The 55,904-nt window shown below is 42.2% G+C and overlaps 4 protein-coding genes across 9 annotated transcripts; 2 read left to right on the plus strand and 2 right to left on the minus strand.

Moving 5' to 3' along the window:
* Window positions 1-2,591: 2,591 nt before the first annotated feature.
* Window positions 2,592-21,160, plus strand: itga6a (integrin, alpha 6a). Of its 4 annotated transcripts, none has more exons than XM_076747351.1 (26): window positions 2,592-2,863; window positions 11,067-11,191; window positions 11,283-11,362; window positions 11,468-11,729; window positions 11,892-12,023; window positions 12,535-12,748; window positions 12,994-13,187; window positions 13,275-13,369; window positions 13,719-13,846; window positions 13,929-14,018; window positions 14,102-14,163; window positions 14,247-14,416; window positions 14,816-14,959; window positions 15,062-15,177; window positions 15,731-15,893; window positions 16,662-16,748; window positions 16,839-16,918; window positions 17,028-17,105; window positions 17,195-17,297; window positions 17,387-17,566; window positions 17,683-17,772; window positions 17,855-17,962; window positions 18,056-18,154; window positions 18,480-18,605; window positions 19,123-19,250; window positions 20,338-21,160. In XM_076747351.1, exons 1-25 carry the CDS (start codon window positions 2,673-2,675, stop codon window positions 19,228-19,230), a joined length of 3,225 nt encoding a protein of 1,074 aa, XP_076603466.1. In that variant the 5' UTR covers window positions 2,592-2,672; the 3' UTR covers window positions 19,231-19,250; window positions 20,338-21,160. The 4 variants fall into 4 exon arrangements, with proteins under 4 accessions (XP_076603466.1, XP_076603467.1, XP_076603463.1 ...); XM_076747352.1 differs by having other exon boundaries at window positions 2,642-2,863; window positions 17,686-17,772; XM_076747348.1 differs by lacking the exon at window positions 19,123-19,250 and having other exon boundaries at window positions 2,642-2,863; window positions 20,338-20,636.
* A 517-nt stretch (window positions 21,161-21,677) lies between these two features.
* nup62l (nucleoporin 62 like) lies at window positions 21,678-24,141 on the minus strand. Its single transcript, XM_076747353.1, has 2 exons — window positions 22,236-24,141; window positions 21,678-22,122 (listed from the first exon to the last, which is right to left on the minus strand). Exons 1-2 carry the CDS (start codon window positions 23,850-23,852, stop codon window positions 21,964-21,966), a joined length of 1,776 nt encoding a protein of 591 aa, XP_076603468.1. The 5' UTR covers window positions 23,853-24,141; the 3' UTR covers window positions 21,678-21,963.
* A 742-nt stretch (window positions 24,142-24,883) lies between these two features.
* On the plus strand, window positions 24,884-30,575 carry pdk1 (pyruvate dehydrogenase kinase, isozyme 1). Its single transcript, XM_076747354.1, has 11 exons — window positions 24,884-25,419; window positions 25,837-25,978; window positions 26,067-26,138; window positions 26,225-26,409; window positions 27,209-27,304; window positions 27,426-27,503; window positions 27,602-27,678; window positions 27,777-27,875; window positions 27,982-28,092; window positions 28,315-28,428; window positions 28,522-30,575. Exons 1-11 carry the CDS (start codon window positions 25,311-25,313, stop codon window positions 28,660-28,662), a joined length of 1,224 nt encoding a protein of 407 aa, XP_076603469.1. The 5' UTR covers window positions 24,884-25,310; the 3' UTR covers window positions 28,663-30,575.
* Window positions 30,576-30,664: 89 nt separating this feature from the next.
* On the minus strand, window positions 30,665-54,212 carry ppp1r9ala (protein phosphatase 1 regulatory subunit 9A-like A). 3 transcript variants are annotated; one of them, XM_076747345.1, is made up of 20 exons: window positions 54,037-54,212; window positions 51,432-53,521; window positions 42,259-42,391; window positions 41,954-42,074; window positions 41,449-41,553; window positions 41,020-41,155; window positions 39,916-40,074; window positions 39,736-39,789; window positions 39,126-39,355; window positions 37,582-37,678; window positions 37,349-37,475; window positions 37,040-37,191; window positions 36,376-36,700; window positions 36,232-36,289; window positions 36,076-36,147; window positions 35,625-35,826; window positions 34,948-34,992; window positions 33,899-34,015; window positions 32,739-32,927; window positions 30,665-31,952 (listed from the first exon to the last, which is right to left on the minus strand). In XM_076747345.1, the coding sequence occupies exons 2-20, from the start codon at window positions 53,352-53,354 to the stop codon at window positions 31,794-31,796; spliced, it is 4,404 nt and encodes a 1,467-aa protein (XP_076603460.1). In that variant the 5' UTR covers window positions 53,355-53,521; window positions 54,037-54,212; the 3' UTR covers window positions 30,665-31,793. The 3 variants fall into 3 exon arrangements, with proteins under 3 accessions (XP_076603460.1, XP_076603461.1, XP_076603462.1); XM_076747346.1 differs by lacking the exon at window positions 34,948-34,992; XM_076747347.1 differs by lacking the exons at window positions 33,899-34,015; window positions 34,948-34,992.
* Between the last annotated feature and the right edge of the window lie 1,692 nt (window positions 54,213-55,904).

The following is a 55,904-nucleotide window of genomic DNA, read 5'->3' on the forward strand; positions in this document are numbered from 1 at the left end:
AAGTGCAGCTAATCTGTGAAGAAAGGCCTCGTCACCTGCAGGGGTCCACCTGTTCGCCCTGCACCGTCTCTCCGGTTTCTCTGTTCCCACTGACCCGAGACAATACCAGGCCGGGCAGCTTCACCTCCTCTCACAGCTCATGTTACACAACCACCCAGGGCAAAAGTGGACATGAAAGTGCTGCCTGTGTGGTTGGGTGAAACCAGGTGAAGGCAGCTACACACCTTAGCGCTCACAGGGACACACAGATCATACTAAGCAAGCAATTGATTTATCAAACCTAACTGCATAAAAGATATGATCATTTGTGTCATCAGCATCACTCTGATCTGACAGAAATCAGCTGATGTGAATTACCAGTTTTGAAACATGCACTGATGTTCTTACATTTGTTTTTTCTCAGTGCTGTGTCTCATCTGAACCTATAAAACTAAATGCACTGCAAATTAGAATTTGTCCACACAGAAGCTTTTAATTCCTTTTGATTTGCTCATCAAGATTAACTTGAACACACAAGAATAATGATGCAATCAGTGTTAATCAGTGGCTAATTAATGTTTAATGATAACGAGGGATATAATTTTATCAGGTCATAATATTTTTATTGTTATCAAACAATTTTTATTTATTTTTTTTTATTTTATTTTATTTATTTAATAAAATAGCCTCCAAGACTGGAAAATAAATAAAATAAATAAATAAATAAAATCAAACAATGGTTAATTCTACTGTATTAGCATGAAGTATTACACATACCTGATCCTGAATGTATAGTACTGTATAGGAGCTGGTCGTAATTCGGGCTTAAAAAGTATTTGAATCAAAATATTCTCAACTGTCAAAAGTAAAAGTACTCGTTCTTTAAATTACATATTAAGATGAATGTGGATGCAGGAGTGATGTGTTCAGATCTGATGCATCTGCTGCCAAACCCACAGCAGCAGAGATGCCATTCACCACATGTCTTACACTAGAACCTCCCAACTCATTTGCTACAATTAGGAATGTGGTTAAGAGAGTCATACCCCCTTCCACCCCCCCACCCAACCATATCCTGCCAACTCACTCACTCACTCACACACACACACACACACACACACACACACACACACACACACACACACGTAGAGGGCCCTCTAACCTCAACAATGCCCACATTGTGTTGTGTTCTGCTGTGTGATTGTGGCCCAGTCTGGTTCAAACTTCACACCACCATCAAACACCAGCAGATACGCTGGGAGAGTAGTGAGTCGGCGATACAATGAAGCTGTTTCATGTTTCCTGCAGGTCTAGATGATAACAAAGCTGCGGGCTCACATCACTGCTGCTGCTGGTGGGTGGAAACCTCAAACCTCTTCAGTACCAGCTTTCAGGGACTATGAAAAAGATTCATGAGGAGAGTTTCTGAAGCTGTTAGTGAAAGAATTTGTTAAATGTGAATGATCATACTATTTTCTAAAAGTCACCTAAACTACAAAGATGAGGCTCTGTCAGTCAGTATGGGGACGTCCTGAGGTGACTGAAGATCTCTGACATGTTTCATGAACACAGAACCACCAAATCTTTTCTGTCTTGTGATTAGTTATTTATGCCATAGCAGGTGTTGCTGATGAGAGTGTGCATTAATATTTAATTCAGTTTTTCTTGGATGGATGATCAACCCCCAAACAAAAATATACAGTCCATGTTCACGTAGGTTTTCTAATTTGTAAATAAAGTTAGGATTTTTCTAATGAATTCTGATAGTGAGTGAAACCTCCAGCCCTTCCAAAGAGAGCGACCTGCAGCAGTCTCCATGTCTGGCAGAATTTGGGAGGTTTATTTGTCCAGCTGACTCTAACACTTGCTGTTTATCCGCTTCCACCCAACTAAAATAGCAAAACAACCTTTGCTGCTTCATTTGTCTTCTTGTATGTTACCTGTAAAACTGACAGACACTAGACGTATGACCTTTTTAGGTATGTAAATATAAAACCATATTAAGCTATTACATGTCTGATTTGACATCTGTCTTTTTGTTTATTGCAGGAGCGCGACATCAGGATTTCAAGAAGGTTTGAACAAAAAAAGAAAAAAAAAAAAAATCAAGGTTGTATTGTGTTTTTTCTTTTCATTGTTTAAGTTTGATTCAGTTGAGTTCTGCTTTTTCTAAATGGCATGCCGCAGCAGAAAAAGCACAGGTGTAAGTTATGACATCAATGATGGCTGCATTCCTTTTAGCTGCGTCAGTTTCAGGGTCCTGGTGTCGTTCATGCTATTACTGTCATGAAACAAACAAAACATAAGATAAGCAAAGATAATCAGTTCATGGCTGACCTGGTGCAAGTGCATTTATCTATTTATTTAATCTTTTAAATGCTTATAAGTGTGTTTACAGCTGTTCAATAACTGCTCTGAAAATGTGAAGACAAACTTTTTAATTATGTAGTCTACATGCAAATATACCTCAAATTTATCTATGGTCAAATTTAGGCGACTGATAGTCCCTTTCCTCTACCCTGCGGCCCCGCTTACTGACCAGTGGGGGCGCCGCGGAGCAGGAGCGCGCAGGCCGGCGTGCAGACAGACAGCTGCAGCCTTCAGTCACACTGCACCGGGCCGAGCGGAGAGGAGCAGCGGGGTCAGCGGCGCTTAACTTTGGACTATACCGGACACATCTGGACCGCGCCGCGATGCTGCTGCTGCAGGGAGGCCCCTCGGCTGCTTCTGCTGCACTTTTCTTTTACTCTTATTTTCTGGAGACTTCTCTGGTGCTCGCCTTCAACCTTGACACCGCTCATGTCATCAGGAAAGACGGGGACCCGGGGAGTCTGTTCGGCTTCTCTCTAGCCATGCACCGGCAGCTCAACCCGGATAAAAGAATGTGAGTGAAGTCTTTAACTGTTCATCTCTTCTCTCATCTGTGCGGCTGCTGTTTAAAGGTGGAGCTCCGTGATGAGAGCACCTGACGGGGCAGGTTCACTTCATTTACTGACAGAAGTAAATCTTAACTCTTAAAGATCTTTAACCTAATCTCTTTCTGTCTAAAGTTAAAAAATAATTTATCCTGAGAGGGAAACATCTCGTTCATATAAAGATCCTGCCTTTGCAGCATTAATGAACTGGTTTTCATGCGTTGGTTGTGATGTCAGGCAGCCTTCAAAAGTTACTTAAAAGTAATTCTAACAGTAACCAACTACCAAAGCCCATAGATTTCATGACATTATGCGTGTTTTTGTTCTAATTGTCAGTAGAGGTTGACTGTCCCCCTGTGGTGCATTGAATACAAAATGGGAAGGAGCTTAAGGACAACAAGTGGATAAACAAAGGTTATAACTGTGATGCAAATGTGCCTCTAAGGTCAAACTGGGGGAGCACTGAGAGGAGAGCTGCAGTGTTCCAACTGTTAGTTGATCAACTTTTCTCATCTTTAGAAGATTGTAAATTGAACATTGATGAGACTAAACAAGCCATTTGAATCTTTGGCGTATTTTTTTCTGACATGTGACTAATGATAGATGATAAATTCATCGATAGTGAACTTAAAAGTTAGTTTCAACCCTTAATAGATGGTTGATGCTTACACTTTTTTATATACAAAACTTTTCTCAAAGGTGATTTCTCATGTTAACATCAGTAATCTTATCTCAGAAGTTCCTCGACAGTAAGGACTGAGCAGGTGTTTTCCACTCAGCAGTTTTACATGTAAAGATTGATTCATGAACAATACTGAGAAGTGAGTAATTATAAAATACTGTTGATGCTACCACAGGACAGGAAAATCATTTCCTCTGATCAGCCCTGAGGGGGGTGAAAAAACATCAGTGCAGTGAGCCGGGTCATCCTGCCACACAAAGTGTAACTGGGGTAAAGTGAGGAGAGGGGGTGGCGTGTCAAAGCCTGCGACCAGGCTGAGGCTGCATGCAACAGCTACTGTGCTAAACTCTGGTTAGCAGACTCTGCAGCAGCATGTTGAACAAGGATGATAAGAAGCCCTGATAACAGGACTTGGAGAGATTTCCCAAAGATCACACAGATTAGTCTTAACTTGTGTGGAATTTTATCTAACCATTGTTTTGACTTGTGCACAGGCTGGCATGATGCATTGAATGAACTGGTCATGCAAAAATGGAAGCTGTCTTTTAAAATACCAGATTCTCTTGTGCACAAAGAAACCTGCGTCCTAAGAAGATTTTGTTTGTCAGAGCTGACAAGTGTAAAGGGGGAGAAAGTCATGACACTGAATCTAGTATTTGTTGGGCAAACAGAGGCTCAAAATGTGACACTGGACTGATAATTTGTGTTTCAGCTTACAAGCTGATCTGTGAGGAAGCTGCTGTAGTTTAAACAAACATGCGACACAGAATTCTGCTAACGCCTGCAAAAGCTGCTTTTTTACAGCAGAAACAGAACCATCGTGTCATTTTTCTTCATTTTTGTGATTTGCTTAAGTTAGATTCAATTTTAGTGATTGAAAGCACCAGTGACCAGACTGAAAGAAGTTCATCAGCAATCATCATCTGATAATCAATCAATGGTTTTTCAAGGAAAATGAAGAAAAAAAAGAAAGAAAGCTCTTTACTAATCACACGCAGTGAGGCTGAACCTCTGCATTTGACCCATCCTGTAAACACATAATGGGCCTTGAGCACACACACACACACACACACACGCATGCACGCACGCACGCACGCACGCACACACACACACACACACACTTGGAGCAGGAGCAGGAGCAGTAGGCAGCAGCAGCACTGTGCAGGTGAGCGTTTGGCATTTATGTTCCTTTCTCAAGGGCGCTTCAGTGTTGAAGTTGAGGCACTGTTCATTCACACATATTTTCTTCCTACCAGTCCAGGGGATCGAACCAGTGACTTTTTGGTCACAGTGCCTAAACATTGTTGGTTCTGATGTCTCTAATGTGAAGATTTACTGCGTTTTTTGTCATATATGATAGAAAACTGAACAACTATAAGCTAAAAACAACAGATCACCTGGATTAAGATGCTTGAATTAGAAAAGGTTTTGGCATTTTTGCTCAAAAACTTAAACGATAAGTTGATTAATCAAATAGTTTTTGTTTTCTTACTAGTAAGCAATCAACACATTGTTTCAGCTCCATTGACACTGAATTGCTTAATTAACAAAATATAGAGTCTGTGTTAGTGTATCGAAACGATTGTAACTGAAGAGAGTCTGGACTAACCAACGGCTCCCCGGCTGTGATCTGAGCTCTAAATCCTCATGTGACCCTGAGGTAATCAGCCATGAGTCAAGAGAAAGTTCAGTAGAGCACACAGAAGTAGGTAATGAACAGCCCTGCCTAGCGTGAAGCTGCGAGGCACACTGACCGCTCCAAACTCACTGAAACCACACATCAGCAATGTGTCACACACTCTGCATCTGTCTCTTTTGTTCTTATTGGAACACATGTTTGATGACGATCAGCAGCAGCTGTGCAGCTCTACCAGCTATCACTGCAGGCATTAATGTGATCATAGAAATCATATGTGAAGAGAGCAACGCTGGTCTTCACAGGGTCCTCTCGAAACACTGAATATTTTGGCGAGCAGCATGTGTGGCTAGATTGAATCCAACTGGCCTTTCATCTCCTCTGTGTTTCAGAGCTAAAACCCAAATCTTCCCCAATAGTGTTTATGGTGTTATTACGGCTTCCTTCTCATATTGGTTACTGATGTGTGGAAGAAACAAGGAGATCCATGTTTCACCATCAGACTGAAACATTATGTGGTATCTTGCAAAGAGGCAATGGGATGCCTCCTCCATGAATAATGTGTCGGGTTAATGACGTGGATATAACATCCTATGAATGAAACCAGAGAAAATGGCCATCTGACTGGACATGCATGGCCATCTGTGCATGTGTAACCTGATAGATTAAACGCGTCAGTGAATCATCATTCGAGACATTCCAGTCAAACTTAACACTGAATAAAAAAAGGGGTTGTGCAATTTAGAAATGGGTTAATGAACAGAGTTAAAACAAGTCAACTGGAAAACCTTCTTAAGTCTTTGTCTTAAAAACTTTACTCTTTACTTAAAGTTGATCTGTGTTTGTAACGAATATTCATGATTTCTTCCATGATGTGTCCCCAGCCAATCACAGGTCAGCACCAATCAAAGTATATGTGTGTGTGTGTGTAAACTGAAACAGTTAGAACAGCTGCAGCAGTTCTTGTGGCTTTGAGTGCACAGCTGTGGGATCACTGGACCACATCTGTTAACAAAGAGCAGTGAGATCACTGTGTAAACCCACACCAGTCACTGTGCGTTCCCATTTACACTGCACTGAAAGACATGCTGCGTGATGGGATGTGGTTTCACACTGTAGCCTGGCTCATACTGGATTTTGGAGGCCTGCACGATATTGATAATAACGAGATGGCTAATGTGGCTAGCCTGTATTTTAGGCTCTATAGCTTTAGCTGAATCCCGCTCTTGTCAGAACAGTTTGATGTTTTGAGTGTAATGTCTCTGACTTTAATCTACAGTACATTCTAGGAGTATACATTAGCATCTTAACCAAACATTGCATTCATTTCTGCTGCACAGAAGAAGATAAAATATGTGATTTTAGCCTTTTTCCCAACTGAAAAACTGGTTAAGGTGTCTGCCAGGCTGGCGTGTTGCATGTAAATGTCAATGTTATCCCTCAGCTACTTGCTAAATTCCACAACTGTCACTTTCCTGAGTCACTCTGCTGTCAACTTGGACGTGTTTTCAGAAAGTACAGCTAACACTTTAAATCTGAGTACCCGTTAAAAGCATAGATGCACAAGCTTTGAGGGGACAAATACTTGGACAGGTCTTTCATTCATACCCTGTTATTGATTAATCTGCTGATTATTTTCTCAGTCGATTGATGATTGTCTTTATAAGATGTCAGAAAATAGTGACAAATGTCCATTGAAATTTCCCACAGCTCAAGATGAGCTATTTTGATAGCTTGCTTTATTTGACAAACAGTCCAAAACCTAAGATATTCTGTTTAATGTCAGATATGACTAAAATCCCAATGCTTGAGAAACAGAACAGTTTAAGAAACAGAATGTTTAAAATTTCTGCTTGAAAAATGACTAAAACTAATGAAAAAATTCTGATGATCAATTACTCAGTGCAGCTGTAAATCTAAACCAATCCCATTTAATGTATTGGTTCAAGTCTGTGGTCATTTCTGAGGCTGTAGATTTGCAGTGATGTGATGGAAAATGCTTGTCATATAAAATAACAGTGTTGTCCACTTGTCTCTAGTGTTCTGCAGTTGCTGCGATGCCTCTGATGAGACAGAAAATAGATTCTTTGTATTCTGCTTGACATCAAGTATCACCCAGTGACACATGTGAGGCTAAACTACCGCAGCTCAGAAGCTAAAATGTCAAACTGAAGCTAACTTTGTGAAGGCTCATGTTTTTGCATTTGCATTTCATTGGACTTTGTTTGGAAAGAGGGTTCGCAGTTTGGTCTTCAGTCTCACATCAGACCTCCTCAGGAGAGCCCTTGTTTAGCAAATGAAGAGCCACAGGTCTGAGCCACAGATGAATAGGTGGGCTACAGAAGGAACTGTAAGGGAGGAGAAAAGGGTGGAGACGATTTCCTCTTTGTCCTTTGAGAGAAGTCCTACACACAGTGAGCATGCTGGTCAGTTCACACATGATAGTGTAGCCTACCATCCTGACTTGCACTATTTGCATTGTCCTGCGTCCGTCCAAATCACATTAAAGGAGGTTTCATATGAAGATAAGGATCATCAAATGTAATCTGGCAAGTTTAGACCAAATTAACGTGCCATTATTCAATCTTATGAAGCCTGATTAGGCATTTTTTCATAGGTCGACTAATCAGTCATTAGTGGCCAATAATCTGATGCCATTTTCACTGAGATATGGAGAGAGTAGAAGTTTTCAGAGATGGCAGAACTGTTTTAAATCTTTTGGCACAAGACAAAATCAAGCCTTAATTCACATAAGAGCTGATGTCAAACCTCAAGTTTTTACTTAATAGTTCATAGTTTAGCAGTTGTTTTTTTAAACAGCCATAACACCAAGTCTCTTCAATTCATATGCCTCATGACAATATTCATGTTGTGTAGCGATAACAAGTCAGCTGATAACATTAAAAATTCGTCCAGAGAGAGCCGGTTTAGCTTACTCATGGAACTAACGTTAGCTTCATTAGCACACTGAAAGTTCGTTAGACTTCCAGTTCTCTGAATGCTGAGTCATTGAGTTGTGTTGTTAACAATTCATTTTTTTCTGGCTTCATTTCAGTCAATTTCTTCCATTTTTGTTGTTTTAAAACTGCTGTTTTATGAACAACAACAACTGTAGCGGTAAATATGTCTCCATTATCACTGTATATTGCATTTGTGCCATGTAAGAACAGAAAGTTTGATAGACGTAGCAGCAGTAAGTATAAACGGGATTAGCTAATAGATAAACAGAAGGTAACAAACCGCAAAACTTTGAGCTAAGTTGTGGAACTAACTTGTGAAAAACAGACATGTGCTCTTATAGCAAGAGTAGTTTTTGTTTGTTTGTTTCTGTATTTTTTTTTTTAGTGTGACCTCAATACAGAATGAACTCAGGCAGGAAATATGACTCAACTGAAATAAGTTCTGGTTTTCTTTTTCCACCTCACTGGTCTTGCAAAATGCCGTAGCTTGCACTTTGACAATGTGTAAAAGGTTACAGATGCTGTCACCAAGTTGATACCGTGTTTCAGAGGGACCGAGAACAATGTTTAATTTCAAAGGTACAGCAAGCTACAAATCTGTTGGTACAGGCTTCAATTATGTCCCAGTTGTTATCAATTATGTTCATTTGACGCAAGACCAAAAGACGCGATAATACATATGCATTAAAATCGTGTCAACAGTCTCGAAAGCGCAACTATGCCTGCTATAACCAAATTAAATCATCCTTTACTCAGACATGATGCTCGGTGTCCATGCTTTCCACTGTAACTGCTCTCAAGAGCATCTCCATCTTGTCCGTGCCAATGGTGTACTGATACGATTAACAAAAAATTATTATAATTGTTAAGTTTCTTTTTTTGACCTGCAGATTGAATCAGGTCCTAAGTCACTGCTTACGTCAAATTGCAGGTACTTTACTAGAAATTCACAAATATTGTGACTTGAGTTCACATAAAATCGGATGAGAGATTCCTTTGAGTTTTGTCTGAGTCTAGTACTGTGTGAAAGAAAGGTTGATGAACCCTTTTCATCAGATAAGTGTTGCTCATAATGTCATCTCAGTGGCTGCCGCCACCCTTGAAACACATCCTCCCTTCATGCTCGTTGAGGCTGTGTGAGGATGTGGCTTTAGAGGAGAAGCTCTGGGCAGTGAACTATCATTGGACAGAACACTGAACACTCTCCAAATTGTCTGCTTCACTGCTCCTTTGCCCTCTGCAGAATGTCAGTAGTCAGTAGTCAGTGGACAGTAGTCTATTGTCCGTACCGTATTGTTTCTTATCACAAAATACAACAGCTCTTTGAGAGACTGATTGAACACAAGCAGCTTTTCACAAGCAGAGCTGCTAAAATCATCCCTCCTGTGAAATCTGCAGTATGTGCATTACCCAAAGACATGTCGAGAAACAGCTTTCTGTCTGTTATGTTGATAATTTATCACTAATTCACTATTAATAAGTGATAATATCAGAGGGGTCAGAGCCTTTAAGGCCCTGAGCCTCCCAATCGAATAAGTGTGTCTGAGTCAGTATCATCTTTAAATCTTTTCTTTAAAACATACTTTTACTTAATTCCATCTTCTAATTGATTTAATCTTTTTATTTTTAGGTTTTATATTACTGCCATTGGTTTGACTTATTGTATTCTGGACCAGTCAATGTCTTTTGTAACAGTTATCCATTCAATTTAATTAGATTTTATAATTGTTGCTTTTATCCTGTGAAGCACTTTGTGACTTAGGTTTTTGTCAGCCATCATCAACTCCCTTTGTCAGCTTTATACAAACAGGAAATGACACAATGTGAGCAACGTCTGACGTCCATCAAACTTGTCATTGAAGTTAAACTTACAAAGAGAAAGCAAGATGTCTTTCTTTAGATTTACTACTTATTTTTATTCTCCAGGATCTTTCTGAGCCCTTTTCCCCATCACCACCCCAATTTCTTTTCATTTCTTTCCAGCTGTGAGCAGCCCTCCTGTTTCTTTTTTTGCATTGCATTGTGGGAGAATAGCCATCCATCAACAGCACACTCAGAAGTCGACCGTTTAGTTTGCATTCTGGCTGTTTGGGTAGACCTCATGCTGTCACTTTTCCAGTCTGAACACACTAGTATGGATTTCTTCTGTTATCCAACCATTGTCATCATCTTTAATTGTATTTTTGAAAAATTCCAGTCTGGTTTCAGGACTTTTACAGTATTGAATCTGACCTCCTTCTGGTTTTTCGGCCTTAACTTTGGCCTTAAACTGGTTTTCTTCATGTTTATACAACAGATCCTTCACTGTCTCACGTAGGAACATTTTGAGACACAGTAACTCCTCTTCAACCTTGATCCAGAGTCATTAACTTCTCACCTACTTATATCACTTCTATTTAGTCATTTTGCTTTTATAGTGACAGTGTAGCTACAGACAGGAGACATGGGAAGAGAGAGAGGGGTGTAACAGCAATCCCCAGCCAGAAGTGAACCAGGTCTACGGCGGTCATATGGTTATTAGGCCGTAGTTGATCCTGACCGTTGCACAGCAGAGCTACATGTGATTTTATAGGAGAAAAAAGTCATCTGACACAAATGTTAGCTTTGTTTGTTTTGTCACGTTGACAATCAGATGCAGAAATGAAAGTGGAACCAATTCCTTTTTGCCAACAGCAACCACAATATCAGCATTTTAAGACGGCAGCCAGAAGCACCATTTTTCAGCAGAGACTTGTATTCTTGCTGTTGCTATGCCATCACTGCCACCGCTGGTCTTCTCACACACATGTACTAAATTCAACAAGCTGCTGTCCTGGAGCTTTGAAATGTAGACAATGATGAACTGAAGGTGTAGATGTAGATCAAGGTGATGACAGTTTTGTGTTTTTCTTCAGGCTGTTGATCGGCGCACCCAGAGCCAGAGCTTTGGGGAAACAGACGGCCAGCATCACAGGAGGCATTTATAAATGTGAAGTCACCCAGTCCAATGAATGTGAGCGTGTTGTATTTGATAATGAAGGTGAGTCCATCCATCTATCCATCCAGACAGTTTCCAAAGGTCAAGAATAGATATCAGTGCTCATATCTTTGTTCTGTGTTGCTGTTGAAAGAGAACATACTCACCGAGAACAAGGAGAATCAGTGGATGGGGGTGACAGTTCAGAGCCAGGGACCAGGGGGAAAGATTGTGGTGAGTCAAACTGAGTGTCAACGTTCCCGTTAAAGTCCAGCCCTGGTGTGGTCTTACCTGTCATGACGGCGTGAACTTAAACCGAGCCGTGTCTTGTGCTTTCAGACTTGTGCTCACCGCTATCAGAGGCGCTTGTTTGTGAACACCCCTCAGGAGTCCCGGGACATCACCGGGCGCTGCTATGTCCTGAGTCAGGACCTGACCATCGACCCGTCTTCTGACGAGGACGGAGGTAACTGGAAATTCTGTGAGGGCAGAGCCAGAGGCCACGAGATGTTTGGATCCTGCCAACAGGGTTTGTCGGCCACCTTCACCAAAGACTACCATTACGTGGTGTTTGGGGCACCAGGAGCTTACAACTGGAAAGGTAATTAAACCTACACGCTGCTTTACAGTATTGACGGTGACAATCAAGTTTTGTTCATTTTGTTAAAACAAATAACGTGATTTAGTTTTCTAAGTATAAAATGAACATTTCTTGTTTACACCTGTTGACATCTCCTGCATTGTTCTCCCTCCTCTTCTTCAGGCATTGTACGAGTGGAGCAAAAGAACAACACTTTGCTAGAGATGGGGGTGTATGATGACGGCCCGTATGAGGTTGGAGATGAGCATCTCTTGAACCCTGAGCTTGTGCCTCTACCTGCTAACAGCTACCTCGGTGAGTGTCTACCCACAAAGTGCATCTGGTTATTTTTGTCTGGCACTTATATCCTGTTGGTACGACGCTGTGCTGTACTTCCTCATCACTTCCTCTGTAGGTCTTTGCGTTGCTTACAAATGTGTAGTGTTATACTGTTTGGTTAATCTCATTTTTCTTTGATTAGTGTTCATTGTTGTGTGAAAATCTTTTTTTTTTTTTTTTGGTTCCATTTAATTTGAGATTTTAAAGACACATGATCAAAGATCATGATAGACTTTTTACAAAAGACTTTATGGTGTAAATGATAACATAATCAATTACTGTAACTGAGCCTTCATTAAAGTTATTAGTTCCACCTGTGTTGTTCCTGCTATAACAAGTCAAAATGCTTGTTGTGAAAAATGTCTTTAAGTCCAATTCTTTTGGGAATGATGAAGAGACAAGAATGGAGCGACTTGGTGGCCTGGAGGTTAAGAGGCTGGTGTTTAACCACAGATATTTATGTCTTGCAACGTCTCTGACACATTAGGATTCTCCCTCGATTCGGGACACAAAATCAGCAGGAGTCTTGGCCTGACAGTGGTGGCTGGAGCACCCAGAGCCAATCACAGTGGAGCTGTGGTCCTGTTGAAGAAAGAGAGTGATGCCTCTGGCAGACTTTTGGTGGAGCACATCCTGTACGGACCAGGACTTGCATCTTCCTTTGGATACGACGTGGCTGTGGTTGACCTGAATGGTGACGGGTAGGAAACATTTATTTATTCTGCTTTGTTTTTCAGTCACAAAATGAAAAGTAAACACAGACATGAAGACGTAAAGTTTTAAGATTTTGGGCAAGGACCTGACTTCCCTTAAGACCACTTAATTGTAATGGTTTATTTATTACCTGATTCTAATTTAAATGTTTTCCTTTCAGCGGACTTTTCTTTATTTATGAGGCCATGTTCGGTGTGGTAATTATAAATATTGCCTCTCTCCTTTTCCCTAGATGGCAGGACATAGTTGTAGGAGCCCCTCAGTTCTACATGAAGGACAGAGATGTTGGTGGAGCTGTGTATGTCTACATCAACCAGGTAGGAAAGTGGGAAAGAATCACTCCTGTCAGTCTAAACGGAACCAAAGACTCCATGTTTGGACTGGCAGTGGAAAACATAGGAGACATCAATCAGGACTCATATGAAGGTAATTTAGCTCTTGTTTTGTAACTTATTTATGTTGCTTTATGCTAGTAATGTTGCTGTCAAGTAAACCGATTCCTTTCTCATGCAGATATCGCGGTTGGAGCTCCTTATGATGATGGCGGTGCAGGAAAAGTCTACATTTATCATGGCTCTGCACAAGGAGTGAAAACCAGCCCGGCACAGGTTGGTTTTTGTGGAGCTTTGTCTCAAGCAACTGGAGCAACTCTAATTATTGATTATACATCTATTCTGTGTCATGAAAAGGCCAAAATATGCATTTTTTTAACAGAACTGCTTGAAAATTGAAAGTGACATGGGTGGGAAGTTAATGATAAACAGTAAGAAATAACTGCGTGTGCAGAGGTGTGCACTCATCTGTGCGGCTGATCTGCTGTTAACAAGTCTTATCGTAACTCATTTTGGCTCCTGATACTAAAGAAGTAAATTTGCAATGATATTTTATAAATTTGCAGAATGAACTTTTGCTTTTAAAGTTTTAATTCTTTCTCAAATATTTCCTCCTTCATTACAGATCCTATCAGGAAAGGAGCACAACGTGGGACTATTTGGATATTCTCTGGCAGGGAACATGGACTTGGACGGTAACTCTTACCCAGACGTGGCTGTAGGCTCTCTGTCGGACACAGCTCTAATCTATAGGTAAGTGTTCCCTGACACATTATAAGTCCATTTAAACCCAGCTGATTTATATCACAACTTCATGTAACTACCTTTCTCTCAGGGCACGGCCAGTCATTAGCATCAGGAGAGATGTCAAAATATCTCCACAGGAAATTGACCTTACAATCAAAACTTGTGGTAACAGCATTTGGTAGGTGGTCTAATATTCTTATATTTTAACACACCTCATAAAACTCTGCTAGAAGCCTTAAAAAATCACTTTTCTGTCCTTAGCTTCACTGTGGACGCATGCTTCACCTACAAAGCAAACCCTGCATCGTACAACCCAAAGCTGAGTAAGTGACATGCAAAAAACCCTTATTTTATAAATCCAAGGTCTGTTCAGTTGAACTTACCTGTGCTTCCCTCTGTACTGCAGCTGTTAGCTATTCTGTCGAGGCGGATGGAGATCGCAGGAAACAGGGGCTGCCCTCCAGAGTGATGTTCATGAACAAATCCCGCTCTGAAGCAGACTACCAGTTTAATGGCACCTTGGACCTCCGCGGCCAAAAACAGGAAACATGCATTAAGATAATAGCCAGACTGAAGGTAAAACATATCTGCCGCATAGTTAAATCACATCTGCAGGACACAGAGCAACATTCAGGAACAGTTTGTCATCAGTTAGTCTGCGCGTAATTATATATTTCTTCCTCAACATTTTTGCGTGGCAATCCTAAGATAATAGTAATGAGTGCTTGAATCAGGCAGCACTGAGGAGATCCAGCGCGGACCAAAGCCAGCTTTGATAGAGACAGCAGTTAGAAATGCTTATGGGTATTTCAGAGAATGTCTACAACAAAGGATCACTTTACTTTTTTTGGAAAGTGTAGTAACTTTAATAACATAGGCAAAATATAATGTTAGCATTTTTTCAGTCTAACACTGATAATATCTATTAGCAATTACTGTGCTCCATACAACTGTGACTGTTTCTGATTTGCACAGGACAATATTAAGGACAAGATGCGCAGCATTCCCATCGAGGTGTCTGCAGAAATTGGGGGTACTAAACGACAGAAGACAAGGAACGGCCTCCCTCAACTCATGCCCATATTAGACTCCTCTCAACCGAGCAAAGATGTCATTGAGGTAAACACTCAGACTACAATTTGCATTTATTATGAAGTTAATGGCAACATGTTCACAGTGGAGCAAAGTTTGTATGTGGCTCTGTTGTTGTTTGTTGCGCAGGTCAACTTTGTAAAAGAGGGATGTGGAAGTGATCATATTTGCCGAAGTAACCTGAAGATGGAGTACAAGTTATACTACAAGCAAAACAACCTAGACGTGTACTCCCCATTACCCATGTGAGTTATTTTAACTCCTCCACGTTAAAGTGTGTTCTTAAAGACATCTTAACAAGGTAAAATCAATCAATTAAATCTGCTTTATAGTACATTTTTATTGTCAACATTCAATGAAATGGCTTTGCGTAATGATATTCAATGAGAGTCAACACTGGTCCGCTGCAATTAGCTCTTTGTTTTGGTTTTTGGGCCCGCACAGAGACTTCATGGTGGAGTCTCTCTGCTTCAACAACCCACCGATATGAGACCATAACCAGAAAACAAGCTCAGACAGGTCTACAGTGTGATACTTGTCCAGCACACAACAGTGACAAAGAGAGTATACAAACCAGAGATAAAAGACGACTGAATATAATACTTACATTCACCAGAGACGTGACTCTCATGCTGCTTTATCTGCTTGTGTGCTGCCCTGTGTCTGCTGGATGTGCAAGTAGGCAACGATTGGATAAAATATTCATCACAACAGCTTCACAAGTCAATTTTAACATATGAAAGCAACATACTGTAAAGCTCAGCCTGAAGTGAGTTTTTAATGTTTGTGTATCTGCAGCAAGAAAAACATCCCTTTGTTTCATCTGAATTACGAGAGGAGGGACTTGGCTCTGCGGGTGACAGTCAACAACATGGATGGAGATGATGCCTACGAGGCGAAGCTGGTGGGAACTTTCCCCGATGCACTGTCATATTCTGGAGTCCGCTCGCATCAGACAATGGTAAACAAGACTAGAAGTGCACAGCTGCACTAGCGCCCCCATGTGGGTGTAATAGCCTCAGCCTAATAACCACAGCTGAGCTTCGTCAGGCTCTACTGTCTTCTGTCAATTTTACATGTCTATGCGCTTGTGTATGTTAGCATGGAGCTATCATTACCATGCTAACATGCTATGACTTAGCATTGGGTCTGGGTGTTTTTGATACTAGGGCCAATGCGTTACTCAAGTTTCGCTGACAATACCAAAACAATAATTTTTCTGACATTTTTAAGACACGTTTCTTTACAAAACATTCCTTTCACAAAATAAGCAAAATTTACTGAACCATGCCTAAATAAAATAAGGTTTTGATTTAAAGCAGGAACAATGTGAAAATGTAATAAGTGTCGAGGCTTGATGTGACTGTTAGCATATAAGGTTACTGTATGTGTAAGTACGGAGCAGCTTAGCATCAAATCCGCGATACGTGTTAACATGCTATGTTAGCATTAGTAAAGCTGAGACTGATTTGATCTTCAGTTTAGTATCGTGTTCTGAAATAAACTGTTAAATGTGAGAAACTTTTGACCTACAGGTGGCGCAAGATGAAAAGTCTGTGGATCATAAATGTTAGTACAAAATTTCATGGGAAACCATCCAATAGTTGTGGACATAAATCAGATTGACAGCCATTGTCATACGTTTTAAAACTTTAAAACAGGTCAAAACAGCCATATATTCTTATTACTTTCTGACTCATGTTTCTTTCTCAATCATGTCCTCTTCCAGACGGAGAAGCCGATCGTCTGCACTGCCAATCAGAACGGCTCTCAGGCAGAGTGTGAGCTGGGGAATCCTTTCAAGAGAGACTCAGGGGTACGGTTTGTCCTAAATTTCACACGTTCATCCTGACACTTAGCTGTTGTTCTTCAAATGTGACAGATGTTTTGCCATTCTTTGCCCCAGACTGCATTTTACGTCATCCTGAGCACTGCGGGTATGACTGTGGACACCATGGAGATTGACATTGACCTGCAGCTCCAGACGTAAGTGCAGCTGCCTCGTGTTCAGCTATAGGTTATGTCCTGCACATGTACGGGAACATATAGATAAATAAATGTATTGGGCTACATTGATGTCATCTTTTTCTTTCAGGACAAGCGTGCAAGCAAATCTTGTCCCTGTTAAAGTACGGGCTAAAGTAATCATTGAGTTGCCATTGTCGGTCACTGGGTAAGTGTGTCACACTATTGTTTGACTATAGTAAATACACAGTGCCTCCGACAGCATGTTAATTAAATATTTTTGCATGTTTTCAACAGGGAAGCCAGTCCGAATCAGGTTTCTTTTGGGGGTGTTGTGAAAGGTGAGAGTGCCATGAAGACAGAAGAGGAGATTGGAAGTTTGATTAACTACACATTCAGAGTAAGTGTGTTCATCTGACCAGCTTCTTTATGTGATTATTAAATCACTGCTGAAATAACCAAGTCTTAATGTATTGATGTCTCCTTCAGATAAACAACTTGTGGAAGTCTTCTTTGAAGCCTTCTCTCAAAGCCTCGCTGCACATTCAGTGGCCCAAATGGAACAAAGATGGGAAATGGCTTCTGTACCTGGTGAAGATCACTGCTACGGGACCGCAGGACATCCTCTGCTCTCCAGAGTCTGAAATCGGCTCTCTCAAACACATCCAGGTAGTATTTTTAAACCTTTATTTCCTGTAGTTCAGCACTGGCCAGAAGTCGGCCATTATAGCCAACCGGCACTGGTTAATTCCTGTCTGGATTAATGAGAAGAAATGTGCTTTCAGCAGTCGTCTGCATCCAGGACCAAACGGGAAATTGAAGAAAGAAAACCTGTTGGCAAGATGTCTTTACTGTCAGGCAAAAATAAAGTGTTGGTGAGTCTTTGTATGGATGTGCTCACATTCTTTTATAACAGTTTACATTGCTTTGATGTGTAATAGACTCTGTTCTTCCTAGACGTGTGACAAGGACATCAAATGTGTGGTGCTCAAGTGCCCCCTACAGGTTCTGGACGGTACAGCAGTTGAGCTGAGGTCTCGTCTCTGGAACTCAACCTTTATTGAGGTAACACATCGTGTTTTAACTGTTTCCAGGTGTCTCATCTGTGTGATTTGCTATGACCGCCTTACCTGAGCAGCCGTTTTTGTTTTTACACAGGATTATGCCTCGCTTTCGTACTTACATATCGTTGTGAAGGCCTCGCTTGTCCTTCATACTCAAGCTAAAAACATGATCCTGAGAACTCCCGACACTGATGTAAGTAGCATCTAAGTACAAATTTGAGGTACTTGTACTTGACTTGAGTATATCATCATACATATTAGTAAAACACTGACAGGAACTATTTTCCTGCAGAATGAGTACTTGAAGTACATTTTGCTGATAATACTTACATACTTTTACATGAATAAGTTTCTGAGTGTAAGACCAGTAAAAACTTGTCAGGATGTATTTTCACAGTGTGGTACTGCAACTTTTACTTAAATAAAGGATCTGAATACTTCCTCCATCTCTGCTGTTCACAATCTTGATCCTAACTGACCTGATCTCTCGGTTTTCCTGGCTTTGGTGCTTTTTCCAGGTGACAGTCACAGTGTCTCCAGAGAGCACAGTCGCGCAGCACAGCGGAGTTCCCTGGTGGATCATACTGGTTGCTGTTCTGGCAGGAATCTTGATTTTGGCTTTGTTGGTGTTTCTGCTCTGGAAGGTGAGTACAGGGATGTTACATCTTCATGTCACCCATGTTTGGCAATGTAGATGACACAGGATGAAAATAGGAGATATAGATGTACATTAAATATGAAGCGAGTGCTAGCAGCCAGTTAACTTAGCATAGCATAAAGACTGGAAACAGAGGGAGACAGCTAGCATGACTCAGTGTGAAAGTAACAAAGTCAGCCCACCAGCACCTCTTAAAGCTCACTAATGAACACTTCATATCTCCTTTTTATTCATCTGTACAAAGGTTAAAAGACAATTCATTATATAATGGGAGCAGAAGAAACCTGCTATCAAGTCACCATGAAGTATTCAGCTGTGTAAAATATCAAATATATGTGGCGTCAGTGTCAGCGTAAATATTAGAACTGGGTGAAGATAGGCCCTAAAAGGCCATAAAATGTATTTCCTCTGGTGTTTTCCTGGAAGAAATCATAATGGCTACTGACTATTATTATGCTTCGGTTTGTCCCTCTTAACACTTCACCACCCTTGCTCCCCCTCAGTGTGGTTTCTTCAAGAGAGCATCAAAAGACCAATACGATGCTGCATATCACAAGGCAGAGATCCATGTTCAGCCCTCTGACAAAGACAAACTCTCTGCTGAGGCCTGATTTGTACTCTCTGACCAGGGGTAAAAAACAAGCTGTCGGCATGCAGTGTGATTCCTGCAGTGACTAATGAACTGACTTTCCAGCTAAAGCAGCTGACTGAATGCAGAAAAATTCAAGCAGACACACATTGTACTGAGCTGCTGGAGGAGAAGTTTGATGACAAAAAAACTTTTTAGGCTAAATGCAACGTAAAATAAGTTGTAACAGGGCTCTGTGTAAGAGCTGAACTGTATGAAAAATACCTGAAAGGATAGTTAAAGTTTTTGAAGTGGGCTTTTAATACTTAGTGCTTACCTTCAGTTGATTGTGGTGAGCACACCCCAGTTTGCAGAAGCAGCAGTACTGGCACAAAGCTAAGCAATGTGCTGCTGTGGATGGGGGCAGCAGCAACACATATTTTAGCCACCTAAAAAAATCACTATCAGTGCAAGTGTACAATGTATTTAGACTATTTTCACTGCTTTACCTTGCTGTCAGACAGCACTTTCCAACAGGAGACTTAAGTCATTATATCCATCTGTGCGCTCTTCATAGCCACCAGACTCCTTTGACAAAAACAATAATTTTACAGCTCTCATGTTCTACGAGGTAAAATTACCGTTTTTGTCAAAGATGTCTGGTGGCTTTGGAGAGAGTGATAACACGGCTTCAGTTCCTACTCAGAACGGGCTGTCTGGGCAAAGTAAAGCAGTGAAAATATTCTAAATATAGCGTACACTTACACTGATGATTTCTTTATGTGGTTGAAATATGTGTTGCGACTCCACTTCAAAAAAGCCCTAACTATCCATATAAATTATTGAAGTTTCTGGTATTTCTACAATCTGTGTCTCTGAATTTTGCCAAGAAATCAATGCATTTTCTTACCAACAGGCTTCATGTTTTCCTCCCCAAAACCCCCTTTTTTGTTTAATTGCTCTGCGCTCTGCAGGTGCTTTTGCTGGCATCGCTTTTACTGCTTGGCTGTTTGAAATGCCCCATTAAAAACTGCAAAGCATGCTTCACGTTCCTGCACATCTCTCCTCTGTTGTTTAGCCTACGTGAATATTTGCCGACATTTATTAGTCTTTAATAAAATGTTGTGTTTTTTGTAATCTCCCTTCCCAGTGTGGATTCTTCAAGCGCTCCAAACGGGATGACAGCGTCCCTCGTTACCACGCAGTGAGGATAAGAAAGGAAACTCCAGAGTATAAAGATGGAAAAGTCAAACTTGATCCTTTTGACAAGAAGCAGTGGATGACAACTTGGATCGACAATGAAAGTTACTCATGAGCAGTGTCGAATCACAAACACTGATTTTTTTGAAGAATTGTCGGCTGTCTTTTCAAGGAATTAGCTGGGTTCATATCCTCAAAGTTTTACACTGTATAGATGACATGTTTTTTGTAAGTTTTGTATATATTGAAATACTTCTGCACACTGTATATTTATTTTTTGATAAAAATAATTTGATGCAGCCAAAGGTTTTTCAGTCTTGTGTCTGCCCTGGAGCAGAAAGTTTACTGTTTCTATGGAGTCGTACTGTCTCACTAAAAGTCTATGCAAGGAAGGTACAGCCAGCTCAGTGTAATGTGAATGTAAATCAGTACATTTGTGGTGTTTTATGTGTCTAGTTTCACTATTTTCCAACAAAAAAAACTTCTGTCCTCTTTGGGATGACACGTAGGTACATAATCATTTCACAAGTAAAGGTGCACAAATGACCTCGACTGACTCTGAAGGTCAGTGGGGGTCTTTTCTCACATGTGTTCTTAAGCTCTGTTCAGGTAGCATCCACTGTGCTGTAGGTCATCACTGAAATAAGACTTTTTGTTCCATGAGGAATCCAAAGGGACGATGGTGAAAAGCAACTGAAATGTTTTATAGATTGAATTCAAAGTGAATGTCTCACTCAAACTGTCAAATGTAATAAAAAAATACTTTAATGTTGATTGTTACTGTGCAGTTTCATTACTATTAATGCAGCCTATATAAAAGTAGAGCTGCAGCTAATGATCATTCTCCTTCTTTGTCACCTGCCGGACTGTTTTAATTGTTGGGAAACATAATAAGAAATGCTCATCACAGTCTCCTAAAGCCCAACGTGAAGAGCTTGTTTTGTTTGACCAATGGTCTCAACCCAAAGATATTCAGTTTACCATCACAAAAGACAAAAAGCAGCAAATCCTCACGCCTAAGCTGGACATGGATCATCAAAAAAGACTTATTATCAAAAAAAAACGGATTTGCTGCCAATCAACTAAACACTTGTTTTGGCTCAAAATAAGAGCAAAAACTAATTCCATGTGCATGTCTATTAAAAATAACAGCTATCAGTGAAAGACGATCAAAACTTTGATGTAATTAAAGGGTTATGGGGCCACTGAATGTGTGAAGTTCTACCTGTGTGACTAAAATACTGAAATAAAAGTCAGTAAAGCTTATTTGCTAACCAATTGAACAGAGCCTTACTCAAGACATTTATTTAATCATACTATTTAGAACAAGCACAGCATTAGCATGAGAACAGGTTATCATTTTCACTACTCTATATAAAAGCTACTGCATTGAAAATATCACTCTTTATGGAACATTAAATGGATTTGTGATGAATGCTTTGGTTTTGCATCCAAAACATCTCGGCCCTTAAAAAAAAAAAAAGGCGTCCCTCGTTATGACTGTCAGAAAAAAAAAAACACAATCCAAAGTTAGCATTATTTATGTCAATGTGAGCGTCAACATATTTATTCCAGATCAGTCAAACGTGAGGCGGAAGGTTTTCTCCTGCTCCTTGCGTTGGTTGTCACACAGTTTGGACACTTCCTCCACTCTTCTCTGCAGAAGAACTGAGTTCTGATCAATCCACTGAAGTGAATCCATGTGGGTGTTGAGAATTTTACAGATCTGCTGAAGCTGAGGGGAAGAAAGAAAAAAGAGGCAGATGTTTAATTTGATTTGCAACAATAAATGCCAAAGCACTAAAAATATGTCAAGGGATGTTTCATTAAAGTTAGGTGTGATCTTACTGGGTCACTGGTATCTGCTGGGCCACTGGATGTGTTCAGGTGCTCGATGATCTCCTTCAGGTCCTGCGACATCCTCTTCAGCTGTGCGTCCACGTTCTCAGCGAGCTTGTACGTTCTTTCGCGTTCCTCGTCAGCGTTCTGCATGTAGATGGTTCCGCTTTGCTCTTTCACTGACTCCTCGAGTGGGCAGAGCAAGTCCTCCAGCTCCTTCTGCTGGGACAGGATGAAATCCAGCTCCTGGTTTAGCCTCCTCTGGTCAAGCTTCACCTTCTCCATCTCCTTATGCAGAGCTGTGATCTTCTCACCGTTCTCCACCAGCATGCGGTCCCAGGCATTCACCTGAGTAGCCTGCTGTAAGAAATGTCTCTCTTGGTCTTCAAGCTCAAGGCTCCACTTGTTAATGAGACCCTCTAGCTGGGCATAGGTCATCACTGGGGGGGCAGTGGTTGTAGTGATTGTTGTGGCTGCAGCAGTTGCTGTAGTACTTGCAGTGGATACAGGTTTGAGCCCCAGTGTAAAGCCTGTAGCTACACCTGTTGTGGCAGCTGCAGTTGTGACAACAGGGGCAGTGGCAGGGGTGGCTGCTCCCAGAGGTTTCAGCATAAATGATAAACCTCCACCTGCTGCTGTGGTTGATGCAGGGACAGTGCTTGTTGTTGAAGGTGCGCCCAAAGTAAAGCCTGTACCTGTCGCGGTGGCAGTCGCAGGAGCAGCAGCTGTAGGGATAGGTGCAGCAAAGAGAGACGGGCCTGAGGCTGGAGCTACCTGGGTGGCTGCAGGAGGAGCTGGGGTTGATGAGGGTTTAATCCCAAAGGTAAATCCTCCACCCTGACTTGCTGTGGGTGTAGCAGTGGAGGCTGCCTGGAGCTGGAGCTGGGGTTGAGGTTGGGGTTGGGTTTGGGGTTGGGACTGGAGCTGGGGTTGGGGTTGGGGTTGAGGTTGGGACTGGAGCTGGGGTTGGGGTTGGCTGCCCAAGCTGAGGTTGGAGGGAGCACTGGCACCAAAGCTGAAGCCCCCTCCTGGGGCAGGAGCAGTGGTCGCTGCTGTGGTCACCTGCACCTTGGTTGCTCCAAAGCTGAACCCCCCGAACGAGAGGCCACCGGATGCCGTCGTTGCTGCGGCTGTTGATGCCGCTGCAGTTGCTGCGGCTGCTGCTGCTGCCGCTGCCGCTGGGGGTTGGGGTTGTGGCTGGGGCTGAACTTGGGGTGCAGTGCCAAAGGCGAAGCCCCCTCCTGATGGGGCGGCAGCGGTGGTCTGTGCAGACAAACCTGTACCCAAGGTGAACCCTGACCCCGCAGCTGGAGCTACTGTGGAGCCTGAAGCCAGCCCTGTCGCTGTGGTTTGAGGAGCCGTGCTCAGGCCGAATGTGGTGGCGGCGGGGGTCCCAAAAGAGAAGCCTCCGCCGGCTGGGGTGCTCTTCGCTGGGGTGCCAAAGCTGAAGGAGCCGGTAGGGTTGGAGGGGGCCTGAGTGGCAGTGCCGAAGGTGAAGCCCCCTCCAGAAGCGGCAGGTGCGGAGCCTGTCATCCCAAAGCTCGTTCCCGAGACGGCAGCCGTGGTCTTCTGAGCCCCGAAAGCGAAGCCCGTGGAGGCTTGCCCAAAGTTGAATCCGCCACTCATTTTAAATGTAACGTTATCAAAAACAACCCACGTACAAAATGGTCACTTCCTCGCTGCGCCTCGCCGTGGCTTTTGGCGGGTCACAAATACGAGTTGGTTCAACTGAAAGTTTCGCGGAAACAGTTTCTCTCCTACGATGGTTTCCGATACGTTACCGGTTAAAACAGTCAATCATTGGTTTGTTATCGTTACCTTGTTCCTGACGGCGACCACAAACTAAAAACACATCCTTCACCAAAACGTGGCCCGCTTATTTCACTTCTTCAGGCAGGCATCTCTGTAGCTGACTAAAGGAAATGACGACAGTTAGGACCAAAACCATTTGACCTGCGCCATGAGTTCTGTCTGCTGGCGCACAAATCCCGCCTCTGTTATAAGATTGACAGGTCCGACGCCTAACCACCACCCTAAAGAGACACAAACCGAAATTTGATTGGTACAGCTCGCCGCCTAAAAAAAAAAACATGCTTCGGCATCTATGTAGATGACGTTTTATCCGAAGAGGATGGAGTTTGTGAAATGAAGAGCTACGCCATGAGCAGAGTATGAGCTCCTTGGCAACTACTGACTCAGTCAAAAGTTTTTCCTACAAGCGTCCGCAAAACGACGTTGTGTCATACAGTGATCGGATAAAATGACTCGCTATCGATGTGAAATATGATAACACGCTTAAAAACAACCGTATGTAACCGTGGCGGTTAAAAAAAATGCCAGAAACAACGGAATGTAAATGTTAGAAGAAAGTCACGAATTAATTGATTATCTTCATGAATCCTTGCGAAGGGCGCAAAGATTTATTTCACTGTAAATGTTGTATTCTTAATGGGCACATTTTCAAATGTAATTTCTAAAAAACATTTTTACTAAAATCAAATGCAAGCAAAACATTCAAGTTACGCAATACTGTCAAAATATTTAAAACTCAATCAGTTCTTTTCTGTTTCTTTATTTCTTTTTTATTCCCTTCCTTTTTTATCCACATATTAGCTTAATCGAATTTGATCAATAAAGTTTTTTTTGTTTTTTTTTTTAAACAAAGTCGAAAGGTACTGACGTGTCTTCTCTTGACATGGCTGTGACTCTTTGGATTAGCTAGCTTGTCACGGAGCTGGGAAACCGCGCTGCCTGCTTGCTGTGTTGACATTTCTGCCACTAAGGGTACAGCCATGAGCAACTGAATTAAAGGACGATTCAGAAACATTTTGCAATTATTGTGACTATGAATACGCACGTTTCACCATATCACTCAGTAACAGAGAGTTAATTTTACGACTGTGTTTGGGAGCTGCTGAAGTTAGCATGGAAGCTAATGTCAACATAGATTAGCTAACGTGAACGCTAACTGCCTGGCTGTGCTGCGGATGCCACCTGTGATCAAACTTAATAGGTACCGTTTCTGTCTGCAACACCTACTGAAAGACATCGTCCACTAAGCCAGCCGGTCCCCAACCTGTCAGGATGAGGATTTTAAGGTTTCTGAGGAGCAGCGTGTCCATAGGAAAGGACATTGACTACTATTCCAAATTTTCACCCTCCCCTCTTTCAATGAAGCAGTTTCTGGATTTTGGTAAGAGGCTGTACACACATCACGAACACTTGCGTCTCCATGCTTACATTTTATTTTTTATTAACATTTTAACGCAGTGGATCTCAACTGTTCTGCTTGTGATCACTTAATGCAAAGTGCTTATTAGCTCTCTTTGTAAGCTGACTGTATATCATGATTCTGTAAAGTTATTGGAAAAATTATTCAGAAGCTGTTCATAGACTGAATAACCACACAGGAATGTCTGTTTTTGGATAATCCAGCAAATAAAATACCTGACAAATTAATTTTACTTTAATTTTATTAATGCGGTTGTTCATGGTGTACAGTGTCACTTCAGCCAACCGGGAGGGCGTTTCTGTAACAACAGAAATAATAATAATAATAATAATAATACAAGAGATCTGTGATGTTTCTGTGTGTATGTCCACCCATCAGGCTCAGAAAATGCATGTGAGAAAACATCCTTCGCCTTCCTTAGGCAGGAATTACCTGTTCGTTTGGCAAACATCATGAAAGAGATCAACTTGCTGCCTGACAACTTGCTGAGGACTCCATCTGTCCGTCTGGTCCAGGGCTGGTATGCAGGCTTTCTTCCGTCTTTTATTGATTGTCTCTCAAATGACACTGACGCCTGCGAATAGACTGATGATTTTGTTCCCGTGCAGGTACATGCAAAGTCTTCAGGAGATTCTTGAGTTCAAAGACAAAAATGCCAACGATGAGAAAGTCACATATGAGTAAGTGAATGAAAAACAGACACTGTGCAGCTAAGCTTGTGGTTTTATTTCTTGCGCCTTGCCGTAATCGCTGTGTCTTCATTCAGTTTCACGGACGCCGTCATAAAGGTCAGAAATCGGCACAATGATGTCATTCCTACCATGGCTCAGGGAGTGGTGGAGTACAAGGAGACCTACGGCACAGACCCAGTCGTCAGCCAGAATGTTCAGTATTTTCTCGATCGTTTCTACATGAGCAGGATTTCCATCAGGATGTTGCTCAACCAGCACAGTGAGTAGATTCTCTTCTGCTTTAAGGGTGACTGGAACTAATTTGTCTGCTGGTTTTCTTGCTGTTCAACACAGCGAGGACAAAGGAACAACATGAGGACACAATGATAAAACTAAACAGGAAGAAGGCACAGAAACAAGATGCACAGGGTCATGATTAGATTATGAGAGAGAACAGACCAAAGGGCGACATCACACACAGAACTCTGTGGTATGAAAAGTCAACAGTATGTTTTTTGGAGTACAAATGATCTGAGCTTTGGTTTTTACAAAATATCATTCATAGATATTATATAAAATGACAGCTGCTTTGTCTCTGTCAGCTTTACTCCCTGAATTTGATTTCCTTTTCTTTATGTTGAATGTCAGAGATGTAATAAGACTGGGAGAGGATTGACTTACTGGTAATACAACCCAGAATCTAACGTTGGGACGCTGTGTACAACATAAATAAAACAGAATGTGATCATTCGCTGATCCTTTTTGACGTAAACTGAACTGACAACAGCACAAAGACAATATATTTAATGTTTGACCTCATCAACTTCATTGATTTTTGTAAATATCTGCTCATTCTGAATATAGGGAAGTAAAAAATGCCAGAAATAACCTGATTCCAGGTTCTCAGCTTTGAGGATTTGCTGCTTCTTCATCTGATGTGATAGTAAATTGAATATCTTTTGGTTTTGGACTGTTAATCAGAAAAAGGAAGACATTTGAAGGCGTCACCGTGGGCTTTGGGAAATTGTGACGGTCATTTTTCACCGTTTTCAAAACACCCCTGTGTGCTGTCATTGCAGCCCTCCTCTTCGGTGGGAAGGTGAAGGTGAACCCAGCGCATCCCAAACAGATCGGCAGTATTGATCCACACTGTCGTGTCAGCGACGTGATCAGAGGTGAGAACGTCACAAACATTGTTATGAGGAACGCGCTGTGATGGCGTCATCAAACATGTCGTCGGTCAGGTGTTCAGGTATTTCTCGTGCTGCTTCCTGAAAACAAACCCCTTCCTTGTAGATGCCTACGAAAACGCAAGAAACCTCTGTGACCGGTACTACATGAACTCCCCTGAGCTGGTCCTGGAGGAGTTCAACGGTAAGAAAACACATTTGTTTTTCGCTCATCTTGAAGTGCTCGATTGAACCATATGTGATCAAATGTAGACTAATCTTTGCTCATGTTTGTCCTGACAGTCAAAGAGGAGGGAAAACCCATCACAGTGGTGTATGTCCCGTCTCATTTGTATCATATGGTGTTTGAACTTTTTAAGGTAGGCCTTGCTTTTTGAACTCATAACTACACAGCTGGTTCACTGAAACAGTTCGACATTGTCACATGTTGTCTTTCTCTCCTGTTAAACAAATGCAGAACGCCATGCGAGCCACCATGGAGTTATACGGCGATGCTCTGGAGTATCCCTCCATCCACGCACAGGTCGCTCTGGGAACCGAAGATCTGACCGTCAAGGTAAAGCTGCATCTCAGTCTGCGGTCACGACTGGTGCGCCGTCCTCTGCCAGTGAAAACCAACAGCCCCTCTGTGGTTTGTGTTGCGGCCTTATGTTCTTCTCCAGGTGAGCGATCGTGGAGGAGGCGTGCCGCTGCGTAAGATTGACCGGTTGTTCACCTACACCTACTCCACAGCTCCTCGGCCCAGCATCGACGGGTCCCACGCCGCTCCTCTGGTCAGTGTTCCTGATGTGTGATCAACAGTGTGCGACTCAGTCTGAGCCCCGTCAGCTCTCGACTCGACTCGTACAAACAGTCACTTCCTCTGACATTGTTTTGCCACATGTTCGTATGTGTTCAAAGCTAAAAATCAGTACTTATTATCAGTTTGTTGCAGACTAACTCTCGTGTCTTGGTTGTGTTGAGGATGGAGAGATGAGCTCTTTGTTTCTGTCCAGGCTGGTTACGGGTACGGTCTGCCCATCTCTCGGCTGTATGCCCGCTACTTTCAAGGGGATCTGAAGCTGTACTCTCTGGAGGGTCACGGAACTGACGCCATCATCTACATTCGGGTAATTGAGATGTGTGTGTGTCTCACAAGGAAAGGGAGAAAGCATGGATTATTTACATCCTGCTTTGACTTTATCCTCCCTCTCTTTTGCCAGGCGCTCTCCACAGAGTCCATCGAGAGGCTCCCTGTGTACAACAAGTCAGCCTGGAAACACTACAAGACCATCCACGAGGCGGACGACTGGTGTGTGCCCAGTAAAGAGCCCAAGGACATGACAACATTTCGCAGTTTCTAGATCTGAATGGCGACGGCCCTGTGACAACGTGTGCAAGAGATGAGGTGTGTGTGTGTGTGTGTGTGTGTGTAACAGTGACAAATGAGTTCAGAAAAAAAGAGCAATAGAGCAAAGTTTTAGTGTTGTATATTTCATATAGAACAATAGACTGAGGAGAGCACCAGCCCTCATTTTAAAGAAACTACATGTTTCTACTTTCTCCTGCTGGTGTACTGTTGCAACCAGGACCTGATGCACCAGCTACTTGTAAGTTCTCTCTTAAGTTTAAAGTCCACCTTAAATGGTACGCTGAAGCTTGTTAGTCTGATACTAAAGGTGTGTCAGTGTTTGGTTGCACCACAGAGATGTGAGGTTCATCTTAACTCCTCTGGCATGAAGTCCAAACTAGCCAAAACATTTGATGTAGTTTTCACTTCCTGTAGCCAGTCAGCTTCGTTCTTAATGCACTTTATGCAGTGTTTATTACTGCGTTGTCTCTTGTACCCAGACGTCTTTGAACACTACACAATAACGAAGAAATAGCTAACGTTAATCACCAAACGAGGACAAATAGGTACATAAATGAGCACAAAGCGTTATGATCAGATGTTAACTATGCAACCTTAACCTTAAGTGATGAAACCATTAACTAGAAACAGGGTAAGAAAACTGCACGATTAGACAGATGAAACTGTAACATTATAACATACTGATACTGATACACTGGCCAAGTCTTACAGATGAGTAGTTTTTAATTATGAAGTTATCGAACATGATATATTTGCTTGCCAACACAGTGACGTTAGTGTCTAATGTCAGATTTAGTCAATGCTATGCTATGTGATGCCATGTTGTTACTTACATCTACATTGGAACTATTTCCACTGGTGCAACCCGTCAAAGGTCAGCCATGCGTGAACTCCGTCCTGTTAGAAATAACGTTCAAACGAGGCTTTGAACTTACAGGTAGCTGGTGCCGCCCAGAGGAGTAGAAAACCACACAGCTGCTGAAAGTAAAGAGCAACCAGATTTTAGGCAGATACTATATACTCATAGCAACATTGGCTTTTTTTTTTTTTCTTCTATTTTACATAATCACCTAAGTTGGTCAGTAAGGGGACGCCCTGGTAGCTCACCTGGTGGAGCCTGGGCTCTTGGCTGCATGTCATCATCTCTCTGTGTCACTCAAAAAAGCAGAAATGCCAAAAAAAAAATTAAAAATCTTTAAGGTTATTGAATATGGTCGTTGTAGGACTGTGATGCTGTCCCTGGCTGACCTCTCTGTCAGTGCTCACTTAACGTAACAGCATCAGTGTTTCTAGATTACCTCAAACATTTTGGCATTTCTGTGCTGTGGTTTGTTACCAGCCAGCATGGAGGCAACGATAACGAGGCGTCTGTGATGAGCTTTTTAAATGTGTTTTGGTTTTTTTGATGCTTGTAGAACAACAAATAAGATTCCTTTAAGGTCTTAACTCTGTAGAGACAACTCGTCTTTACCTTTCTCTGAATCGCTGCTTTTATTTGGCTGAAAGTCGAACTGTTACGTCTGCTCTGCTCATCTCTCCTGCTCGTGTGAAGTTTGATGCTTTGTAAGAAAAGGAAAACTGGTTACAGTTAGTTGCTGCTTGTTTTTAAATCTGTTGAAAGTTTCATTGGTTCAAATGGTTTCAATTAGGGCATTTCGTCCAGCGACGTGATCAAACGAGTATTGATGCATTTGCAACATATTTCATTTTTCTCTTTCTAAACTCAGTAAATGTGCAAATAAGGTGCTGCGAATTTGAAACAAGATCAACTGTATTTTTGTGTCACAGTGTCAGAGCAAAGTACAGTATTTGGGTTACTGTTAAATAAGCTGTCACTCATATTTCCCGTGTTACAGTTGTGCTGTTATGGATCATGTTCAGTGAAGAAGAAACATTTCAAACAGACTCTGATTTGTGTCTGAAGTGTCTCTGTAATTAGAGGTGGATGGATGACGGAAACATGCAAATTAACCAAAGCAACGAGGAAGCAAACATAACGTGAAAATTAGTTTATTGATGCTGTTTGTACCAAGAACTGTTTCTCCGACTCGGATGGCGTGGAAAACGTGATTTTCTTGCGGTCCGACACGTCGTATTCGACACAGAACATGGAGTCATGCTTGGGAAGAAGAAAGGAAGCACTTCGGTTTGGCTGTGAACAACTCATGGTCCAGCCCCACATTCATACGCGATGCCGCGCCCCCGACTCGCACAGGCCCTTGTCATGAGCACATCTTACCGTCCAATGGAGCGGCGAGGTGTGCGTGTAGCAGACCTGCGTGCTGTGTGTGTATTTCCTGCACATGGAGCATCACGGTCCCATCTCAGCGCCACACAGCCAGAGTCAGGGCCGGCAGAAGCAGCATTCACCTCATCCCTACTTGATTTGTTTGTTGCTTTTCATTCAACAACAACAACAAAAAAAAACAATGGCCGAGCTATTCTACTTAGTAGAAAAATTTAGATAGTATAAAATGAACAATGGTATTTAAGTAAAAAAAAAAAAAAAAAAGATATGCAGTTAATAGGCACATGTATAAAACTTATTTATACATTTAAAAACCTTGTCGCCCATTGAAGCTCAAAAGACAAATATAGTGCTTTTATCTGACCTGTACAATAACCGTTCCTGCAGAAAAAAAAAAAAAAGAGTTGTACATGGAAACAGGCAAGTTATACTAGCAAAAATATAAAATGCTGAAAAAGCAGTATACGTTTGACTTCCATCGGTATATGTATGCATGATCTGCAACAAACTACATCACATCTGAAGACAGACTTCTCTCTAATTATAGCTTCGAGCTTTTTAGTGGTAAAAAAAATGTTAGGATTCCTTTTTGGTCACATACCCAACTTTTTTGACATTCCCCATCTTTCAGTTAAAATGGTTTGAGCTGAAATTTGTTAAGAGAAACAGTGACGAGAAGAGACACGGGATGCTACAGTATGAACACAAATCATAGCTGGCACCTCAGTCGGATCACTTCTGGCAGTCTTGGTGGCGTTAACGCCGTGTGGCATGAATGTCATGGCACCAAAAGTATATAAAAAAAACGGCTGCTCTCCGGTCTGCTAGCGATGAACTTGATGAGCTGCATGAATTCAGAGTCCAGAGCTGCTCCCTCAGCACACAGAGTCAGTGCTGACCGGGAGTCTCCCACTGCGTCGCACCTCCTTCTCTTTCTTCTCTCTTTGTTTCTCCAGCTTCTCCTGAGCCTTACGCAGGTCCTTCAGCTTTTTCTTGATCGTTGAACGGTCGCTCTGACTTGACACGCCGAGTGCCTGAAGGAAAACGTGCACGGATTTAGGGCAGAATAATGCTACAGTGCCAAAGTAGGGCTGCAACCACTGATTGTCACCAATCACTCATTAATTAATCAGCTCATCTTCACTGTCATTCGCTATCATATAAGGCAAACTACAGTGGGAAATACTGACATTTGAGAGGCTGGAGCGAGCACATTCTTGCTTGAAAGATTCATGTTAATGATTCATCAGTAATTATAACTATTGCTGCCAATGAATTTCTACAGTGACAAATCGATCAAATGACTAATCGTTTGGGCTCTGGACCAAAGTTGCTGTGAAAGACGACTTAGTGTGACCTTTTCCAAACAAGCCCTTATGATTTTTGTGGGTGAGTAACCGTGAGAGATTTCACAAAACCAGAAAAGTATTTCCTTGACATCAGTATGAAATATGTTACTATAATTTCAGCCTGATGAATACATTGATCTAATCCAGCTCTGTTTCATAAAGGGACACAGATGAGCAGATTCTACACATGGACGATATGTAGTCTTGTCTTCTCATGTCCTTGATATTCGTTTTCCCCTCTGATGCTGCAGAAGTCATACTGTGAAGTATGAATTGGGAGCCAGTCATTCTTAGCTGCAGCTTTTGGTCACAAGGTGGCAGTGAAAGGCAGCAATCCTGATTACATAATGACTTCTTTTGCGATGAAAGGGGCCTTGTATGATGAAAACATTATTTAACTCCTAAACTATCATTTCATAATTATACAGGTCATTAAATTAGATTATTATCATTTTGACTTTTTTTTTTTACCTTCAACTTGTCACTGTCCAAATGCAAGAGCTGCTGGCCGTCCACTCCCTTCGCTGTGAATTCAGGTGTGTATTGGTCCATATTCATGCCCATCAACCAGTGACAGACCTGTTGATTGGTCCATTCAGAGACAGGCCGGTTCTGCCACTGATAGTCTTTTCCTGTAGTTACTGGCTCATCATCTAAAGTCTGCAGAGGACACAGATAATACGAACAGATATTAGAAAGCAACCATGCAGTTTTCTGAAAGTTTCTATGCAGGATTCTTAAACTCTCAGTGGGTTCAACCATCTTGTGACTGTTAGTGTCCAACTGTGCTGTGTCATATGTTGGGAAAAAGATGACTCATGTTTAGTGCATGGGAAAAAACACATGACAAAGACTATATATAACTGATGTCTGCCAGCAATGTGCAGCAGCCATAATGCCATCGATGAGTCTAATGCACAGCTAAGTGACAAATGATGAGATGCAGACATTAATCACCACTTCAATAAATGCTGTTTGAAATGAATTCATCTCGGCAGATGAATTTCTACAGGTGGGGAAGTTGCTGGAAAGCAGGGGGACCAAAATAAAAAGGTAAAGCCAGCTCGAGTATGCAGAGAGCAAACAAAAACAACATGGAGTGCAAATTCTGCTGGACCAAACTCTGCAGTGTACAAGTTTCCCAAGATAGCACTAAGAAAACAAGCGTGCAACGACAGCAGAATCCCAATAACATTCTCAGATGCAGATGTGTGTCTTCATACTGTACGTTTGACTGAGAGAAACTATAATATCAGAAAAAAAAAAAAAAGATGCCGAAACACCGCCGAGCAGGCAGCAGAGCAGTCAACATTGTTCTGTGGTCTGCCAAAGCTTGTAAAGAACATGAAGCGCTGGTTGACGGTTCTAACAGAGGCAAAAGTACAAACTATTAACATCACAGCTGACTTGAGAAAAGCTAAGCCGCAAGACTTGTTTTAACACAAAACAGCTTTAACACACACACAAACACACACATGCAGCTCTTTTCTATTCCCTCTGCATTCACAGTTTCATCTCAGCTATAAAAGGGGGGGGGGTGGCTCAAAGAACATGCTTGAGAATGTCCCCTTTCAGCTGCATCAAGGCGTCCCACACGGCTTTTGTCACTGTGCAACAAGGAGAGCACTCACCTCGCTGGAAGAGAAGATTAAAGTGTGTGAGCGCCCAGACAGATTGGGTTCAGCGACTAACCCAGAGATGTCTGAACTGGGGCTGGCAGCGTTAGAATCATCTATGACTGAAAAACTCTGGAACAAGTGGAAACAAGGAACGCATTTACTAAAGTAACACATCAACAAACAACAGTTCTTTACTAGGAGAGGCAAACAAACAACACTACAGGCATGAGGGTAAGTGCAGTGCTGTTTCCAAAAGGACGCAAATTATTATGATAAATGATTTTTAAACTGTGGCAGCAATCAAGGTCATTGATTTGAGCAGTGAGTGACTGATTTTCAACATGTGCAAGAGGGCAGAAGTGTCTACTACATAGCACAACACTGAAGGTGAGTGAACTAAACCAATCCACCACTAAGACTACAACAACAACTTCTAGACTACAACAATGAACACTACTACTTCTAATCTAAAAACACACACATCAGGTATGCGGTAATGTTTTCAGCTCAGTCCAGTAGATGCTACTAGCATGAAGTATTTGTGACAAAGTGATCATTTTGCAAAATTAAAGTGTCTGGTTTTTTTTTTTCCAGACACGAACACGAGTAAAATTTGGAATAAGGGAAATACTGTCCAGATCTGCAGGCTATTGCACCAGCTACATGTAAGTTCATGTGCAGTTTCCTTTCAGTGTAGTATGAGAATTACACTAAAAATCAGGCTGCACAATACAAGTTGGTCACAACGTAGCAGTTAGTATTGACTTTACACGCAAATCTCTGATCAAACCTCTGATAAGCTGGTGCAACAAGGCCTAGAAGCTAATTTTGGCTTCATGTGTTTCCTCTAATACAAGCCACATGGCTTTCTGAAGGTGGATGAAAGGGAATTTAGATAAGAGTTTCCTATAACACTACCACATACCCATTACAAAAGAAACAGTGAATTATTCACAGGACGTGTTGAGGTGAGATATTACAAATCGCAGAACTACGTTTGTTAGTATCGCTCTACTGTGTTGTCTAAAAATCAGAGGTAAAACAAAATGTGTATACTGTACCAAATCTAACGAGCGACTGAATAAAGAGGACCAGGAGAGATTTGTCTGTTTAAAGAAAACACGGTTCAATGAGATAAATATCCAGGCAGCAAAGCACTGACAAATACTACCACAATGCACACAGCAACAAACCCCAAACTAGCATTCATGTCTTCCTCTCGGTTCAGCCTGTCTTGAACTCATTAAACAGCATCGTGGGAACACAAGCCCAACCGCAGCCTGTATGACAGTAAGCCAGGCATTTCACTGGTTGCATTTGATGTGTCGCTATCTGCAAAGTCACTGAAAAGCCAACAGATCCTTCCCTGCTCGCTCTCTCTGTTGGCTCACATATGGATCCAGTTATTGTAGCCTTTGCTGGAGCTTATTTGGAGAACTGGTCAATGGAAGGCACGCGTCTAGAAAGAGCCTCTCATCATGTGTCTACTAGTTTTACCCTTTCGGTGAAGACAAAAATACATCGTGACGAAGATGATGACTGACTTACGGCTGGCCAAATCATCAGTGGTGAGAGCACAATGACTGAGAGGGGTCTGATTTGTGACACCACTTGTGTTGTATCTCAATCTCATTTATGTCGCTTTGAATAATATATGACCAAAATTTTTTAAACATTGTGCTGGATCATAATACTCTCTAAGTCCAGCCTTTATTTTCACATAGAGTTCGACACATACTTTATTCTTGCGGTCCTGGCTTTGCTCACTGCTGGTCTCAGCTGCAGCATACGGCAGACTGCTGCTGGAAGATGAGGGCTCTCTGTCTCTGTCCCTCTCTTTGTCTCCGAACCAGGAGAATGGCATACAGGTGGGGATGGAGGTCATTGAATCTGCAGGAGACAGGTTCCCTCCAGACTCCTCCAGTAACTCTGCCGACCCCCTAAGCATTGAGGAGAGAGAGAGAGAGGAAGAGTTATTCACATTCAGGCTTACACACGTGACACCTCAATACATGATATGTCGCATTAAAAAGGTAAGTCATTAAGTAATAACCATTAGATAAAGAAGGGGAAAAAAAAGAAACAATTTTGCCATCTATGTGTAGCACTTACAGCAACATGTCGGGCAATGGATAACAGCAAGAAACGTCACCTTTAAATTGTTATAGTTCAGCTGTGCAGTAGCATACCTGCTGTCCAAAGATGCTCTCATCGCCTCCTTGTCATGTTTCTTTCCTTTGCCACCTGACTTCCGGAGGCCTCTGTTGATGACCAGTAACATTTTTTGTTAAGTGTAAAAATGGTGACGTAAAAAACAAATGACAGTCACGACTAGGAAGACTTACCCAAAGTCTGGGAATCGTCTTTTCGGTTTTCCCGCCGATGAGGCCTCATTTAGCTCCTCTGAAATGAAACAATAATCATCTGGCTCAGTTAACAATGCAACAGAAAGCACTGTTATGGCAGCCATCGCATTTGGTCTTGCATACCTTTGAGCTCTTTGCCCTTGCCTTTGGACTCCCTCTTCTTGACATTGCGCATGAATCCGGAGGGGGAATGTGGAGACAAGGTGTCTTTGGGAGAGGACAAAGAAGGACTTCCACTGCTTTCAACACTGTCTCCCAACGATGGCGACAAAGACGGGCTGCTGGAGAGCTCAGCCTTGTTCCTGGATCCATCTCTAGTCTCTCCTGGATCAGCTTTCTGTCCATTCCCAGGATAGCAGACAGGCACAGGGAGGGACAGGCTCTCCTGGATGGACCTCCTCCTCCTGGGAGATTCCTGCTCCTCCTGATCCTCCTCTTCTTCAGTTTCCTGTGGGGCCAAATCTAATTATTTACAAGGACAATGCAAGGAAGAGGGAATAGAAGCCGTTTATATAACAGAGAGCTCCACTTCTCAGCTCTGACTGGCTCAGTTATGCATGCACACACTGTACATGACACACCTGTCACACTACTTTCATACTAAAAAGAGGCTATAAATAAAACTCTTGGTGCAAGAACAACATTGTGCTACTATTATAATAACTTTTAATTTGTCAAACATTTCTGCTTCATTATAAACGTCCAAATCCAGTGATATGCTAACACATCACAGGACTTGGAGCACTTTGCAGCACATTAAACAGTGTACTGGCTGCTGCTGGCTGACCTGAGAGTGACTTGACGTCACTGCGAGGCTCTCCTTAAGTTTGCTGCGTGATGGAGGCTGACGTTTGGCCTTCTGAGCCAGCAGGCCTTTAGCTTTGTGTGCACTGGTGTCCAAACGCTCAGTCTCAGGGACCACCTCGCTCCAATCTTGTTCTACGAGAGAGGAATATCAATAACGAGAGACCGTGCACCGCTTTAATTATTTACCAGGGTCATTGGAGTGAGGAGTGTTTTTGAATGTTTTACAGATTACACAATAAAAGTGTGACGTGTGTGTGTTTCCGTTTTAAATTCAAATAAACCTTTGTACCTAGTAGTGAGTCAACAGATTGCGTGTTGGTGACCGGGTCTTGGCCGCTTAATCTCTCGTCTGCTGCTGAATCCTGACCGCTGTGGCACTCCACAACTGATGCCCCTCTGGACTCCAGAGCAGCTATCTGTGGACACAACAACACAGGCTCACTTCAATGTCTCTCACAACTCTGCTGGGCTGATTAAGCGTTTTTTTCTTTGTTCGTTTTTTCCCTTGAAGTGGAGTCTTACCCTATTCTGCAAGCTCTCCAGCTGCTCCTTGTACCACTTGTCTTTTTCATCTAGAATTTTTTTCAGCTCCTCCTCTTTCTTCACAAAGTCTATCTCTCTGGGGAGGAAACAAGGAAATGTGGTTTCCCATCAGTCCTTTAGCTTGTAAACATGTTCCAGTTTATCTCTGATCCACTGAATTCCCCCAGCTGATATTCTCCTTACAAAAATCCCAAAATGTAAAATCAGTTTATGTCTTGGTTTAACAATATAACTGGTGCTATTCGGTGCAAAAAGCAGAGTGTAAACATAAAAATATATTGGCACTGTCAAGACGCAGAGAGAGCAAAATATATTGTTTTTATACTTATTCCCATAGACACAAATTATTCAATACAATAAACAAAGTAGTGAACCATGCTACACTCCCTTATCTCAGCCTCCTCCCATGATCCCTCTGAATTAAAGGGTCAGTTCACCCAAATCACAAAGAAAACATCCAGCAGCGTCAGTCCATGCAGACAGTTTTGGTTTCATTTCCACGATTTCTAAGATATCCACCACCAATGAATGTGAGTGGAATTTCATTTGTGCTGCTCAAACATTAAAAAAAATGACATCTGAAAAATCCCACATTGTGGCTGTGTCTTTTCTGAAACAATGTCCTCATTACTCAGGATAATCTGCAGCTTCAGAAAATGGCATCTGAAACTGATTAATGTCTGAGGTTTGCAGATTACTGTAAACATTTTTAAAATGGTTTACAGTGAGGTCTGTGCACCGTTTTCATGGTTATTCTGCAAACAGAGTAATAAGGACATTGTTTCTGGAAAAAGCTTTTCAAATGTCATTTTCCACCACAAAAGGTTTCCATTAATGCATTGTATTGGTGTGATAGCAGGAATGTCAGAGACCACATCTCCAAACCTCAGCAGATAAAACCAGGACTACTGGCATGACTACATACCACTCGGGGTACGTGAGAAAATGTGTTTTGTGATTTGGGTGAGCTGACCCTTTAACCCCATGCACTGCAGTTCTTATTACCACTAAACTTTTTTTTTTACGACACAAGAACATGTCATTCAGGCATTATTCCCTCTCAAGTACACCAGTCTGACCTTCTCAACCACCACTCTGCTTGCAGGCCACTCACTCCTCTCCATTCCCTTCTCCTCGTTAAAGTCTGCTCAAACAAACATGTTCTAACAGACTGTGGGGGAGTCTGCTTGTCCCCATTAGATCTTCTCTTTTACGTCAATTTTTAAATCCCATCTCCAGAATGTCTTTGTAGAACATTTTGGGTCTAAACAAATGTTATCTTGACTGCAGGATTGCTTATTTTTATCTAATCTAATGTGTTTCTGTGCAGTTTGCCAATCATATTTTAACATTTCCCCATTCACTTCATCATGAATTAAGATCTAATAATTCCTCGCCGTATTTTCAGTTTCTACATAAAATAATTTGTTGTTTTGAATGTGTTGAATGAATAAACTGAGAGCAGTAAACCACTGAATCCAACAGTATCAGCAACATCACAGTGTAGCTCCAGACAAACTCACTTCTGCTGGTAGTCCTTGAGCAGTTTCTTGGCCTTGTTGTACTTCTTGTCCAGGGTCTCGTACTGGGACTGAGTCTCAGCTAATTGTTCATTCACACTCTTACACAGATCCTGGGCTTCCAGCCAGTAACTCTCCAACTTCAGGACTTTGTCATTGTTATCCTCAATCTTTTGCTCCAATGCAGACTCCCTGGCATCCCACAATGATTTGTCCTCCTCAGACGACCTTAGCTGTACAGAGATGGTGTTATTTTTGTAGGCTAAATTGCATTTTCTTAGCAGGTGGGCCACTGGCCTAAAACAGTCGTTGTGTTACTTGTTGTATTATTATATTTGTATTACATAGAAATAACTAAATCACACAGAAGCAAAAACACTGCTAAGAAAACAATATTGTCAAAGAACAAGAGGAGCCATATATACAGTATAATTACTGACCAAACTTATCAACTTAAATAATAAGTTTATGAAAGTCTATTTTCTGTTTTGGTTCCTTTTTTAATGGTTAACGGCAATGCATTCACACTTAGAATACTGCATATTTATTTCTCTCGTATGTTATGTGAATATCTTAATAAAAATAGAAAATGGTGATTCCATCTTCATCGTACCTTCTCCTTTAGTTGATTTATTTCAGCGGTGGCAATGCTGTGTTTGAGCTGCAGCTAAGGAAGAAAAAAGGAAAATAAAAAATTGGGTTACACCCATTTCCTTGAGTCATTAATTAAATACTGAAACTTTGGTATATATTTTAAATCCCATAAGACTGAAAGTGATGACGTGGGTGTTACCTCTTTGAACTTGAAGGCCATCTGAGAGCTGTCCATGTTGGTTGGCATAAACAAAACCTCTGAATCAGGCAGCTCAAACACCTCTGTGTTCCGCCCTGGAGAGAAGTTGGAGCCCAGAATCCTTTCATCTACTCCGTCCTCCTCCTCATAGCGCTCCTCCTGAAATATGACATCACACATGGCATCACATACTGCAAACACCAACACGCCCGACATACTTCAGTACATGCTCAGTAACATACTCAGGATGTGTTAACAACACTCCCAGTAGCACAGTTTCACCACAGACTGGAGAGATTGGAACATCATAACCAAGCATTGGTGGGCTGGCTCACAGGGAGGCAGTGGAGGAGTTTGGATATATAAGTCTGCAGCATCTAGCACATTAACATGAGCAATATCCTCAGCGGTAAACAAGATTATCAACACACCTACTCACACACTTTACATATCCACAGAGCCACTTGAAACAGTGTCCACTTACTTTGCTTGCTCCAGTAAATCCCATGTACATTCTCTGCCCAGCCTCTCTATCGTAAAAACAGGGGCTTGTGGCTGCTTGAACTTCAAAAAGCAAATATTTCACAACTCTGGCAGACAGGCAGTGGTCGAATGATCACCCTCCAACAGAGCAGAATGGTGACACATGGCTTACTCACAGCCAGCTGCACCCTGCTCCTGGTTGAGCAGAGTGGGATGGGACAGGGCACGGCAAGGGGGCCAATGTTGTGTTCATGTCGTGCCGACATCATAGTAATTATGAGTTTCTGACTTGTAAATAGTGTCCATGTCAACAACTGAGACGTATTTATAACAGGGAACCTCAGATTTTTCCTGGAAGCTCCAATATATCGACCTTGGTACTTATGGAATTGCTTGAAAACCGGGTAAATTCGGACTCCTCACATCAGCCAAACTCCATTGTTAAATATTGTCAATGCACTTATTTAATCCTCACAACATATGGAATAATATATAATAATTGTACAACCATCTAGACAACGTCAACCTCGCGCTTTCACATTTCTACCATCCATCCCTTATGACATGAACACCGCATAACATTGAGCAGCGATTGGGCTTTCTCATGACCAGCTGACTCACCTCCTCTGTAGAGTGTTCATAGGGGTCATCCAAGTGATGCTGCTGTTGCTGCTGGTTCTTCTCCTGCTCTAGTGTCTCGCTTATGAGGCGGGCAACCTCACTTTGTGTCCCTGGCTTCTCCCGGCCAATCTGGAACCTGTTGTTTTAGAATGCAACATGTTAGCACGCCCTATAATGGAACAACTTACATGTTGCCTGGATGATGCAGTTTAGGCCAGATTCCCGTCACATGTGATTTTATCATGTATGATAAATCATTAAGATGCAACAATACTTTGCGTTGCCTCTGTACTTAAAAGAAAAAAAAAAAAACACCACAGGACTCAAACAAATTCAACTGTTGAGCAGTTTTTCTAATTGAGATAACAGTGGCTCAGTCTTGTCAGTAAAGCTGCTTTTAGGGGCAGATGAGACGGACTGAGAGCTGACCTCACTGTGCCTTTGGTGTTCTTCAGCACGGTTGCAGCAAACAGCTGGGTGACGCCCACCAGGCTGATACCATCCACCTCCACTATCTGGTCATTCACCTGTATGCTAGAGGTACAAAAGACAGTAATGACAAGGAGAAGTTTTCAAAGCATTTCCACACTGAGTTATGCACCGCCTTCAGCATAGTAAAAATCCAGTAGCTTCAATGCAGCTGGCAATAAAACTAATCTAAAAATGCCTGGGAAACAGACGCAGTCAGGCTTTTTTTCTGTAGCTTCCTTGGGAGGATATTAATAAATGCAGTTGTTTGTGTCTTGTATGTCACTGGGCCCTGGGGTGGGGGTGGGGGTGGGAGTGGGGGGTGGGAGTGTGTGCAATTCCTAGAATGTAATGTTAAAAACAGTTGTAGTGGCGTAATGTACAGTGACTGCATGCCATGTTTCCGGTTGTATACACAACATTAGCAGAGACTCCTGAAGAAGGAGGTTTCGGTGCTTTAACTCACCGTCCATCGTTCTCAGCTGCTCCTCGCTCCGTTATGGTTTTCACAAAAATGCCAAGCTTCTCCAGACCCTGGTCAGCTCCCACTCCCATTCCTATGATACTGATGCCAAGTCCATTGTCTCCTGAATGCAGAGAAATTGTGAAAATGTTAAAGAGTGAGTAGAATGGACAAATATGCTCAATTCTACATGTTTGTGCCCTTGATACTTGTGTATACAGATTAAGATCAGTAACTGTGCGAGTTAAATGTTTCTCACTGGCAGCTCATGACAAATAGAAATCTACTTTCAGTGTTACTGAACTCACCTTTCTCAATCTCCACAGGGAACACATCCATCTTCTCCACTCTCTTCTCCAGCTCGTACTCTGCAGATGCTGCGACCGGATCCACATCATCATTGCGCCGATCATACTCCTCATTGGAGAAGGTGCTGAAAACCTGTGTTGGTCAAAATATCAACAACATATCTTCAGTACACCACCCTTTATGTCCTTTTCAAGTACTTAACCAACAGAGAGATTGATGTTGAGGGATATCTACGGGATCTGAACAAACCTAAGCATACTATTTTCACTTCTGAGTCACTCTTATTTATCTTGGTAGGCTAAACAAAGACACATTGTTCATTTGAGAGAAACTGCACAAAGAGGGAGACTTGCGCTCCCTTTATGAGGGAAATCATGGCACCAGTGCACTACTGAAGCACACTGTAACAGCTGCTGAGGGACAGCAAAGCCCTTTGATGATGATTTGGACCACTGACATTAAATTCACTCTCTTATCAACTGTGGCTGCTGGTCTCACAATACTGTCTGACAGATCATGAAGCTGAATTTTCTTCACTTATCTAACTGCACAGGCTGCATCAACATGATTGCTAGTGATCTTTCGCATCTTCATCTCATTTTTGAACAGATGTAAATCAAGTGTCACTGACAGTGAGGCAGAAAATGCACTCCCAAGGCATAGTCTTGAGGACTTTTAAGAAGTTGTGAACTTTGCAGGCAGCCCTTTCAAAGCACTGGATGTGTCCCAGAGGCTGTCTTCTGGTTGGAATTATAAAGCAGAACATGAGCAGTGTGGAAAGTAGGGCACAGCTGGGGAGAGCTAAGCAGTGGATGCAGCAAAGTTCAACGTTCGGAGGCGACAAGTGTTATCATCGACACAGTAAAAAGACACCAAATAAAGAGCACTAAAAAAAACAACTAATCCCTTCATTTTCAAAGTTATCAGTTACCACCCAGTACAAAACACCAGCCTTAAGGGTTACTATACATAACAACACTTTTCAGGGAGAAAATAGTGAAAAACGTCTATCACAGCTTTCCAGAGCCCAGGGTGGCATCTTTGAAAACTTGACAATGTTAAACTAAACAACATAAAGATCTACAGCATATTTTCACATTTAAAAAGTCCAGCCCCTGTAAATCTTTGGCATTCTTGCTTTAAAAATACTTAAAATTATAATTGGTTAGCAAAATAGTTGCCAATTAATATTCTGTAAATTGACTAGTAGCTCTATTTAGCTGCAGTGCAAAATCTTGTAAATTCTCTTCAAGCCAGAAAGGAGTGCTAAGATTTCTGAGCAGATTCTGGCAAGTTTGACAAGTCCTGCAGGATCACTGATCTTGAGGTCTGGCTGAGTAAAATAAACCAGCCATTTTACCTGACACAGTCCCAACAGAACATGGTGAGAAGAACCAGAGTAAGTTCCTTTATGAGAAACTAGTTTATAGATACAAAGCATTGTTGGTAAAAAAGCAGATTAGAGTTTAGCAGACTCCATCTGTGGCTAATGCCTGATTATGGGGATAAACCCAACAGTGGGTCAGTAACACAAAACCCCTTGTTGGTCATCATTCATTGACCAAGAATCATCATTTGGCTGCACTGTTCTTATGAGAGGGGAATTGTAGTTTTAATGAATGCAGGCTGGTCACCTGGTGTTGTCACCTGGAAATTAAAAAGAGGAAAGTAAAAGTCTCAAAAAAAAAAACTTAACTTAATAGCTGTACATGCAGCCCTTTGCTGTAGATTATGTATACAGCCTTACTCAACACCAAAACACACAGAAATGTGCTTACTTGCACACTGTCATGTGGTGTGTAGCAATCTTGGATATCTCAGAGACACTAATCCCTGTGACAAATGTTTGAGTTGTGCTCAGATATCGCTCCCATGACGCTGAGTGTGCAACCAAGGTTATGGTAAACATAATAAAAAAAAAACTAATCTAACGACAAGGGGTGACAATTTCCAGAGTAAAAAAAAGGAGTATTTCTACAGAATATAGGATTGAGAAATCTGCCATGACGATGTATGATGTAATCACATAAGCATTTCCACTCTGGGCAACAGAATCTGAGGTCGAGATCCTGCAGCGTGTCAAGACTTGAAGAATCAACCGCAACGATTCCCTTCTCCCCCTGTCTTTCTGTCTCCTCACTGTGTAGCCTTTGGACGCAGCCCAAAGCAGTGCAGACAGTAAGCTTCCAGGATAACTCACTGAGCTCTCTGTTCACTTTGTCATAGTGAAATACTACGGCTATTTCTGTTTTACAACATCCTGCTGGTTTTCTCACACATTTATTCTAGTGGAATTGCATTGTGTTATCTTGGAAACAAAACTGGCCTAGTACAGCTGCAGGTACATCTCTCCTGTATCCTCTAACCAAATGAAAGAAGATTAAAGAATCTGAAGATTAGGCACACTACTGCAGCTCTGGTACTGGCAGGAATGCTATTCATGGGGCCTCGACCCTCCATCAACCCAAGTACGGCCTCCTTCTGAATCCTCCTCCTCCTTTTTATACGTGAACAAACTTACAACCACAGGTTGATAATCTATGACCCATATACTGTGCTTTTTTTTTTTTTTTTCCAGTGGTAGATAGCAAGGCCACTGCACATAGCACTGAAGATAAGATTTTTTTTAAATAATAAACCAGCAACTCAAGACATTTTCAAGCTGCTTGCATCTTTAAACCAGTTCTGCATGTCTCTGAACAATAAGTTTGAAAGCACTCCTATAAATAGGACTGAAAGCTTATCAAATTCTAATTTAGACAGTTAAAAATGGATTCACAGAACTAGAGCAGACAGAAATTTCATCAAGGATGAATGATGCTTTTTAGTTTAGACGTTGGAGACTTTAGTAATTAAAGGTTGGAAATGTAGGCTAATAGAATAAATGGAGCACCACTGCATCCATGGCCCCGGCATTAGCTGAGCAGCAGCAATTCAGATTGGCTTCTCCCCTCTAACCCCCCCCCCCAGCTCCCATGTCTGACTTTGCTGTTGCCATGGACTCCCAGGCCTTTTCGAACAATGTTCTGTTCTCTGCTGAAACCTAATCACTCAACCACTGTTTTCTTTGCAAGAAAGACAGAAATCAATCTCTTTATGAGCCTCTGCCTCACAAACAAGCTGTACACACAGCTCACTATTATCACTGTCTCCACTTATCAGACAAAACACCCATTTTCCTTTATTGTTCAGCACATGCCCAGTCCACCATCCGCTCTAACCAAAACCCTCAACTGCTCAACTGTTGATCAGACAGACTGACTCAAACAAGAATGAAACACCAAAATCTAACAAGACCTCAAAGGGCACTCAGAGAGCACAGACCCAGGCCAATCATCCACTCTCCAACGATATGCAAATCTGCAAGTGCAACCATGATAGTACATATAGTGGATATATTTCCAAAAGTAGAATTATGTCAAAATATCAAGCCTCATCATCTCAGCTGTGCATTTATTATGTAGTTCTAAATTGGAAATATTTCACATTCTTAACATGTAATTTATTGATATGTGTTAAGAATGGAAAATATTTTTGCAACACTGTCAACTCAACCATTGCCATATTTACTTATTTTACTGTATCATATCTTACTTTTTCACTCATGCTTCATACTATTGCACTGTGCCCTGTACTGCTGTATCACTGGAAATTTCTTTGCGGTGGGATCAGTAAAGGATTCATTCATCTCTTATTTATGAAAAACAGAAGTTACATTTCTAAAGCCATAGGCATTGCAATTGTACCAGTTCTCCCATGAAACCACTGTCCTGAGTGCTACATAATGACTGCTTTCTGTGTGAAATTTGAGCAACTACATGTGCCAGCTATCCCAGAGGATTACCAGTAACCATCAATGTGGATTGGGACATGAAGTCATCATATTTCATATGCTATGTTTTGTCAGTATTGAACTTAACTAACATCGACTGGATTTTAAGGTGCATGGCATTTATCTGCCGCAGCCAAACGGCCCTATCTCGTAATGCCAATGGAAAGTGAAAAATAATTCCTGTATCAGCCCAGTGATTCAGATCTGCTACAAAATTCAACGGGTTCTTCCTTGGTCCAGGCTGCGTTCTTCCACCAAGTTTCATAAAAATCGGTCAAGTAATTTTTTTAACTGAAAACATAAACTCCTTGGTGGACAAAGTATCTAACATTTTCTTTTAATGCCAAATTTTGCCCCTTAATTATTACTGCTGTCACTGGGCTTGTGATGTGGGTCAGTAGACTGCTATACCATCATCATCATATTTCCATTCCCTCCCAAACTCCTAACAGTATGTGTGGGCTTTTTAATCCATCTTCAACAACTGCAGTGGTCTGCTCTCTCTACGTGTACTCACATGCACAGACGTACACATGCCAACACCCAAACTGAAACCCTTCCCATCATTCCCTCATTCCCCTCCCCACAACAGAATACCAATGTGGGAAATGAGTCAGCAGCTGCGAGGAAAAGCAAACCAGAGAAATCTCTTGCCAGTGCAAAACGAGAGCTGACCGCTGGATTGGTGAGCTCGTAATGTAAGCGGGCCTACAAAAAGACAACAAATCAAAACACGCTGTGAGAGCGAGCTGGGGCAGGGGTGGCAGCCTGGCGCAGATCATAGAGTAATTAGGGAAGAAGGCATGGGGCCCAGCTTTCAGATCCTGTGTAAACACACCAAGAAAAAGAGCAAAATATATATCCAGTACTTCCTGCCTCACTGCCCTAGGAATTATTAACACTTGGTTAAGCTCACATTGATTGACTGTAACTGAAACAACAATGTTTGTCTTTTAAGTGTTAATGTATGGTCTACAGCAGGAAGAGGTGGAGTCTGAGAAGAGCAGAGTGCCATAATGGAATCATATTTCCAAAGGATTGCAAACATAAACAGGTTAGACAGGTTTGTTTAGACATAGCCCACAAAACCTACTTTTGTCCTGCAAGGGTTGCTGAAATCTTAAATACACAATTATTGTTAACTTTCAGTGAAAACACACAGCACTCTACTAATGTGTTTGTCTGTAATCGCATAATGAAAGGCAATCACACTCTGCCCAAAACTCAATCCATGCCAAGTTGTCTGAAGAACAGCATTGAGCTGACTGCATTAGTATTCTGCCTCACTGTGTCAGATAGTCACCCACTTGCCCAGGTGGCTGGAGGGAACTCTGATACTACAAGGGGGTGGCCTGTCTGCTGGTTGCAGGAGGGTGGAGTCTAGTCAGACACATTCCTCTGGCCAACAGAAGACCCATCTCATTTAGGAAATGGAAAGCATAACACTATGGGATGGGTTACCTACAGAGACCAGAATCAAAACATGGACTATGCCCCCTTTTGCTTTTCACCAATCACATGAAATACAGACAGAAGCTGAGGATCTTCACAAACATTAACCACAAAAGCATTTGGGTGAATTTAGGTTGAAAAACTTAGTAATTAGCTTTGCATAACACAAGTGAAGTATTTTGTGAATACTAAATTATTTCATTATTGTCATACAGACAGAAGACTATACCATGTTTTCAAATGAATGCAGTTAAATTCCTCTAATTAAAAATGCTAGATACTCATACTTTCTTTTCTGTTTGTTCAGAAAATGACCTTCACGAGTCACTGCCATTTATACGCTTCAGATTACATTTCATTGGGTTAAGAGCCTTAAATAGTGCAGCCCTTTAAGGGAATTAATTGTGAATCTAATTGTGACACAAAGAATTCGAATCGAATTGTAGGATTGCAAAAGATTCCCACTCCTAATAAAGAACGACAAACCCTCTACCTTTCAAGAATGCATATTCAGGACAACCATGACACTACCGCTCCACATTATTGTCTAAAACCTGTACTCCAGTCAACACAGGTGAACTGTCTACAGATACTAAAGTTTTACTGCAGGCATATCAGAAGCCAAACTGACAAAAGGACATGTATGCTTGAATCGTGACCGCTGTGACCGTGTAATTATCAGACAGAACAAACAAAGGAAAAAAATTAGAATACTTCAGTTGCAATGCACTCAACAATCCTTTACCACACCCTGTGCGTTCAAGAAGGGACAATTTGTCACGTAACCAATAACTGCTGGTGGTACTTCCTGTGACTGTGCGTGGGTGGGGCTAAGCAGCAGGTGCAGATCCTGGTTTCCGACATTTTCTTTTCTGTTACAGACAACTGGTTTTTGATTCTTTTTCCAAACATCCTCATATGCTACATCATACACAAAACACAAAGACAACCTCTAAAGACGTAACTACCCTGAAAATTTCTGCAGTCTTGTCCCCAAACAGATTACATGCACGTATAGCAGAAGCTGTTAATCATTGAATACCTCTTACCTCTTATGTTGGCTTTTTGCCAACATATAGGGTTAAGAGGTAAAGTGAATTTCAGTAGATTCAAACCTGTGAACAACTTTACAAAAGTCTTCTGAGGTTTACAAGTTTCTCTGGATAAGCACATGCCTAGACACACAGATCTGATATTACAGAGGAAACAACCTTCTCACTAAAACCAAAGATTGTATTTAAAGGAGTGGTGCAATATTTCTACTGCTCCTACTGCCAGAGGGGATAGCAAACTTGTATACTGACACAGCAGCAATGGGAATGCAGCATTTCAATGCCCTACTAAAGTGTGACTCGGTGTAAACATATATGCAAAAGAATCTTCTCACAAAACATATTGTGTAAAACAACTGCAGTGCATTTTCAACAATACCTTGCAGTTATTTCAGCTATTTCCTTTTTAACAATGCACATTTTGAGTACTCGCAATGCAACTACAATTTGAAGTACATTAATTGCATTTAGAAACCATAACTATCCAATACTTAGCTTGACACAAGACTTTCACTTTTCTTCAATTTTGAATTTAATATGCATTAATCCTGACTTCCTCAATTGTGGCTGTTTCAACCCTGATAAGGGTGATACATGTTGAAAATAGACGTCTCTTTCACTTCACAAAGAGGACCTTTCTTCCACAAAGGACACCTCCTCTGTCAAAATGACTCGGGTTACATAGGGACCTAATCCGTTGTGGGCCAGAAGCACAAAGCACTTCCTCTCTCCCAGTTAGCTACAACTCAAGTGCACTCAATCCCAGTGCCAGCTCTGACTAGCAGACTGTGGAGAATGATGCAGTGCTAGCAGGAGGCTTTTGTTAGCCAGGTCACAGGTAAATTGGCTGAGGGACATGTGAGTGACTTAGCTGGCCAACATGAACCGCATGGTTTTAATCCATGCACATGTCATTGTTTTGGCAAATCTCTCGTGTTCTTTAATGGTGGTTGCAGCCCTTTGTTCCAGGATCATCTGCTTCATTCATCATATTTTTTTCATTGCTAAAGGCATACTCACCTTTCACATTCTAACCATACTAGCACTGTGCTTATTATTATGGCGAGGTATGAAAAATTTGGACGCAGCTAGTATCTTTCAATCAGCCCTGGAGATGTACAGTGATACAAGCTCACACATCAACAATTACAACCTTGTGCCACCAATTTATCCTTTGCATAAAGTTCCCCCCTTCCTCTGGGCAGTATGTGAACTGCTACATAGAGGAGACTGTCTACAGAGAGTCTGGTATATTGTTGTGAACTACAAAGCTGTGTTTATCTCTGTCATAGCTCCACTTTGGGTGGAGGAGGCACACTGTTGTTTGTGTCCCCTCCACTCCAGGTCAGCTTCTAGTCCCCTCTCCCAGGACCCCCTGCCAGGAGGACAGGGATAGGGGGATCCACACCCTGAGATAACAGGCATTTTGAGGCCTGGATAAACACTGGGCTGTTCACAACTATGTGGAATGCACAGAACTGATTTGTTTTTCCCTGCTTTAGCAAAATGTTGTTTACATATCACGATGGTGGAATATCTATGGTAGAAGATATCACCTCCACTTCCACCACACCCATTAAACATCCACAAGCAATGTTTACGACACATGATGTGTGGCAATACCAAAAGAGACAGCACTGGCTGGAAAAAAAGTTTGGAGTACAAAACCATACAGCAAATATCATGATATGAGACTATTGTTACTGTATAACTGCAGTATAATGCTGTATTTTCCTGGTCTTGAAGGCTACATCACTTAACACAATTTTCCTTACTTACTTGACCTGTCAAGGGGGAATAAAATCAATCATCATTTATATTTGTGATGTTAATTGTACACAGAACATTTGGGCAGACCATCCCCTGAGATTGGACAGTTTGTGAAAGCACAGAGTTAGACCTACTCAAAAACAGTCAAAGTCAAAAATATTGTGTTATTGGTCATTCTGTCAATCACCCAGCTCTACAAACTCAACTGTGGGACTTCTGTCCTCCGAGAAGACATGTTAGACCTCTCAATAATAAACACTAACAACATGAGGGAATTCAGAGAAAAGAAAAAGACAGAACGTGCCTCTCTGCTTCTCACAAAAGATTAACATCCTTAGACATGAACAGGTGAAGCTTAAATCAGGAATTCCTCAGATAACACCAGATAACTTAACCACTGTCTGCACAAGAGATCATTTTGAAAATACAACCCCTCAATTCCTTAAATCCATGTTGGAGAGAAGTGAAAAGTCTCTCATGAGTGTAACACATGATTCATGAACAGAGGGGAACCACTCTGAGTGAGTAAAAATACCCGTGCAATGCAGTGACTCAGGGGTGCCCATGATTTTTTTACTGTATGCTTTGAAGTTTCACATGTCTCTACCTCACCGCTGCCCTCGTTCAGCTGTGGTCCTGTTTTCACAAGCTCTTTTGCGATGTCAACAACATTTTCAAAAATACCACAAACAACGCTGCTCCCTCACGTCCCCAAAATTCTCCTCTCCTGATCTCTTGCAGGGTTAATGCACCAGGAGGTGAACTTGTCGAACGACATGCCTCCCAAGTCACTAAGATTAAATAAACTATTGTTTAGATTTTCAGAGCTGTGACAAAGCTTGTCTGATGATACAGTGCAGCAACTGTGACGTCAACATGCCTGACAAAAGTATTCATTCTCAGCCTCCACTAATTTGTCTTGCGTCTACAGGGAAACACCTAGGTCATACAGTTGCTGAATCAGGCAGACGGTGGTTTATAATGACAGTGTTGCGCATTATGTTTTCAGGTGTTCGGGCTGAGCAGCAATAGCTCAGATGTAAACAGCACAGCTCAAAAAACTTACCAGAATTGGGTCTGTGGAGAACATGATTTTCCTCTTTGAGGGAGGCTCCTCCTCATCCGACAGACCGGGGACCTCATAACAGTCGTCATACTCCCTATACATTTGATCTTCCTCCTCCTCCTCCTCCTCTTCCTCTTCCTCCTCCTCCTCCTCCCTGAGGACCTGGTCTAGATCTCTGTCATCCACAAATGCTGCGTTCTCAATACCGTAGACTACTGGTGAGGCTCTATCCAGGATGCTCTGGCCCACCTGCTCCTCCAGCTCACTTTCCTCCTCTGCTACCTCATCATCTTCCTCATGATTGGTGTTACAATCTTGAGTCACGACTGAACTGCCTTCCCTTTTCTCCTCTTTCGACCCAAATTGATCACCGTCCTCCAAGACTCTACCTTCACCCACAGTGTCTGCTATCCTTTGCGTCTCTTTTGCAAAGTGATGGGCAGGGTTACAGTTCTGTTTTTCTGCTGGAAAGGTTCTTTTCAGGTTTGTTGGTAGGTGTTTGGGGCTTTGCATCTTTGTCTCTGCAAACACATTATCTCCAACGTTTTCATCCTCCTCACTCTCAGAGGATTCATTCTGAACCACTACCAGTTCTGCGCGTACCATGCCCACCCCCCTGGAGTTCAGTGATGACGTCTGGCTGGGTGGCTTGTCCCTGCTAGGACTGTCTACCACACTGTCATTACTCCTGGCCTTTTCAGGGGATTTAGCCCTGTTGGTGTTCAGAAGACCACCAGCTGATGGAAGAGGCTGCTTCACGTCCCTTGGGGGCAGACTATGTGGCTTGTCTTCATCCCCACCAACAGATGTCCTACTAAATCCATCACTGGATGACGAGGAGCGTTTGTAGCCATGACTAACTGGGGTTGTTTGCTCTGGTGAGATGGGTTTGTGAGTCGCATCAGTTGTTGGAGAAACAGATTTGTAGGCTGCATTGGTAACCGGGAATGTTGGCTTAAGCCCCACACTACTCCCAAAAGATGCTGATTTGTTTATGACACAAGCTGCCTGGGATGCATTTTTGTTAGTGGCATCAGTCACAGGTGTAGAATTAGTGGCTTCCTTGACAAGAGCAGTGGATTTGAGTACGCTGTCCCTTGTTGGAGAGGTAGGAGGTAAGTGATCAGTGGTACTGTGTTGTTTGGCAGAGACCATTTCTCCTTTTGCAGCAGCTGTGTTTTTGTCCTCTGAGTCATTCTCTGACATATAATTCTCCAACCTTTTGGACATAGGTCCTGCATTCAGTGACACTCTAGACACATGCTTTTTCTCACTATCAGCCTTCTCATCTGGTCGACATTCAACTGTTGATGTAGGAGTTTGCTCTGATTTGACAGCAGTCTCGGAAGATCCGGATACTCTCCTTGTGCTTTTCCCTTCATCAGATGCACTTCCGAGGGACAAACGAGTTACCGCTCTGTTTGGAGACTGCTTTTCAGCTGCAGGCTGCTCTTTGATGCCCCTTTCAAAGAGTTTTCTCGTCACAGAAAACTTCTCTGCCAAAGCCACTTTGTCAATCTCAACATCTTCCCCCTTGGGTGTTTTATCTAAATTTTGTGATTCTGGACTCGTAGCACTGTTGTTGAAGTTAACTCTGTGAGTGTTGACTGGGAATTGCACCTTTGGTGGGGACACCTGGGGCACATCCGACTTAACAGTCACTTTCCCCTCTTGGCACTCCTGTTGCTGACCATCCATCTGTAGGAATATGTTCTTTATCTTGTTCACTCTGGTGCCAAACGGCCTCCCCCTCGAGTCCTCCCGGGTGTCACTGGAGCCATTTGCATATGATTTGGAGGCGCCTTCGGATTTTTGCCCATCAAAGGAGCATTTAATAGCGTGGAAGTCAGATTTGTATGCATTTCTATGAGGAGACGCACTCCTCAGGGTCCTCTCGCCTCCTTTGCTTTCCGCTTTGATCATTGTTGCTTGTTTATGGCTGCAGCCCAATTAGAAAAGCCGGGTTAGGAGAGACTGCAGCTGACTGTTGGTAAACTACGATCCCTCAACTTTACGCAAGCGGTGCCATGGGTCCGGCGGAGCGTCTTTGGAGCACTGTTGTCTCAACTAAACACTCACAGCGAAGTCACCTAAAGAGAGAAACGGACAGTAGAATATGTAGATACAGACACCGGATACCATTATCTCACTATGCCTAACGTTAAGTCATTTGAAGTGAGTTAATACATAACTATATCATTCTACATGCAAACGTGCAAAAACAGCGTGAAAGCTAATGGTAAGTCAGCATATGAAGTAACGTCAAGTTAACTCGTTAATAAGCTCGAAAGTCAACGTTAGCGTTTCGATGCTTATCTGACTACTGGCGTTAGCTAACGTTAAACCAAAATGGTTAACCTTGAAAGTAACTTCAACCAGCCGCCAACTTTTACTGTAGCTACTTAATTCGGTCGGACAGCGCTGGGGTTGTCGGTAACCGCAGATAAAAAGGCGAAACAAAGTTAAACTCACTGGGCCAACAGCTCAGCATGAACGTTAGTCTCAACAATTCATTGTGGCATTTCAAGTGCGAGCCGTTGAAAACGTTAACCCTGTCTCCACTCACGGCACAGCGCAAAGGTAAATAACTTTGAAAGGCCCTCACCTCCAACTTGCTTCATCGTGTTCGGCGCCGAACGATCGCCCACAATGCCGCACTTTTACAGTATCAAACTTGTCCCTTCTTCTTGCTCACCGCCATCATTCCCCGCTCCAGCAGCGTTGTCCTGCCTCCTCCTTGCACTTCCAGACCTGTCGCGGGGCTGCGCGCGCACACACACCAGTCTGTCTGCGTCGCGCGCCGTGACCGACGAGAACAGAGAGAATCGGGAGCGCGCGCACATTCCAGGACTGTAACCCACCACTCCGCTCCACCCCTCCCCTCTTTCTCCACAGCAGAGCACACAGACGAGAGGAGCTGAAGAGGAAAGGCGTGGGAAAGGGCTCACTCCATATTAAAGCTCACCTAGACATCTGCATGGGCACAAGTCCACACCTACTACACAAACAACTCACCAGACTTCAGTTACGCTGTGTTTGTGTTGCAACCAAGGCTGTAAAAGGTTTACAGTAGACATGGAGAGGGGCCTTTGCTTGCAACCTTTCTTGTTATTATAAGAGCTTTGCATTAAAGGGACACACCGCCGACTTTACACACAAAGTTCAGTTGACTTGCACCAAGGACTCCTATTCAAGTCGGTGAAAAAAATATTCTAAGGTCTTCTTTGGTCCTGAAGGGGGTCCTGGTAGATCATCATGGTTATCTCGGATCAGGCTTGAGACTTCAAACAGAAAATCTGCATTATAAACTGAGAGTGTGGGGTTTGAAGGAATTTGCATTGAGGAGGCAGAAGGGGTCACATGAAAGATGGTACTGAGCTGAATTATGTAAACTGTAATTGTAAGGTCCACGGTTTTTGTAGCTTTTGTAGCTTTTTATCTCAGCCCTCGCTGCCTCATTTTGTTTGTTTTTTTTTTCTGTCTTTTTTCAATCCGCCAACTTGGTGGAAGTGCAAACTGCTGGGGTACCTCTTGAGGATACTTTGCTGAAACAATAGTTTCCTAATGCTGTAACCCTTCTTATATGGGAAGCAGGCCTAGGCTTGGCCAAGGCTGGATTATCAACTGAACAGAGCAGGCAACAGCCACAGTGCCACACACCCTCAGGGGCCCCAAAGCCCCTGGTCAGTGGGGTTTGGTTATCTGATTAATAGGCCTTTTTCAAAGATGACATACTGACATGTCACATTCATAGAAGTGAAAGCACAGTTGTAAATACTAAAATGAATGATGGCTGCTCTACATTTAGCTGCTTCAGTCTTGGTTTCAGCCTTGAGTAACAATGTCTGTGAATGCTTGCCCTTGGGGCTCCCTGACTGGTAAATCCAGCCATGACTTGGCACACTGGTGCACTTGCTGATGATAGTCAGATTATGAGGCTCCTTTCTTCAGGGAGTGGATCCCAAATCCAATCAAAGAACTTCTCATCAGGTATGGCCTTAGTGTGGACGTGTATAGTGACTAGTTCAACCAGAACCAACCATTTTTTCTCATTTTTACTTTCAAGTCCCTTTATAATCATGCAACCTCATAGATTTATCTTATGATCCCTTGCAGTCCTGATCCTCACTTTGGGAATTCTATGATCTTAAGCCTATTTCTCCCTGAGTCACTCTTGTCAGGGGACCCAGAGCTCCAACTGCACGAGACTCCCTTGGTGCCAGTAACCAACAACAAGGCAAAGCAAGTTTATTATTATGTCACATTTCATAAACAAAGGCATGTCAAAGTACTTTATGTAATATATCACAGACATTAAAGGTCCAGTGTGTACGATTTAGGGGCATCTATTGGCAGAAATGGAATATAATATTCATGATGATCTTTTCATTAGTGTATAATCACCTGGAAATAAGTGTTGTGTTCTTGTTATTTTAGGATGAACTCTTTATATCTGCAGTCTGCTGTGTGAAC

This window comes from Chaetodon auriga, chromosome 13, assembly GCF_051107435.1.
Source record: "Chaetodon auriga isolate fChaAug3 chromosome 13, fChaAug3.hap1, whole genome shotgun sequence".
Taxonomy (NCBI): domain Eukaryota; kingdom Metazoa; phylum Chordata; class Actinopteri; order Chaetodontiformes; family Chaetodontidae; genus Chaetodon; species Chaetodon auriga.

Bases quoted from the DNA above. Each gene is read 5' to 3' on its own strand.
- itga6a (XM_076747348.1), top strand. From the start codon at position 2,673: ATGCTGCTGCTGCAGGGAGGCCCCTCGGCTGCTTCTGCTGCACTTTTC. The intron at 14,019-14,101 runs GTAGGTGGTCTA...TTCTGTCCTTAG, and splicing joins ACTTGTGGTAACAGCATTTG to CTTCACTGTGGACGCATGCT. The intron at 16,749-16,838 runs GTACGGTTTGTC...TCTTTGCCCCAG, and splicing joins CTTTCAAGAGAGACTCAGGG to ACTGCATTTTACGTCATCCT.
- nup62l (XM_076747353.1), bottom strand. From the start codon at position 23,852: ATGAGTGGCGGATTCAACTTTGGGCAAGCCTCCACGGGCTTCGCTTTC. The intron at 22,123-22,235 runs GTAAGATCACAC...TCTTCCCCTCAG, and splicing joins CAGCAGATACCAGTGACCCA to CTTCAGCAGATCTGTAAAAT.
- pdk1 (XM_076747354.1), top strand. From the start codon at position 25,311: ATGAGGATTTTAAGGTTTCTGAGGAGCAGCGTGTCCATAGGAAAGGAC. The intron at 26,139-26,224 runs GTAAGTGAATGA...GTCTTCATTCAG, and splicing joins GATGAGAAAGTCACATATGA to TTTCACGGACGCCGTCATAA. The intron at 27,504-27,601 runs GTAAGAAAACAC...TTGTCCTGACAG, and splicing joins GGTCCTGGAGGAGTTCAACG to TCAAAGAGGAGGGAAAACCC.
- ppp1r9ala (XM_076747345.1), bottom strand. From the start codon at position 53,354: ATGATCAAAGCGGAAAGCAAAGGAGGCGAGAGGACCCTGAGGAGTGCG. The intron at 37,476-37,581 runs GTAAGACTCCAC...TTGTGTCCACAG, and splicing joins TGGAGAGCTTGCAGAATAGG to ATAGCTGCTCTGGAGTCCAG. The intron at 34,016-34,947 runs GTACAGTATACA...CACTTGTTCCAG, and splicing joins TCAGTCGCTCGTTAGATTTG to AGTTTTTCAGTCATAGATGA.